The sequence below is a fragment of the Netta rufina genome (genome assembly GCF_964035555.1).
Source record: "Netta rufina genome assembly, chromosome: 5".
Taxonomy (NCBI): Eukaryota; Metazoa; Chordata; class Aves; order Anseriformes; family Anatidae; genus Netta; species Netta rufina.
In genome coordinates, this window is record NC_140128.1 from 3490584 (window position 1) to 3561841 (window position 71258).

A 71258-nucleotide genomic window follows, 5' to 3' on the forward strand; every position below is an offset into this window, starting at 1 on the left:
TAACGGGGTTTGTTGTGTTACACAGTTGAAGGCATTTTTATCCTTACACGTGTACATACAATTTATAGTGCACTAATGAAACACAAGTTTATGTTCCCAAACACATTTATGCTTGCAAATGAGTGTAACTCAGTACATTTGTTGCCAGGCAGGCTTGGCAGTGTTTTTTTGGTGGGGGAGAAGAGGAGGTCTTTGTGTTGGCTCCCCCAGCCTCCCCTGCTTGGCTTTTAGCGGTGTGGACAAGGTGTGTGCCAAGGCCAGCAGGTAGTGTTGCCAGCCGAGCAAGTTTTCTCATGGCTGTCCTGACATGGGGGAATGCGATGATGGGGAACTGGGCAGGGGATGGCTCCCATGAGGTGACTCGCACCATTTTCTGCCCTGATATCTACCAAAAATTGTCTGTTTCACCTCAAGGAGAACCGGTCTGAACAAAAGTATAACTAAAGGCAACATGGGGGGGCCTAAATAAAACCTAATAGATGAGCTGAGCTAATATTAGTTTCCTGATATATAAAGCCAAATGGATTAATGGATCAGCTCATGCATTGCCTAAGGAAACAAAAAGAAAATCTTCAATACTTCTGTGCACATTGAGGACATGAACAATACAGGTCTTTAGAAAGTAAAAACCTAATTTGGGGGAATCAATTACAACTCCATTTTCTTTCCTTTTTTTAATATATTTTTTTTCTTATTTAAAGGAGGTTCACGCAGAGGTAAAATTTGGGTAACAGGCAAGCCAGAAGTCGTGCATCTCAGATGCTACAATGATGGTCGATCTCAGTTTGCATCAGTCTTGCCTGGGCTCTTTTTAGCGTTGCAGCTTCAGCTAATGGAAATCAAGCCCATTATGGTAAATGTAGGAAGCAAGTACATTAATAGTGGGCACTGACATTAATTCAAATGGTAAACAATTCAGAACTGTTCCCAGTACATACTAGATTATGTATCATCTTACCGGCTGCTTCAGAGGGCTATTTCTTTCACGGGTTTTTAAAGTACAGAAGATTGTCTGCCACACAGTTTTCTGCTTTGATAAACAAAACTATTTGCAAATCCTGCTTTGCTCCCTATCGGTCCTGTATACTTTTTGCTTTTCGTGTTTGATTGCAAGCACTTTCATTCCACAACCGCCACCATTGCAATGCAGATCTGTTCCTTGCTTAAAAAAAAAAAAAAAAAAAAAAAAGAAAGGGGGAAGAAGGCTGGGGGGAGCTCAGCGAAGGGGAGTTGTGGGGAATAACCTAATGCAAAAGGTAGGCAGAAAATTGAGCTTAGTTATACAGTAACACGTGTGTTAGAGTAATGCCTCCCTTCCTCGGCTGTGCGCTCCCCCATTTTCTCTCTCTCACACGTATATACACACACACTTTAACTGTGCTTTTGTGTTTTGTCAGAATTAATGAGAAAAGTTCCCTTGCCCTAGGGGTAATTAGTGTCCTTGGAGTTAAATAAGCTAATACTTAGACACCTCTGGCACAGGCAATTATGTTTGTGTATTGAATAATTGATTCAAAGAGGGGGGGAAGGGGCTGCTAATCAGATCTGAGCATAATGAATTGATTTAATTAACAGGGGAATCTGAGGGTCCCTGGGAAATGTGTGCATTTATTCAGCAGCAGGAGAGAGTGCAAAGCACATAAATTGAGAGAGAGAGAGCGAGCGAGCGAGAGAGGCAGGCGGCAAGTGCCTTTGCTTTCGGTGATAGGTTCGCGGCTTTCCTCCCTCCCGCCCCCCTTCCTTTGAATATAATTTTAGATTTAGAGCGAAATCAAGAGAAAAGCACTTTAGACGCCGGGAAAGCTCTCGCAGGAGCGCCAGCGAGGTTGAGGCGGGGGGGGGAAGGTCGCGATCCGCCGCACGCCACCGCGCCGGGACCGTCCCTGCCCCAGCGGGTGGCAGAGACCGGGGCCGGCGGCACCCCCGGCACCCACCCCCGCGCCGCTCCCGCACCTGGGCTGGCGCCCGGGGCTGGGGTCGGGGCCGGGGCCGAGGCGGCCGCAGCAGCAGCCCGGCGCTCCGCCGGCCCTAAGGCTCCCGGCAGCCTTCCCGGAGCCGCCCCGCAGCGAGCCCGAGCGGCGGCGGCCGCCCCCGGCGCCCGGGACGATGGTGCTGGACAAGGAGGACGGTAGGTGGCTGGTGGCAGGCGGGGGGAGCCCCGCGGCCCCCCGTGTGGTGTGTGGCCGCCCGCTAACTTCGGGGGGTCCGGCTCGGGACTTGGGGGGCGGGAGGCGCTCCCTGCGCTGCTTGCCCCGCTCCCGGTCCCGGTCCCGGTCCCCATCCTCATCCTCCCCTCCGAACCGGCGCGATGCGGGCTTGGCTGGGCTGTTGGACGGGCTCTCGGCGTCTCCGCGAATGCCTTTGAGCAGCATGAACCCGGGGGTGCCCCAGTCCCGGCCGCTTGCCGGCAGAGCCCGCTCGCCAGCCTGCACCTGCCCCGATCCGGCGGGCGGGGGGCTGCGCGGTCCCGGGGGGGCTGAGGGAGCCGTGGGCCACGGAGCGGCCTCTTAGCAGGGGCCGGGGCTCCGCTGAGCACCACAGGCGTGCTCATCACACACGAGGGGCTCGGGGCTGGTGGCATTGGCGACCGAGAGCGGAGCCGCTGGTTGTCCAAGCAGTGCTCGGCGGCCCCTTCCAGGAGCCCCAGGAGCGGCTGTGTACGAGGGGACGGTGGGGCGGTGGTAGGGCTAAAGGGGGAGGCGGTGCGGGGTGCGCTCGGAAAAGGAGCGAAGCAGGGAGCAAACCCCTGGGGAGAGAGGGGAGGGGAGCTGGGGGTGACACACCGCGGGACTGCCTGGGAACCTGTGCTGGGGGGAGCAGTTACGCTCGAGGGGAAGTCATGCTCCCTTCTAAAAGTGCGCTGGAGAAATTGGGGACAGGAGGTGAGATTGCGAGAAGAAACTCTTTTTATGAAGAGCTTACTTTACCTTTATACATTTCTAGCTGCCTGATTCAAAGGGGCTCCGCTTGCCCGCTCATCTGTGAATGTTAAAAGGGGATGCTGGACCTGCGTAGGTTGCAAATGGACTGAAATGGAAGCTTTTGCTAACTAAACCCAATTCCTTTTAAAATCAAGGTTGAATGAGCTTGTTAATACAAGTGGGTCTGTTTTCCTCCTATAACTGGCTCTATTTTTTTTTTGTCAGAGACCAGCCTGCTCTCCACCATCTAAAAATCATGACGTTGTGGCGAGTATCCGATTCTCCCCTTGATTTTAAGAGAGTTTGCTGTGTTTTTTTTTTTTGTTGTTGTTGTTGGGGTTTCTTTTGAGGTCTCCTCCAGCACTGAGGGTGTTCATAGCTGTTACACCATGGAGAAGGCAGAATATCAGAGACACTTTCTACCCCCAGCCATCCTGGCGCATCGCAAGGAGGACGCTCACTGCCTTGCAGGTAGAGGTTGCAACGTGCTCCTTGGGCTGCTTGGCAAGCCATGCCATGGCCTCGAAGGCAGCTGCCCGCTTGGCCAGCCTCTGGGGCTGGGTTGTAGCAGTGCTTCTGGGGCCGTGCTGGCCCTAGTGCAACACCCATGTCACCCATGGGCCCTAGTAACCGCTGTACGGCTTCGTGAGTGGAAACCTTCCTTGGCAAACGCGCACCTCGGTGCCAAGAGAAGTAATAGAGATGCTGTAACACTTTGCTGTGGCCTTTACAGATATCATTGACGATGAAGGGGGCAGACTGAAAAAATAACAGCAATAATAATGTTTTTGACTTGATGTGTTATGGCATCATGTCAAGTTATGTCAGGAGGTAACATCTTTTCGTGTGTTCGAAGTGACATAATGTAACTTGACGGATGCGGCGTGGCTTGGTATTAGAAAATACAGCTTTACAGTGGAAGTTTGGCAAATACCGTCCCAAAATGAACATTACAGGCTGTGAGGAGAGAGGTGGAGGAAAAAAGAGGAAAGTAGAGGGGGAAAAACTTCCCAAAGGCTTGCATTTTAGTCGGCTCTCCTGTGTAAATCACTGCCGGCTTTGCTGTGGGCAAGCCAACCTACGCACTGCGCAGCGCATTTATGAATTTCAGGATAATGAGTTAAGATATTTCTCAAATACATAAATGTTTTGATTGCAAAGCCCAGATTTCTGCTTAAAAAAGTAAACTGACATGAGGTGTCGTGATTAATTCTGACAGATTGTGTTAATTGTAGTTGACTTTAATTGCTGTACAAATGTGTTGGGGGTTAGAAAACTTTTTTTATTGTTGGTATGTGAAATGAGTAAGCAGATAAAGCGCTTAAAAATACCCATTTGTAGAGGGGGTGATCCAGCTTCTGTGGCATTATGAAGCAGCGAAGAAATAACATGTATAGTGGTTCTTATAAGTGCGTTAAGCCTGCAGTAGGCGGTGGCTAACTTTATCAAAAATCTGCCTTTCTTGCAGTTACCAGATAGTTTAAATGTACCATATATTTGGGGGTAAGTTTGCCCGTTTTGAAGGCGATGGGATTGAAAAGTATGCAAACAGAATGACGAAACACTTCTGAAGTCATCGTTTTCTAAGGGAGGCCAGTAGTATATTAGAGGTATTAAAATGCTTCACGTGGACAAGAGCCTGCGTTCTCCTTAGTTTTTGCACTGATGCTTTTAACTCTTAGACTTTAACCTTTGGGTGAGGTCCTTCTCCTTTTCGGGTGGTGATACTACTTGAAGTGATTACTTGGGCTGGCTGCGCTCACGCTAAAATACTTATTGAACACTTGCAAACTAGCATCAGCGGGGAGCAGGAGTTGTTCCGAGCGCTGGCTGAGAGCAGTTCCGCGTAACACGACAGGTTTAACATCAGGTACGTTTCGAGGACTGCTGGGATTAAGCCTCCTGAATGAAGGGGGAAGGAAAAGCCACTTCAGCTGGGGAGAAGGAATCTAATTAAAACCCGGCATTAGGGATATACAGCCGGAGCCCGCTATCAGGCTTTGTATCGGCTGCGACGGGGAGGCAGGAAAGGAGCAGGAAAGGAGCGTTTCCTCGGGTGAGGGGGCAGAGGGAGCGGCCGCACGGTCCCAGCTCGGGGCTGCGCCGCTTGGGGCGCACGGCGCGGCCCCCACGGCGCGTCCCGGGGTGGGCGCTCCGCTGGGAAGCGGGGCCGAGCCGAGCCGGGCTGTCGGCACCGCCGCGTGTCGCGACAGGGGTCGTAGCCCCGGGGCCGTGGCGGTGGCTGCGGGTGGCCCCCCGCGCCCCGAAGTTTGCCGGCGGCCCCCCGCTGGGGCTGGCCGGGGCCGGGCGGGCGGCAGGTGGTGCTGCCGAGCCGAGCCGTGCCGAGCCGAGCCGGGCGAGCTGCGGCGGGGCTCGGGGGCCGGGAGGCGGAGGCAGCGGCCGGCGGGTGCGGGTTCGCCTTGCTGCGCCCCCCCGGAGCCTCCTTCCCCGCGTGGGGTCCGAGAGAAGCTGGGGGGAAAAGCTCGGGCAGGCTGGAGGCTGGGGAGCCGCGCCAGCCGGGGCTGCGAGCTATCAAAGGCAATTAACGTGGAAATAGATTATGCTGCGTAAATTGAGCCGTTTAGACGGCGAGAGGCGAGGAGACGGCTCCGATCCCCCCCCCTCTTCCTAAATTGCAGTTTTAGTTCCTCGCGATTCTGCGGCACAAAAGCGGTCTCACCTACTTTTGTACCTGCAAAGTGCTTTATTTCTGAGTGTAATTCTAACTGAGTGCAATCTAGGTTAAAAGCTGGACAACTGGGTAATTAGAGCTCACTTGCTGCTAAAGGACGATCAGCTGTACCGTAGCTCATTTGTGTTCCCAGAGACTTGTTCTCTCCTCCCCTGAGCGGAGGCTGCCGGAGAAGAAGCATCTGTCCCCGGACCCTTCCTGGCTGCCGAGATGATGGTGCTGGACAAGGAGGACGGTAGGTGGGCTGAGATTGTGCAAGCCTGTGCTTGGTGGCTTCTGTGTGCTGCGAATGGGTAAATAAATAGTTCGGAAACAGATGCGCGCTGTGCGTGTCGGAGTGCTCTGCGTTCAGCTCTGATATTTTCCCTTGTGTTGAGAAAAGCATGCTTGCTCTTAATTTATTTTTTTTTAATCTCTTCTCTGGCATGATCGAACCAGTCCAGAAGGCTTTACCCCAGGCTCTGTTTGCTGAAGGAGAGAGCGAAACCAGCTTGATTTTGGTTTCTTATATCTGTTTATATTTTTCGTTCTACAACTTACTCTCATATACCCATTTTAGCCCATTTATTTTAACAGCTTTTATTGTAAATCTAATTTTGAGATGCTTCCTTCCCATTGCATGTCATTTGGGTCTCTTTAATGCACGCCTTTAATATCTATTTCTCGCAGCTTTCCTTCGTAGCCATAAACATAATGACAATAAGCTAATAAGCTGCTCTGGCAAAAAGAGTGCTAGCTTATTCTGAGTGTACTCCCTTCTCTCAATGGCAGAAGTGGAGGTTCACCTGGGAGGTAATTTAATGAGTGAAGCTGAAATAGAACTTATTTTAGGACTTCCCACGTAGTTATTTTTTAAAGTCAACTAGTCCTTGTTGAGGATGACTAAGGGTAAAGAAACTGGTGTAAAGAACGGTAGATGGTGTTAGCGATGAGTTAGAGCAACCTGGTGCTGTCTTGTGCATGTTGCCTACCAGGGCGTGCAACCGAACCATTAGGTCACGAGTAGTTTCTAGGATGGATGCGGTAAGTCTAATCACAACTTCTTAATGAGGTCTTTCATGAGGGCTGCTTTGTGGCTCAGGACTCCCCTCATAGCTTGTACCCTGAGAGAAAAGATTAAAATAGGGGCAGAGTGGAAATCTTCTGCACTCGTCCAGATGGACTTCAGTCAATGGCACTGCCTCTTACCAAAGACCTCCACCTTGGTGCCGTGTGTAGTGAAAGAGAGAGCTACATCTGAGCGCCTAGCGCACACTTGTAGCTACTACCTCATTGCTTCATTTCACCTTTATAGGTGGCTGAAGTGCTGTGTAAGAGGTGTGTCGCTGGATTCTATGATCTTATTTTTATTATTTTTTTTTAAGTTATTAACAGTTGCTATTGGAAGTATAAGAAATTACTGAATACTTCCAAGGCTGCAGATAGAAACAACTATTCACAGGGATCCAATGTGCTTGGACAAAATGGAAATGGACCATTTTGCCAGTAGGATTGATTCTACTTGAATATGTACATTACTTGTAATTCAAAGTCACTTGCTTTTCTGTGTGCTAATTGGGCATTATGAACGGTACTGAAAGCTGCCCTATGTTAATAAGTTGCAGCAAAATGATTTTTGTTCCCCAGCCTGTAACTGTCTTCTGGTATTTTAAAACCAAAGTAAAGCTGTACTGGGGGATAATCAGAAAAGAAGGCTTGACTATTGGAAATAGCAGATATACGCTTACTTTTAACCAGAGGGTCTTGTACTGAAGTTCCTCTCCTCTCTTCCTTCTTTGCCTCCCACCAAAATCGGGGGGATTGCTATATTATGCTTTGCATCTAGTGTTTTGAGGTCTTTTATCTCATGACACCTTTGTTTTCTAAAATAATCTAGTGTACTAATGTGAAAAGAATTTGGGTCTAGTTTCTGGGATGGAACATGAGTTTTTGTTTCATTCTGGTGTGAAGTGTTTGGGACAATGAAAAAATGTGAATGGACTTTTCACAGAGATGTTGCACCTTTAAAATCTGATCCCAAGGAGAAATGCATCATTGTTGGGATGCTCTCTTATACAGATTCCAGTCAAATTTTGACTAAGTGTAGAGCAATGTGAAGTCACAGCACCCCTGCGTAAGTTTTCCTGCACTTCTGCATTGGTTCCGCGCTAATGAAGTTGGCATCCTAAATCTGTGAGGTAATCTTCAGGTCGAAAAAATAGAACAAATTCCCCATCTCGATTTCTGTTGAGATCCCTTAAGTTTCTTTGTTAATAGAGTAGAACCCATTTTTAAAAAAAAAAAAAAAAAAAAAAAAGATGTGAAGCATCTGTTACACATCTTCTAGTTCAGCTTTGCAGTTGACTGGACTGTGGATAAAAGACACGCTAAGTGGTTGAGTATTGCTTATGCTGGGAAAACAAATGAAGCTAACAGGGTTTCAAAGGCTTTGAAGCAGTGTTGCTCTCAGAGGTGTTCAGTTGTTTTCTTTGGCAATATAAGTTGAAGCAAGCTAGTTTACTTTATTAGAGGCATAAGGCTACTCTTGTAACCTTCCTCTGACTAAGATGAATTTGGCTGGCTGACCTTATTTCTTACTGGACCACACGTGTTGTGCTGGGCTTTGTTTTTTTTTTTTTCCGTCCCTTTCAGGACTCATGTCTTCTAAAGAACAGCAGCATTTTAAATATTTTGTTAAATCTTCCTTTTCAATTTGTGTTTCCCTATAGAATTATGTTCTGCTATGATGGAGCAATGCAAATCAAGTAGAATAGCCCAAATTAATTCTTCACATTGGCGGCAGTGTGATTGCCTGCATGGAATCAATAATGCATCATGGAGGGATCAAATTTTTGAGTATAATGTGTGAATAATGCTTGACACAAAACAAAAATTCAGTCATCATAATAGCAATTAGGAAAAAGCTGCAGCTTATCCCAGCTGTAATCTCTGCTAACAATGAAGCACAGCCTAGTAATCAGCATGTATGGTATGAAACGCACTAATAGAAATCACGGTTCTTTGTTGTGTGTGGGGAGGGCGAAAGTTTCCTTTTAGCTAACTTGTACTGTGTTAACTAGACATCATATCCTCGAACCAAATTATTGAGTGTATGTGCACTTGTAAAAGCCCTGATCAGCTGCATATTTGTCCCAGTGTTTGCACAGGCAGCAGCACCCCAAATCATGGATCCTTTGTGTTTTAAAGCAGAACTCTGATTAAATAGATCGCAAGAGTAGGCCAAGTAAATAACATGGGAGGACTGTGTTAAAAGTGTGCCGGTACACAAGCCTTATTTCAATTTAAAAATAAAGTAAAAAAGATAAAGAAGTTATGGATTTTTTTTTAATTATTTTTTAAAATGAAATGAAGAATATAGACACCCAGTAGTTGTGTGTGTTGGGGTTGGAGAATGGGCCTTAGGTTGATGGGAGGTATTTAGGGCAATGAATATTAGGTAATTTGAAACTGGATTAGTGGCAGCAGTTGGGTTCCCTGTTGTGTAAGAGCCCATCTCACCCTGCACAGGAGGAAAGAAAAGCAGCATTTGGAATTAGAAAAGCAGTGAAATTGATTGTATAATGGCAGGCCACAAGTGCGGTTAAAAGAACGGTGCCACAGCGCCCTAGCCAGGGCAGCAGAGCTGCGGGTGGATTTCATGGATGAGTGTCTGCTGCCAGCTTGGGGGTACCTACACCTGGTAGGTGGATCTGGAGAGTTACATACCTCCAGCAAGATAAGTCTTGACAATCTGCTTCTGTTGATAAAAATCATTATATACACAAAAATAAAGCATGTATAGGTTGCCCACGAGCCTAATGAAATATAGTATCATGTAGGAAGAAGCGTTCTTCTCCATGATGCTGGTACCTCTGAGTTTTCTTTTTTAAGGTACCTTTCTCCAATGAACCTACTGAAGAATTGTGTAAAGAAAGAGGAGAGGAAATGGCAGGGTGGCTTTTTTCCACTCACATGGAAATCCACTACATGGATTTTTTTTTTTATATTGTCTAATACTCCTGAAACTGCCTCTTTCTTTTCCTTGTTTTTTCTTTTCTGTCATGTTCCCATCTACCTACCATCTTCTCCTTGGTCCAGCATTACCTAGCTTCCCATTTAAAAAAAGAAACACTTAACATCTTCCCAAATATCATCTTATTCAAAGAATGTTTGATAAATGTCATCAAAGACCCTGTGTTTCCCTATTTAGCTGGGTTACCTGTTGGTTTGTTGAGGGTTTGATCTTGACACACCATGGTCTTGGTGTAATTTCACAGGGCTCGGTCTGTCCTTAGTTTGTGATGTTGTTTTGTGATTCAGATGTACCACAGTGGATTAATATGTTTACCAAGAGGCAAGAGAAGGTTGTAGAAGCAGGAATCCGAATAAGACCAGAGCACACTTGGCAGAGGAATAAACCATGTGAGACTCAGTTGCCAGAAAGGACCAAAAAAAAAAATAATTTGGAATGTTTCTCCAAAGCTGACAAGTACAGAGCTGGAGTTAGTCAAGGTAGGTTTCCCTCAGGTGTCCCATGCACATGGAAATGGCAAATACCAAGGCATGAGACAACTGTGAGATAGTAAAGTAATTGCTTAAACCTTTTCAAGAAATGAAAAGTACTGTAGTTGGAGCACTGAAAACCTAGATCTCTATTTAATGAAAACTAGTTACTCTTTCTGTGAGAAGAAGATGGGTGAAAGGAGCTAGCATTCCTAACGTGAGCAAACTGCATTGTGTAGGTATATTCCTGACAGGCAATCAAATATTTTTAGTATTTTCTCAGATGAGATAGCTGAAATATCTGGGTAGGCATCTTTATAGGGTGTCATCATTCTTCATTCCCAGATGCCAGTGAGATGTGCTAATCATCTGGTTGGCATAACAAGTGTTAAAACAGCATATGAATGTTTTTCAGCCTGGATAATATGGCAAAAGAAGAAACTGGTTCTTGGAAATTAGTAGCATTATAATTTTGGTTTAATATAGTAGAAAGGATGCTTGATACCCTGGCAGCAGAACATAATTTGTCGTCTTTGGAGTTAGTGTTAAATTTTATTATCTTTAATAGATACAACGTGAACATGTCAGCCTGTTTGTCATAGCCATTCTGAAAATACTCTCTTATGGTAGAATCTTCGGAAAAATTCCTTTTAAGAGCAGTGCATTATTAATAAAGTAATCCATTAGGTCTGGTGATGAAGGGTCACAGCAGAGTCTGAAATACGTTTCTTAAATGGTTAAGAAATTTATCATGGTTGGAGGATTAATTGATTTCATTTGGAGGCGTTCTTAAGGTTTTCAGGCTTTGTGTTTGGAGCTAGAATAAAACTATCTGTAAATGTGCTTGCTGCTCAAAGTTTTGCTTCGCTGTCATTAGCATGAACTATTATGTCCCTGCTAAAGGCAAACTGTTCTTCTAGCATTATGACCAACTGCATCTGCGAGGAGTCTTACTTCAGTAAGGAATATGAAAGTTTATGGCAAATAAGGTATTTTACTTGAAATCAATTCAAAATCAGAATAATGGCATCAAGCATTAAGCACTGCGGTGTAAGAATAAAAAAGGCACTGCAGATGCTGCTAAATGCTGAACTATAAAACTCTAATGGGTCTATATCTTTTTAGAATTGGACAGAACTGTCATCATTTAGAATACATAGACATTGTTTTAAACTGTATAGAAATCACTGCCCCCAACTTCAATAATGTGCGTAACTGTTGCCAGGGAATGATTTATTCAGTGAATGTAGAGCCTATTCACTGAAGACTTGGGGGTGGAGGGAGGGGCGACGTAAAATGAAAGTTGTTCCCTACTAGATTAACATAATTAAACCTATAGATGGTCTGAGAACAATTTGCAGCAGCTACTGTTTTTTAATTCTCAGTGTGTAAGTGTGTGTGCGTGTGTTTTCTCTGTTCTCCAACAGGATGACTCCCGAGTCTAAGTTTTTCAAGAGCGATGTTGGGTGCTATCTGTGCAAACAGATGCTCAGCTCTCCTTTCCGGTGAATGTTCTTGCAAGCTAGTTTCTTCATACATCGCACATCAAAGCAGATAATGGAGGCTGTTGTCCAAATGTGGAGGGTTTTTAAATTTCATTGAACGTTTCTGAGTTCTTTTCTCCAGCGTTCAGAGTTCCTTGCATGCTAATCAAACTCTGAAAGGGTGACTTGGGCAGTGAAAGTAATATTTGCCTTCTTTTTAAACTATTGATTTTGACAGTTCTGGCTTTTCTTAAAGAAAAAGTGGTTGATTGTTGCATATTCATGATTGAACTGCTGAGAACTTGGACCAGAATTAAACAATTAACCCTCTCGCCAATGTAAACATCCATTTGAGTGGAAGCCAGGGATGTTCCTACTCGGTTTATTATGGATCTGAGATATAGAAATGTATTCCGGAGGACTGTGTTTCTAATAAATAAGAAGGCATAATGAGAATGTAACTGGGAAGGAAGACAAAAGCAGCCATGCTTTAAATTGTTAATGATGGTGCCAGTGGCTGCAGCTTTACCACAGCTGTTTAAATTGATCAGCTAGTGAAAATGTTTTGTTTTGGCATTTTCCCTGCATGTGCAACTCTTTCGAAGGGAGTTCTGGAAGCTTTTCAAAGGAGAATCATGATCTTTTTCAAAACAGACGTAGAACAGCAGAGTTCCCAGTACTTTGGAATCCAATATTAAAGGATGCAATTCCGTTTCTCTTTTGTAAAGTTCTTGGCTGATGTGCCATTGCTTCCCCTAAATTTTCTTTACCTCTTTTTTTTTTTCCTCTGACTCTAAAAATAATGCAAATTGCTCACTACTCGAAAGAGAGGAGACAGCAGCAGCTCACTTCCCAAGTGTCCCTTTTCTCCTCATCTCCTCTCTTTTCCTGGCGCTGCTGGGCTCGCTCAGAAGAGCAGAAAGGTGCTATGTCAATTTGCTATGCATCTTTTGGTTAAGCAACCAGTGTGAAATTGTTCTGCAAAATGTACTTCTGCAGAGGACACTTGCTGCTAATTTGTTTCCTGGTTGGCTCTACCTTGCAGCTGATGTGGGTTAACCGATATCCCTGTAATGCTTGTGTCGTTTCCTGCTGTTCCAGAGAGATGGGTATACTTCTCTAAAGGATATGATCCCTTCAAGTAAAGTAGCAGAGGAAGGTGTTACTTTCTGTATAAGGACAAGTGACACAGTAGAGATCCGTGGGTGGAGGACTTGCTGGAATTGGTGAGCCTTGGTGTGTTTTGCAGAGTAGCTCCTGCCTTGGGTTCCCACCTGAAGGAGCTCGTGAGCAGAGGATGTTGTGTGAAGCCACCTCCTGGCACTCTCGATGGCAGGCGACTTGTGGATAGGCTCTGCCTTGGGTAATGTTGAGCAACTTGGTTTCTGCCTAATGTACTTGTAGTGGGGGTGGGTATTGAACATTATTCAGAATCCATTATATATTTATCTTTATACTCCTTTGTGGAAAATGATTTCTGTAAGTACCCTGTTATGGTTATGAAAGCCTGAACCAAGCATCAGTCTCAAACCCTTTGACCTGTCTGCACAGAATGGAGATCTGTTTTGAAAAGGACTCCTTTATATCTGTTTTTACTCCATGCCCTTCCATTCATTTGCCTATACAAAGCAATAAAGGGTAAAACTAAAGTAACATAAATTGGTCTGTCTTCCTGAATCCATGTCTCGCTAATGTACCCAGATTAACTCAACTGTAAATTGTCTCCTTTGGATGTCGTGTCTTGCTAAAAGTTTCCTATATGATTCATGATTTGGATTGCTTTTAACAGCTATTGGCTAAGCAATATGGTAAATGTACAAGGTGATGCAATTGGCATTAGTGAGAGGATGCACAGGAGCATGTAATGCAGTCAATACTACATTAACTACTGATGCCCAATTACAGAAACTGGAAGAGTGGCTTTTAGGAGCATTAGGACTTGCAGAAGAGCTGAGATCACCTGCCGCTCCTTGCCTAAAAGCTTCACCCTTTATGCGCTGGGATCAAAGCAAACATTTAGTTGCTATTTTGTCATGTATAACAACGAAGGTATTTCTCCCCCCCTCCCCTTTTTTTTTTTTTCCAAAAAGTGTCACACTGATGCTTTTAGCACATGTAAAATCCTATCTCCATATTTCAAGATTCTCCTTCCCTCTCCTGGGGCAAGACTTTATTTGAATAAAAACTCTTTAACCACCCCTGTATTTACTGCTTCTCTGAAGCTTACTACTTTAGCCATTTTTCTTTTAAAGAAATACTAAGTGCAATTTAGAGTGTCCTATTTCAGTGTCAGACAAGGCTCCCCCAAGCTCCTTCCCTTTTCTAATCTGTATATGATTGTTTGTGACCTCAGCTGGCTTGAAGTCTCTAGAAAGAGTGTTTTAAAACACAACCAGATACCACATAAAACAGGATATTTGAGTGTGTGACCTCTCTGCAGTCCACGTTCAGATTAAGCACACATTGTTTCCACCGTTGCTTTTAAAGCCCATTTGCAGTAGACAGCAAAGGACCACATTACACTAACAGACAGCACATACTTTTAGTTTGAGCTGAATGTGATCACAGCTTCTAAATCTATTTTAAAAATAATGAGCTATGTCACTGCTGCATGGCAAAGCTAGCAACCCACAAAGTTCCTCTGGACTTTGAGCAAAATGGGAAATTAAGCAGCTCGAAGAACACTGAAATATTTTAATATGAAAGACAGCTGGCAGGTGGCTTATTGCTCTTGTTGCAGCATTTGTCTTTACTTCCAGCTATGCTATTTGGCATATCACTGCCGCTTTTAATCCTCAGAGCGTTCTGCCAGCACTAAGCATTTTGTGCACCCCACGTTGGCATCCCCTGCTACTAGAGCCTGGGTATCAGCAGGATGTGCCCAGCGAGCACCTGGGTTTCTGTGCAGGTTGTCCCAGGTTTGTTCTGCATGGCCCTCGCTGCCCTGCCCAGCACAGGAGGAGGGGGGTATCTAAAACTCCTTCTCCTGTGGTGTCCAGCTCTGGACCTGGACAGGAAAACAAGGTAAGAGCGGGCTGTAAGGTGTCCTGACAGTCTGCAGGCACTTCTTGAGGTAGTGCTCCAAGGCGGCATGCAGCTCTGCCCCGTGTTTAAAAGGTGGCACCAGCAGTGGATGCATGGGGGAACTTGACCAAGCCCTGCTGTTAGCAGCTTCAGCACAAAGTATCCTGTGCACCCTGTGCTTCCCAAGCTGTACAAACAACAATTTGAATGCCTAAAGTACCCAGCAGGGCAAGTCCAAACGTCCTTGAGTAACTTTGTATTTAGACAGTGTTTTCTCTCTTGCTTTGATCAGGAGAGAGCAGATGTGTCTCTTCTGGTGCATGTGTTTGTCCGCACCCCCCGATGCACATGCACTCCCTGTCCTTGTGCAGGGGCTGGAGGTTTTAGGGTAGGCTGTTGTTCCTCTTTGTTCTTTCTTATTATTGTTTTTTTGCAGGGAACCGAAGTTGGAATGTAGAGAGGTCAGACTAAACAAGGCTTTAACTTTCTCTCGTTCCCTTATCTCTCTTTAATTTGGATAAAATAAATTAAACACACTACACATATAATAAGGCTCCCTTAAAAACCACATGTATGTATAATCAATTCATTGACTAGTCTTTTTGGGGGTTTTTAAGCATTCAGTCTAAGTGGGCTGCTTGGTGAAATTTGTACATTCATAAAATAGCTGATTGAAAAGCAATATTTCAGATAAATACAAGCCAGCGATCTATCAGCAGTTGTAATAAAAGCTGGGCTTCAGGCTGTGATTTTATTTTGAAATAATAAGAATTGCTTTATTCTTTTTACTTGAGTTACCATGGTAATTCTGTCGTGTAGCAGTGTTATATTGATTTAGAAAGTGGACAGTAATATTTCTTTTGTGTTATTCTGTTTCTAGGGGTTGATTTCTAATTTCCACTTGGAGATTACTTTTATAAATTTCTTAAGTCCTTCCACTTTTTTCTCTAGCAGTGTAATTTTCCTCTCACACATTGCTATTTTCTGAGCTTATTGGTTTGCTCTTATTTTAAATTAAACTTGCTGGTTTCAAATATTGAAATGACATCTTTGTCTGTGTCTGTACTTTGGTTTAGCAAAATATTACAGTCTGCTGTTTTATGCTTAATAATTTAAGGGAAGCTTTATGTCTGCCATCAGTGGTTGTTGGTAACTTATGACTACACCAACACAGAGCTTAAACCTCTGACATTTTAATATTGTGTAATGGTGCTTCCACCCTGCACATCACGTCTTTTTTTTTAATCTGCCCCTTGCGTGCGTACGCTAAAGAGAATGACAATTAAATTGTGAAGAGATCAAGTGGAGTTTGTGGTGGAGCTGGCCCTTGGCCACCCGAGGGCTACAAAGCACTCAAGGGAACCACTGTTCTCCTCCAGCATGCGGGTACCATTCCTGGTTGCCTGTCTTCCTCATGCAGTTACAAAGCATCAAGTTTTGTGCAAGAAAAACTTTGATTCACAGATGTGTACGTACATATGCAATGATGGACAAAAAATAGTAAACCACTTTAGCTCTGTACAGGACTGTTATACCTTAGCTGTGGAGAGCTGCTCTTGAATTGCAGCTGCTTTAAGGAACAACAGCCTGAACATGATGCAACTTGGTGTCATCAGGTTCTTTTTTTGTTTTTATATTTCTCATTCACAAAAAAAAAAAAAAAAACGCTTCTCTTCTGAACCTGGGAGACAAGGAGAAATGAGCCTCAAGTATCGCTGTTTTAACAAGTGGTAGCATAGATCCAAAGCCATGCGTTCTGCTTTCAAACAGTTGTTCAGCGTGCCTTTTAGTCCAGAGGGTGGGCAAGCTGCTTTGTGAGCACTAAGTACAAATTTCCTGTTCTTATGAAAATGTCACCAAAGGGTAACTGATGAGAGTGGGGCTGAAGTCGTCTCTTGTTGCCCTTTGGTTTCATTCCTATGAGAAGCTCACAAGAGTAAGAAAAGGACTCCAGAAGCCCCAGCTGATCTCTGCTGGGATCATTGGACCAGCTACAAGCAGGAATTACCATCAGTTGGAAATGGCAGAGGAAGAGGGGAAGAAGGGTGGTGTGAATGTGTGGTCGTGGTTGACCTTAAAAGAACTGATGTATGGGACAGCTGTGGAAAAAAGGAGACACAATCCCAGCATGAATTGAGCTATAAATTGCTGATAGCTACGTGTATGTCTGCTAATGCTGGAGGGAGGCACCTTGTCTGTGGTGGGTGTGCCACAGATCACTTGAGGACAGTAAGTCCAAGTGGAAATTCAGGGGATGCTCCTGAAGAGAGAGGTCTCTGTGCTTGACCTTGTGTGCCCTGTATGAGGACACTGGGAGAGGAAACATCAAAGAGGAAAGGAAAAGAGCTTTTCCGCCCACCAAAAATTGTCATTACAGTAAGTGGTTGTATAAGTATATGACCAGGAATATAACCAGGCCAGAAGTGTGAAAGCATCTGGGCTTCCGAAGAGTATGGTCTTTAGATCAGCCTTCCCCAGAGAACAGTGGAGGCACGAAGCTGAATTGTTTGGGTTAGAGAATGAGATGGTATGATAGCCTCTGGCTGCAGAAGGTGGGACTCGCTACTCCTTGGTTGTCAGTCCTTGCAGAGACATTTATGTCACAGCATATGAAGCTCTGTCAGTGTTTCCATATAAAACCCGTATTTTCATGAACATTCATTTATGGTGAAAGTCTGCACGTAAGATCCTGCCTGAGGATACCTTTTTCTTTCCTATTAAAATTTTATAAACCCGTCACTTGGCTGGGCTGGGGTCTCCATGGAAGTGAAATAAAAGGGGGGCCCCACTGGGGGAGCAGGGAGAGTGGAGTGACGTTCTCTTCCTCCATGCTCCTTTCACCAATTAAAGAAAAAGCATATGCTGCTGGATGAACTCCTAGACATGAATGGCAAAAGCTGTGTCTGCAGGTCCTGAGTTTCCTGACAATGATCTGATTTGGTTTGATCCAAGTGTCAAAATCCGTAAGCAGCCACTGTCCCAGAAGTCTCCCTTGGCTTTTCTGCATGCAGGTGTGTGTGCAGGTGTTGCCCGTGCTGCTCGGTTTGAGAGCAGTGATCCACAAACTTTAAAACCTTCAAACAGGTCTTGACCTGTGAGGCTGTAATTGCCCTTGGAGCCTTTAAAGCCCATGGGGTGATGTCTGTTACGTGTTAGCCTGTAATATCCAGAATAAATAACTTGATTTTTTTTTAAATCGGTAATTATACCTCACTGCAATGGAGTGCGATGGCTCCAAATGCTAAAATGCAGTTTTAACGCAATGCAACGAGACCGTTTAATGTCTCTGACAGTCTCAGGGCACGACACAAGCCTCTCTGCTTTCTTTCTCCAATGTTTCTCGCTGCAGACTCAGATTACAGTACACTTGTCCTCTCGGGAGCTGACATCTCTCCCCTAATTCTCTGTGATGTCGCAAAACAGCATCTGATACTATGGGTCTCCTCCAAACAGTGCTTTGGTCTTTTCCCATCACACCTGCTTTTCAGGAAGAACTTCGGCTGATAATTTGTGCTCATCTTAGTAGGGCTCTGTGCTCCAGAAAGCAATCTTGCCCTGGTAGGAGAAAGGACTGGATGATTTAATAGAGGATTTTATAAACATTTCTCCGTCTACCTGATCTTTCCACAGGATACAGTGCTGTCTGCATCCTAAGTTGGGATTTGGGTTTACTACCCCCTACCTAAAATATATTTTCTTTCCCTATGGTTCATTCAATTATAACTGTAGGATATATCTTCTGGGACTGAGTAATTGGCTAGGTCAGAAGTAATCTTTATTTTCACTAGAGAGATGTTTACAAACTGATGCTGTAGTATCTCTTTAAAACCCACTGAGAATCTGATTAAAGGCCTGAGGATCTTCTGCAAAGATTGCCTGCTCCCAGTTGACTTGAAAGGGTCAGCATGCTGTCACAGTTTCGACTCCGAAGAATTAAGTTAAGGCTGATTCAAATGCCTCTCTCTATGTATAGCATTGATTGGACTGCTTTCAAATGGCAAGAGGTAACTTTATACTGTAGCATGTGTGAACTCCGTTTAGTTAAAGAGGAGAGCTGAATGAATATGGTTGCTTGTGACATGGGAGCTCAAAGGTGAGCGTATTCTACACCTTCTGCCCTGAATTAAATACTTAGGGGAGGGTGGGAAGGAAACATAATTCTCATGGTAACTTACTCAGGATACCGGCTGGTGCAGCTGTTCTTCGCCAAGTGCAGCTCCCAGGTTTTGTATAATCGTTTCTTCTTCTCTTCCCCCATGCACGCTCCACCCTGTAGGCTTGACCTTAATGAGGTGGAATTGCTCATAGTGGAAACAGCAGCAGAGTGCTCTTTTGAATGGGGGAAAAAACTCAGACCCAGTGAAATGAGTTCGGTGCTGCATTATCACTGCCCCCCTTTCTGGAATTGGTAGTTGTGCTAAGATTTTTAACCTGGTTTCATGTGAGCATCAGTGCTCAGAGGCATTGTGCATTAATGTGGGAAACAGACTGCTGACTTGCACAAGACAGCGGGGTTTGCAGTGCCACATTTCCAGTTGTTAGCCTTAGAGTAGCTTTTAAAAGGGCCCTGCTGAATGCAACCACCTGCAATAAAGATGTGCCAGGCTGAAAACTGGTGTCCTTGTGCTGTCAATGCGTGCACCAAAGCTGGCAGTGCTGCTTCTGGTGAGCACCTCCTGGGAAGAAAATGAGCTGAACTAAGATGAGGTGTGCTCCTGAGGACCTGCTTCTGCCTGCCAGCCTCTCCACCAAGCCAGCAGCTGCCTCTGGCTGATGGAGCAACTAGGAAAGAGGCCCCACTGGCATTAAACCTTTGGCCAGGAGGTAGGGGCCAGCTGGTGCAAGTCAGTGAGCATCTTGTAGCTTCAAAGCAAGCATGGGGATTCCTGATTTTTTTGCTTCCTGTGATGTCTGGAAAGCTAACACCATTTTTGGTGATAGTCACAGCACCTACACCCTTGCTGGGGTTTCATAAACGCACCAGTGTTTCCCAAAAGCGAACAGTCTCAAGGGTTTGGTGTATCTATGTTAAAGAGCTCAGATTTCTGAGGGCAATTTCTTGGGGATTCTTCTGAGTGTTGTCTTGGGGTGGGGGTGACATACCTGTAGATTAAGGTCTTAGGCTTACATAAAACCTTGCTGTGTGTTTTGTTTTGTTTTGTTTTTTGTTCTTTCTTTTTTTCTTTTTTTTTTTTTTCTTTGTCTTACAACTGTTGTAGTAAGTCCTAGAGGAAGAGCTGCTGGAAATGCTGACAGGCTCAGAGCAAGCAGAGGGGCCACGCTGTAGTAATGTACTGCTCAGCTTCAATTGTGCCCAGCACAATTTCTGTGTTCCCTGCGGGCAGTTACTGTGCAGAGCTCTGGTGTGGTGGCTGCGCTGATGTCCAGAGTTGCAATTTGCCAGTGGTCACTCTCAGAAGAAAAATGTGCCCCGGCAGGATCCTGAGCAGGCTGAAGGCAATAACTACTGTGCACCAGCCAAGGTGCAGGAAAAGAGAACAATTTTGATGTCTCCTGTAGGTGACCAACCATGAAGTTAGACAGTTTTCTGTCTGCAAGACTTGAAAAATGATACCAGAGACTGATGGTCTCGTCCCTCCTTCCCTGCCTTCTCTCTCAGGCTGGAGGAACTGCTGCCCCGTGGTCTCTGCAGTTTAGCTGTGGCATGTTCCACTCTACACAAATGAGTCCATTTTCTGTATGGTAAACAAAGCTCTGATTGCCTCTTATGCCCCGCACTTTGACTTCTTTGTCATTATAACCGTTTTATCAAATGAAACAGTGCACTGAACTGAGAAGCTGTGGACATGTTGCAGTAGCCCTCCTGCTACTTGATGGATACACAGCTTTTGCTTCTTCCCTTTCTGTCATCTTCCTGCTTGCGATGGTTGGCTCCTTCCTGATCACTGAGCAAGGTCTCTATGTTTAAGTCGCAAATGATGACTTGTTCTGCCCCCACCAAGGACCTAGATAAAATTGAGCTCAACAAAACCACTGCCAAATCCTGACCTTCACTCAGCTTTTCTTAGTGTATGTTGTTCTCGTTTAACTCATAAACTTATAGCACTGACTCTCTGAAGAGGACTCGTTGCTGATTCTTAATCAAAGAAAACAAATATCTCTTGTTCTTGGCTTAAGTTTCCATTAGGTCTAAAGAGCAAGCTAGTTGTGAACATTATTATGATGCTTCCTGCTACAACACAGTCATGTGAGTTGTTCTGCACTACCAGCTGTGAACAGTGTGACAAGTCTCATTTTGTTTCAATTAAATTAATACTCTTAAAATGGTATTAATCCAGTTAAAATTTTGCTTATCAAAGCAAGATCTATAAAACAAGCCAGTTAAGTGCACATTACTGTTTGAAGTTGTACGAGAATCCATGAGGAGTTGTTGATTTTGAACTTGCGCTGCATATCATGATCAAGCGCTTGAGGCAACTTGAGCATCCGAGTGAGTTCGTCATTAAAGGAGCAGCATTGATAGCAGGGCTGTGTTTACTCAGCATTTCCCTGTAAGCTCTCTGAGAGCTCCTTCCACTTAGGTGTTTACCCTTGAGTTAAGCTGGGATGCCTGCCTAGTGAAGGAGAGGTCTTGCACATCCTCGGGATGCTGATTGACAGAATTCCTGTGAAATGAATATTGGAGATGTTTTCTATGTCCTGGAAGAAATTACTAAGATATCATATAGGGGAAACTTAAAAACAAACAAACAAACAAAAAGTCTTGATGCTGTTTGTGTTTATATATTTATTTGGTGCTGTGCTATGTAAGGCAGTGTATGCACACAGAATAGCAAGAAATAATCACCAAGTTAAATTTTTGAATTAAGCATCTGAGGGGAAAAAAAAAAGAAGGTTGAGAAGGGCAATGAAAACTAAGCAAACTCCTCAAAATAGCACCTTTTTGGTACTCTGGAGTGGGGTGAAATCAAGCCTGAACACACGAAAATGCCAAATTGTAAATAATGTGTAAGTTGTGTGATTCTTGTTTCAGTACCATACCCAAGGGCAGATCAGCATGGGTGCTGGCTGCCAGTCTGTCTCTGGTTTATTTTGAGAGTAAGATTTTGTGTTACACTGTGTCAAATGCTAATCTGGCTAAGGCTTTCTGTATCACATATGCAATTTAATATATGTCATCTTCACCTTCCTCACTGATGGATTTATATTTTACTGGGTAGTATGCATTACAACAAAGTGTTTTTCCTCTAAAACTGAGATAAACAACTTGGGAACAAAGTGTGAACAAAGACTGGCTGACAGCAATGTTTTAAATATATTAGCAAGGAGATGAAATAAAACACAAGTATCTTTAGAAATGCTTAAATAAACTAGGTCTTGTGTGTGTATGGGAGGAGATAATGTGAAGTTGCCTTACAGGGGAAGAGGAGAAGGGCTGGAAGCAGGGGGATGTACCATTTACTTTTCTGAGTTTCAGGTCTTACTGTCTGTAAGCCAGAAGAACTAACCAGAGGTACACAGAAATTGTGTGGGACCTGCCACTTAAAAATGTGCTTAGAAAAATAACCCAAACTACTCAAGGATTTGTCAAAAATGTCGTCTTTATTTTACGCAATGACTGATCAGCTAGTATTTAGTCTCCTCCTGGGTCCTGAGTGCTTTTGGTTGGTTTTGCAGAAGGTATCCCATAGGAACAGGATTTGAAGAGAGGAATGTGAGGTGCTGAGCATAGCGTTGCTCCTCCGTGTGCCACAGCCGTGCACAGGAAGGGCTCAAAAGGGCTGCTTCTGGCTGGCAGCGGGGTGCTTGCAGGCACCTGCCACCTTCCACCCCGGTGTCCCTCCTGTGGGAGGTGGGTGGCATGGAGGTTGTGGCCTGAAGGCATGGGTTGTTGTACAAGGATGAAGGGGAAGCAGAGCTGGTGCTGGCTGTGGTGGCAGCCCCATCATGGACCATGCTTCACCTGCAGCTGCAGCCATTTGCCTCCTGCCCCTGAGGAGCACGTCCCGCTTTACGCCTCCATCTTCCCCGCTTCTCACAGGCATCTGTGTGGCTCTGCATTCATCCTGCCTGTTCAAAAGATAGAAATCTCCATTTCTCCCTCCATTTTTGAAGAACTGAGATTCTTGAGTCCTTGAATCATTTGGCTTGCCCTCAGCTATGCTGCCTTTGCAGCATCCCTTTTATATAATTGCTGCTGCTCGCAGTATTCTGTAACACAGCCCCACTCCTCTCTCTAATAGACCGCTATGATGTCCATGACTTACATCCCTGAATTTTCATTACTGCTACAAAGACTTTTATGCACTTTAAAAGGGAACAGATGGATTCTTCCCTATTTTGGAAGTGATCATTCGTGCCTGTCCACCTTCTCAAGTTCACCTATTTTCATTACTTTAACTTGAAATGATTTGTGGAGTCTTCTGAGCTCTCAAAATTAAACTGGAGCCTGAATAAGATTTGAACCTAGATTTTCCTCATCTAACCTAAAGTAGATGATAGCTTCAAGGGAGGACCTAGAGAATAGTTCATTTTGGTTATAGTTCAAAACAGTAGTCAGTCTGTTCTTTCCCACTGTGCTCTTTCAATGTTTCTCCAAGGACGCTCACAAAGAGCCATTTGGAGATTGAAGTGGGAACAAAGTGTTAATTGTTAAATTATCTTTTGGCCCCTAAAAACCTAAGGAAAATCATCTGAAGGATGTTAGTTGCATACAGAGTATTCCTGTCTCCTTCCAGTGTTAAGTACTCTGTTTTAGAAACCCTTTATGCTCTGTCCTTGGCAGTTCTCAATAGGCTTTTGCACTCAAACAATATGGACCCTAGCAGGTGGCATTTTTGGCAAATGACCTCTTCTCAATACCAGGATGCTCAGAAGTTGGCCTTTCCCATCTTTTTCAGAACTATTAAAATAGGAGGTGAAGGGCAAATGTACTACTAATAGCATGAAGATGCACTCAGATCTTAGACGGGAAGAAAATCAAAATATCAGTTTCCAAAGAACTCGGTGACCAGCGAAGAGCGTGCTTCAATAGCTGCACGTAGTCACTAGCCGTGCTTCTCTCTGGAAACAAATGATGCAAACTTACAAGAGCGGGTCTTCTGCTGTGGCAGAGGTTAATTATACGAGTGGGTCTGCAACTTGCAGGCTTTTTCTTCTGTGCTTCGCTCCCATTTGCCTTTCTGACGTGAACTGCAGTAATATGCACAATTTATGTGTCTCTGTCTGATTTTGGTTAATTGTAGTAGTAATTACTAATTTCCAACCCTTGACCCACTTTTTTAATCGCATTTTTTAAATGATCTTTTTGTGCCATTTTAAAATTTGGTGTTTGGTTTTTAATTTAGATAAATTATGCTAAAGTGTTCTTGAGAGAGCTGCACACTAAGGTCAAAAGCTTCATCTGCGCAGTGCCCATTTTCTTTAACCTATTTTAATAATTGTGGCTGCTTTCTTTAATGGCTAGCTTTTGTCTGAACTACGCAAAATCTGCCTGGTTTAAACCAAGCTGCTGAGGCAGCATGGAAACGAAGTGCTGTGGACTGGTGCTGAGGCTTTAGGGTCATCTTCGAGGTCGGGGAGGATCTGGGGCCAGGTTTGTTTCCTGCCCAGCAGCTCTGCACCACGCCTCATCCCAGAGCTCACACACCCAGTGCCTGTGCAAGAGGCCACGAGGCTTTGGTGTTCAGCAGCCACCCCGGGCTGTATCTTCAGCATCCCATCAGTTAGCTGCACTCACACCTCGCTGACCTCCTTTGAAAGCCTTCCCCCCAGCTTCTTTCCTGGAAGTAATAGGCAAATGCCTGTTACTGCTGGTGGCCAGGCTCCTCGTTATGCTGATTGCCCCACAGGAACACGGGGGGCTGTGCGAGGGCATTTTAGGCTGCCTGGTGATATCAGCATTGCGAGCACCTTCCTGCCTCATGGACTGCTGTGTGTGCTGACGTGGGGAGGTGTCGAGGGGAGGTGGCACCCCGTCCCGCACCAGTTCGATCAGTTCGATGGCCAAATGCCACCACAAATGGCAGAGGTTTCTCCTCAGCTCTTCTCGTGGAAGAGCTCACAGTGCTTTTTTTAAAAGGGAACTCTTTTTTTTTTTTTTCCTTTTCTCCTCTGCTGTCCCTGACCATACAAAAGGTTATATGTGCTTACAAGTAGAAAAGTGGTTTGCTTTGGCTGTTTGCAGTAACCTGTGCTAGATGTTAGCCAGGCTGTTCTTTTTTTCCTACCTTTCTCTCTTCTCTGTTCTTCTCCTTTTGCTTTCAACTGGGGAAGTTTAGCAGGGTGTGACATTTCTGAACTTGGAAATTGGTGTTAAACGCAGTTAGGTGACCAGCCTCTCTGGATAAAACAGAAGTTTGCCAAAGATCTTTGTGTCTTTAAACATTTGTACAAATTTCTTGTCAAACACAGAAATGATTGCCTTTTTTCCCCTTTCTTTCTCCTCTCTCCTCAACCACTTTGAGTCCTGCATCTGGTTTAATATAATGGGTGTTTGCATGAATGGCTTAGTTAGCCAGGGTGGTAATAAAACACTTTAAATTTATTGTGACATTTGGATTTAATTAAAAAGTACACACTTAGAAAAGTAAAACATAATGTGTAGAGGGAGTCAGGAAGGTTTTTCTCCTTTTCCTCCAAAAAGCTAATTAGAGTTGTATTTTAAATTGTTTATGTGCTGCTAATCATTGTAATAAATCATTTATACTGAGAAAGACACACTCTAATGTGCTTGTGTAACTGTTTATGCTCTCAAGTTTCTATCATGAACAAATTGATCTGGAAGTGGATTTATTAACCACTAGGGAAGAAATCATTAGTGCTTTCTCTAAATATTCCCCAGGTACACTTTTATTATAGTACTTTACTGTTTTAACTAAAACGTAACGTTATAGAGCCTTGGTTGTAATTATGATGCAAATTGACTTTCCATCACTAAAAGGAGGGAAAACTGCCTTTTCGCTGGTAATATATATCTCTATTGTGTATGCCAGAGAAGCTTGCAGCTTCCAAAGTTTCTCTGAAAAGAAAGTGTAAACTCTTGTTTTTAGAGCAACACACCATGGAGACTTTATGGAAGTCTTAAAATAGCCTAGTTTCATCTCTGAAATCTACGTGGCCTTTGCTAAATGATTTTAGCACAACATAAGCCTAGCTGGTCACATTAATCCTTTTGTATCTGGCAGCACACTTAGACTTAGAAAGCAGATGGGTGCTTTTGGAGTGCTGGAGACCACTCCAAATCTGTCAGAGATAACTGGTATTGCAGCTCCCTTGGGACTGGCGAAGACTACAGAGATTTTCATCCAGAAAATCAGCACCTGAAGTGAAATTTATAACCTGAGATCTTCTGGTTTGTGGTGCTGTTCTTAATCCCAGGCAAGAAGCTGTGGACATCCCAGCTCTTGCCAAGGGTTTTTAAGGTGGGCTTGTCCTGGGAGCCTGGAGGTGGGTGCTGAGGTGACTGTGAGGGCATCGAGGAGCTGCAGTCAGTGGGGATTTGCAGCCCCCTTGCTGGGCCTGAGACCAAGCAACAGCTTTCATGTTTGGAGGTGTTGCTGAATTAGTTTTCAGCACACATACTTTCCTATGATAGTAAATTGCTTTTCCACCATCCCCGAGAAGCCAAATCCAACCATCAAAAGCTCCAGTTAACACTGGTAGGTTTTGTGGGTGCCTTTTAAATTTAGCTGCTATTATTTGAGCACTGAATTATTTATTTACAGGCCTAATGTAAGGCAACCAGGCGAGAATACCTGTAACATGTTGATTTATATAGTTGAAGATATGGTTAGGCGTTTTTATTTGAAGTCCTTGATAGAATGAACTACAGTGCAACTTGATGGGGAGGTTTCATTTTCTGTGGGATATTCTTAACGTAAAAAACAGCAGCCACCCCACAAAACTAACCAGCGTCCAGATTTCTGGAAAAGCAGTCTGCAGCTCTTTCCAGCAGAGAAAGAAGACTCAGTATGAAAAAAAAATTGTTCTTTTTAATACATACATCATTTGGAGGAGCTGACTGAAGAAGGAAAGCTGAGAGAGGAATGCATGTGAAGCCCACGAGAGGCAGCTGCAAGAGTGCAGTATCTCTGGGAGAGGAGCGGAGATGGGGTAAGTCGGGACCAGAAGCAAGCATTGTATGAGCCTTCGTGCAGAAACTTTCCAAAATCACCTCCTGTGGAAAGTGCAAACCATAATGCTGCAGTCTCTGGGATTTCAGCTTGTGTCTTCTGCAAAGCCTTACTCACACTGCATGCATGCTTCCACCTGTCCCATACAAGTATGCAGAGTCAGTCCTGGTGTGAACAGTCTCTGGAGCTCAGTGAAGGTGTATTGACAGCTTAATGATTCTCTTCAGCATGTCCAAGGCTGAGAGCATCTGAAGGATTTGATGGCTGGCATGTATGCGTGTACATGAGAGAGACCTCTTGGCTCAGGCACTGGATGTCTTTAGGCCTTAAGTATCTGCACTTTTATTTTTTAAAATATGCCTTTTTTAGCTGCTCATGCTTGAGTTAACGTTCTTTATTTTTCCTTAGCCTTAGGGGACTTCAAAAGCCACTCCTGTGTGTCAGCCCTAGCCATACTCACGCCATGTCACCAGCAACCTGTGGACATGTGCATGTGTGAAGAATTTATTGATGCTTTAATTACATCACTGTCACTGAAAGGGGCTTTCTGTATCTAGCTAATCTTCCCCCAAACAAATAATTTTCTCTCACAAGAACAAGAATTTCTCTGTCTTCTTTTGGACAATATTTCTGACATACTGGTTTAAAATCCAGCAATGCTGTACACATTTTGCTTGCAAAGTCTAAATTTTTTTGAGACTTGCAGCTATTCATTTTTCCAGAAGCCTACTATACAGTGTTCTGCCACATTAGGTTTCCCTAATAATCCATGGGAGGATGTGATCAAGATCTATTACAGCCCCTCGATGTAGTAGGCTGTGGACATCACTGAATTCTGTGAAGGAGCTGTAGAGGCAATTCACTTTGCTGTTTGCAGATGGTTAAATCGGTATTTGGAATGCCGTGCTGTACTAACCAGCGCTCAGAACCGTAAGGAATCAAAAGATGCCTCGTGTCTTCAAGAAAATGTGTTGTTTTTTTTTTTTTTTTTTTTTTTTTGGTGTTCTTTAGATCCTTTTATGGCCATTTTCAGAGTGAAATAAGAGGCCTTTAGTCACTTCATATTCTGCTGAATCTGACACTTAGAAATGTAAACGTGTCTATCAGTATGCCATTAATTGAGAATAATAAACGTCCCTTTATATGCAAAGTCTTTATATAGAGGTGACTCCTGCTGCGATTCCTGAAGGCATTTTCCTTCAAAGCGCAAAAATATCAGCACTTAAAGCAGCATTTGATATCCTCTTGCTGTTCCTGCGGCCTGGGCTCTGCATTGCCATGGCTTATTTTTCTTCCCTTGGCACTTTCTGTGGAGTGCTGTATCCAAATGTGGACGTGCTCTGCAGAAGTGTCCATGAATGAATGGGACCAAAAAAAATAGCCAGTGGCACTTTTACAGAAAGTACCAGAATTCAGAACTGGCTTGTCGTTTGATGGAGAGCACAAGAAAGGAAGGGACCAACACAGACATGTAAATGTAGTAAGTGGAAACAAAGCTGATGAGATGAGCTGTTCTTAGCCACCAGTTCTTGTGTAAGAACAACTTTTGTGTGCAGAAAGCCTGCTGATACAGTTTTGGGCTAGCACAGAAGGGTTAAAACATCTCCACTGTTGCAAGCTATTTAAATACGTAGCCTTGGAATACCAGGTCTGTAGGTTTTCAAGAAGAGCTCTGTTGTAATTTTAGACCCTTTTCATTGACCTGGGCACGTAATGGCCTGGTAAGATTTAATGCATCCTGTTTAAGCTTCATTTTGTCTCCTTTCTTGTTAAAAATTCCTTGCAGCTTGGTGAAAAACTACCCATCTTGGCCCACCTGCTCGTAAGGCTTTTAAAATGTTGGCACCCTGAAACGGGGGGAAAATGGCTTTTGTGTGTTGTGGCAGGAGCTTCTCCTGGGTGTATGGGAGCAGTTCTGGCCTGTGGAAGAGCGAGGAGAAATTGCCACACTTTTAGGGTGAAACTGAGGTAAGTAAGGCCTGTTAATGATGAAAAATGAGTAATAATTTCAGCGTATTAAGGCTGGGTGAGACGTGCAGGATTGCTTTGCTTTGAAGCTGGGTGGTGATGGTGTGGAACGGGCAGAAATGGTCCCTTGGTTTAACTCCGAACTGTTCTCTGGGGAGGGTGATGTGCAGGTACCTGTACTGATTTGGACCTCAGCAGTGTGGTATATAGTGTTGCAGTTTAGTGGTAAAGCCACTAAATGGAGCCGTGATGAAGCTGTCCATGAATTACGTATCAAAGACTGATCACTCTCTGGTGTTTATAATGCAGAGCATCTGTCTTAAATGCTAACTTCCAAAATATTTCTGTAAGCTGATAATGTGACACTAACTGTGGGATGTAGGTTTATCATTTTCTGTGCTCTGTAACAAAAATAGGAGCTTGGGGTGTGCTGGTATGATGATGCATTAGCATAAAGTACACCTTTCTCCTGTAAAAATAGGCATTCCTCCCACCACAGCTGAAGAGCAGAGAGGACATTGCCTGCGGAGGTTTGCATATTGTACTGCAAGTGTATTTTGACACTAGAAACTGAAGAAACGGGAAACTAGATATGTCTGGGGAGTAACTACTGATCTAAGTGTCAGGTTTGATACTGGCAGACTCTCTGGAACCAGTAGCTCAAATCTCAGGAGGGCTGGCGGAGCCCTTGACCTTTGTAGTAGGAGATGAACTGCTGTTACTGCTGAGGGCTGTTTTCAAGGAGAGGGATGGGCATGGAAGTGGTGCCAATTCTGCATAGACACAGGACGGCCCAGAGTACTAATACAGAGGAAGTATTCCCCCTGATTTTCTTGGCCATTTAAACAATGCTGTCTGTGTGATGTCTGTTGGCTTCCCTTCTCTCTGGAGGTGGCTGTGTTTCAGCCCTCCAGTTGTATGTGGTTGCAACGTGAAGGTTCTAGGCAGAAGAAGTGTGGTGTCAGCATTGGAAGCATATTTAAACTAATCAAAGTTTCAGATTGCCCCGGCTGTAGGAATGGTTTATGTTGGAGCTCATAAAAGAATGCAAGTATTTTTGAGGTATCCACTTCGTGCCACTGGTGCTATCATATAAAAGTGACGAGTTTTTGCTTCCCCAAGGTCAGTGTGTCAATTCTGAAATCAGCTGTAGGCCTTTGAGCACAGGATAAGTGGCTGTCATGCGAAGTTGGCTACTTGTCCAATTGACAGACTAGAGCAAGCCTAGGAAGTCCCATGCCAACCCAGCACCATCTCAGTTGCTGTATGTACAGGGAGAGGCTGAGGGAGTTGGGTTTGCCCAGCCCAGAGAAGAAAAGGCAACGGGGAGAAGTCACCTGCGGGGGCTCAGAGTCCCTGTTTGGGACTGGGGCTAAATTTCAGCTGTGCTGGATTTGGGACTAATGTGAAAATGAGGCTGAACCTGCATAAAAAGTGTGAAGTCTCTGGGAAGTCTTCCTGCTGTTTAATTCTCCAAAAAGAGGGTGGCAACTGCACACTTGGCAGCTGCTGTAAAATTGCTGCTACAGATAACCAAAATGGTATAGATGTACTTGACTTTGGTTGAAATGCAGATATTTATTCTTTTTCACACAGTTCTTGTTTATAAGCACATAAGGACTCGGGATGGGTCCTGGGACTTGCAAATACACGTTCACATGTTTCCAGGAGGAAACACTGGATCAAGAGCATATGTTGGTTTTCTTATCAGAGTTTTGGTTCTCTGTGAGTTGGAATAAGTACAATAGCAGTATATAAAGATGAAGACAAATAAATTAAGATTTCTATATTTATGTTACCACTTCAAATACTGTTGGTATGCAAAAGGAGGAAAAAAAAAGACCATATAACACTTGAAACAACAAATTACTCATCTTAAGCTTTGCTGTGGCAATCATGGCTTGCTTTAAAGTAACATTTCTTTCCCTGCGCTTAGATAATTTAAACACTCCTCTGAAAAGAGGTACCACATGGAGTGCGGTAGAGTTGAAGTAAATTTCAGAAAAGGATTACGTTTTGCATGTGGAAACAATGACTGTAGGCTGTAGATAAACAACATGGGTTTGGAGTGATCATTGTTGCTACAGCGTGATTATTTTTTCTCAGGGACAGGCGCTAGCTTCTTCCTTTGAAGAACTGCTGCACTCATGTCTGTGTTGTGCTGTTTGTGCTGACTATTGGTCCGTTTGCTGATTACTTCCCTTTCTCACCCAAAAGTAGGATGCTGCAATCACATAACTTCTGAGTCTTCAGCAGCAGCAATGGGCTGCGACAAGAGGTTTTGGCAAGAGCCCCCTGTGGCCTATGAAAACACCCTTATCGTGTACGCCATGGATATATAAGCATCTGTTCCAGAGCTTTGGAAGTCAGAGTTGCTGAGGGGATGGCGTGGTCTTGGGGGCAATCAGGCCTAGGAATAATGCAGGGCTGTTCAGAAGCTCTCTAGGTTAATAAGCAAATGTTTGTATCGCAGGTCTGCAGGTGTGTTCTGGGAAGCCAAAGCTTTCTTTTTTTGGCCCACCTAGATGTCCAACAGGAACGTATTTCTTGAGTACTGTGTTTGCTTTATGAATGAGAAACAGGGGAAAGAAAGAATCTGATATGATTTGGAACTAATAAGGTGGACTTTGCAGCAGCCCTGCCCTTAATGACTTTTATTCTCACAAACCTGGTTTCCACATATTTATAGTCTTTTTCTTGAAATATCAAAATATTTGTAGCTTTTTCTTTTTTTTCTCCTTTTGAACGGGAATAAATTATGTGGTTTCATTTGACACTGGTGGACATGTTTCTTTGTTCGATAAAGAGCAAATTTTCTTTAGATTTAGTTCCTTGGACTCATAGGAAAATTGTATAGCATTGAAATGCCAGGAATTAATCTGAATAGCTAGTGTGAGGTGGAAATGCTCCCTCTGCTTTAATTGGCATGGACCGGTGAAAGGCAGCTCTGTAGCTGCCTCCCTCGCTAACTGCCCAGTCTTGTGGCAGATTGACATAATTCCCCGGTCTCTGGGGAACCGTAATAGAGTGCTCCCTGAAGTGCTCAAAATCCTGAAGGGAAATTAGAATCTTTTTTTTTTTTTTTTTTCCTTTTATAGGGTTTTCTGGAGTACTTATGTTCATCCAAAGGACCGTGGACTATTAAATGGAGGGGTTTTTTTTAAAGGTTTTTCTAATTGCCACACTTCCTCCCTCTTCCCCTCTTTAAGTGGCTTTGGACAGTTGCAGAACTTTGATTTTAAATTTGTCTAATCTCTCGAGATATCTAGGTAGGGAAAACTATTGTAACTGAAAATGGTTCTTTTTTTTTTTTTCTTCTTCCATTTTAATAGATATGTTTAGTCTACTTTAAAAGCTTTCTGGAGAATCTTTTATATATGGCTAATTTAAGCTTGTCAAGTTTTAATTATAATCTCTCTATACACAAGTTAAGATGCTTAATGCTAGTGAAAAGTTCTGAATACAAAGCAAACCTGTGTCAAGCTGCAGAGCACTCTTACCCATCTTAATTGCTTTTGGTCTGAACTTTAACCTCAACTCTCCCATCTGTCTTACAAATTCCCTTCTCTCATCACAACAACTTTCTTTCTGCAGAGTGCTGAGGATCTGTCTTAATTCTGCAGGATTTCTGGCATGGCAAAATCCTGTGCTATCAGTGCACGGACGCTCAGCTTGCTCCTTTTTCCCCTGCAGCACAGAGTGCTTTCCTCATGCACAGCCTGGCTGCCCAGGACAGCCCACAGCATGCCCTCGCCCCTGGCAGGACAGCACTGCTGGTGGAAGATTGGGTACCTCAGCTACTTCTGGTTTCAGATAAAAATCTGTACCCTAGAGCATCTGTAGTTGTTTCTGTCTGCAGTTTTATGGATGTTTTCTGAGGCAGTTCATTCCTTCCTAGGACTGCTGTCTCCCTCATTTCCAAGCTCTGACCAAGCTTTTGCAGCAAGGGCTACTTGTGTCTTTTCCTTAGATAACAATGAGTTTCATTCAAGCTTAGAGAATTAGCCTTGAAAATACTTACTCTGTGCAGATTCCTTCTGGAGAGTGCATTTAAAAGTTTGAATCCAAAATTGATTTGGAAGTACTCTAATCTAAAATAACCCTGATGCTAGCATTGTTGTCTGCAGCTCCTGCTAGCCCCCGGTGTTCCGGTACAGCGCGTTGGCACACAGTTCCCTGATGCTGTGAAATTCAGACTCATCTGTGGATACGGACTTCTCTAAAAAGGACTGCGAGGCACTTAAGACTCCTTATTTCATTAGTTCAGTGAAAGAGTTCATTTCAGCAGTCAGGGATTATGATGAGGTGGAGGAAAACCAAGCAAATCGAGCAGTAGAGAGTCCCGTCAAAGCAGAGTGGAAGAAAGGCTGCTCAGTAGGATTTTTTTTTGGCCTGTTGGTGCAGCATTTTAGAGCTGAAGGTTAGTGGTTTAGGATTTCTTTTTGGTCTGAGGTTTGAGGCAGATCACAAGGAGATGCATAGTTGGTCCAGACTTCAAGAGGTACATTTCAGGAAGCTTTTAGTTCTGCACACTGGGCCAGGTCATATGATTTTTTTCATTGTTTTTAACCAAGTGTAACCATCAGCATCCTCATGTATGTTGGTGAGAATTAAATGGAGCATAAATAACTGAATTGAAGAGCAGACTTCCACTTTAAGAGAATCGGTTGCTGCACAAAGCAGTGGTAATGATCCAGAGGAGCAGGACACGTCAAGGAAAAGAGTAAAGTGTGAGCACCATCCAAAGTGCAGGCAGCAGGTCATAAATTCTTGTAGTGGTGGTGGTCTGAAATTCAAGGAATAGGATTAGAAAGCTACTGTAGGTTAATGAAAACGACTCCCTTAGGATCAGCTTGAATTCAACTCAGTGGTCAGCCATAAGAGGAGGAATGTCTTATGCAATTCCAACTTCTCATCCATATTCTGAATACTGAGATGCAAGGCTCCTGAATGCTTAATAGAGTAGAATATGCTCTGTTACGCTATATTTCATATGGCTTCTAAGATGCTTTAGTGCAAACTAAATGTCATGCTAACTTGCCCCAAACCCTCAGTGCTCACTTTACTCTGGAATATATGGTGAATTGCAACAGTGTTTTCAAAGCCTTCCTGGGGCATTTCACCAAAAAAAAAAAAAAAAAAAAAAAAAAAAGGAAAAAATGTGGATTTTTTCCTTTCCCTGTGAATGAATGGGGAAATGGCCAAGAGCGGGACTTTGTCTTAATTGTAGTGGTGAAATGGGGTAGCATAAAATCTGTCTGTGGAAGCAAATTGTGGCTTAAGCTAGACCTTAGTAAACAGAAGAACAGAAGCAGTGTCAGTATTTAGCTTCTTTTTTCTGTCTTCTCTGTCTTCATGGCATTAGGAAAAAGTGAATTTAGCTGCTATTATTTGCAGGATAGAGCAAGTTCTTTCTGACAAACTTTACCCTGCCCTTATTCTCTTTTGAGTTAGTATTTCAAGACTAGAAGGGTGCGGGGCGCTCTGGGTGTGAAGGATCATTCCAATTTGGTGGGGGACCATACTTTGTGTAAACATCTGTGTTAAATGGCATTCAAGGTGAGAACATCCAGAGTCTTCCTGTTGCCTGAGCATCTGCTTTAAGGGAGTTGTGGGCTTTTTTCTGGTCTTCCTCAGATAGGAGTTGCAGCTGAACAAAATGCAGTCTTTTCTTCTCTTTAGGGTCTGGTATTAGAGTTTTCAAGGTATTTTTAGACCCCTGAAGTTTGGCTCCACATTGCTGTGTTGACTGCAGGTGTAATCCAGATACAGTGCAGTTGTGTAGATCAGGACCATTTTTGGCATCCCTTCTGGCCTTGTCAATGTATAGCTGGAGTTTACCAAAGCAACCCTGCAAATTCCATGCTGTTATTTTAACATAACATCTTTTCTACATTGCCAGCATTTCAGGAGGTAGTATAGTGTCATTCAGAATTCCAGTGTTTGCAGAAGGTTATAATATCATTAATATCCAAGATAATACAAATTCTGTTTCCTAAATCATTAACCATGTACTGGTTGTGCGTGGTGACCACCGGTGCAAAGCAGTGATGGCGAGTGCCCAGCCTTCCCTCACCCAGAGCCTGGTCCCTCTCTTACACGACAGGAAAAACATACTGCTTTGCAATACTGGGGGGAGGAAGGATGTTCTCTTAACCTTGGTTTTTCTCCACTACTTTCATGAGACAAAATTCCAGGCTGCTTCATTTTTTAAGTCAGCAAACTGATTATATGTTGTAAAAGATCAGTGTTTTCATGGGTGAGTAGTAATTACTGAGTAATGGCTTAAAACATTTCCTGAAGGAACATAAAGCTGTTTTTAAAAGTCAAGAGTACATTAAAAGGATTACCATGTAGATTTGATTTTTAGATAACACTAAAATGGATCCCAAATGGACTTATGAAAAGGGATGCTATCTCTTTAATGGAAAGTGCATGGTCTGACAGCTCAGCATGCAAATGGTCCTGCAAAGGACTGTGTGTTGTGTTTTTTCCTTTCAACAAGAAGAGAAGGAAATAGCTTTCCTTCCTGCCCTGCTCCTTTCAACTTTTAATAGCAGACGGGTTGGTCTGCTGTCGCTAGGAAAGGGAGAAGAGGCTGGGTTTTTGGGATAACTGCATCTTTCTGATTCATTAGGGAGGTGTATTTCATGACTTCTAGAAGGTCAGCAGCAATTGTCTCCCTTACAAGGATTGCATTAAGTAGAGGGACTCTCTCTGTGTTCTTTATAGGTGAATCTTTACTTGTCTGCTGAAAATGAAGAAAATATGCAAATGAATATTTAGTGCCTCTATATTTATAGAGGTAAAAGTGCAGCTGCACTAATCTTGTGCAGGGCATATAAGCATCAATGTTTGGCTTTGCAGTAAGTTTGGAGGGGGAGGCTGATCCTTTCGTACTAGAATAACTTGCAATCACTATAGCATTGGCTATTTCAGAGTTGCCAGCACAACTTTCTGGTGCTTGATGGTGTAAAATATGCTTTTGGCCTGAGTAGGGTTTCTTCTAGAAACATTTAAGAGTATATTCATATTTCATTAAACACAGAGCAGCAGGATTCCAATTCTTTTGTGGTATTGCACAAGTTATTATAGGCTCCAAAAGTCTTGAGAAATTTCTCTAAGCCTGTGAAAGCTTTAGATTGGGTAGTCATCATTGCCTGCATTAAGGGCTGTGACAGATTGCTTCATCAGTGTACACAGAGCAGAACATCAAATGGCCATTTGGCAGTGGGCACTGAAATTCTATTAAGGTTGCCGAAAGCTTAGGTTGACATTGTATGTGTCTGCAAAGAGGCAGAAGAAAAGAGATGATGATGATCGTGCAGTGATATAGCTCTATTCTCCTTAAAATATTCACAGACATAGTGTACCAAATCTGTCAGAGTGATGTTAATGTTTCGCTGCTAAACCTGAGCTCTGCTACATCACACATCTTTGCATATCTATTGAAACCTCAGTAGCAATATGTTAAACAATGCATTTTACCCAGAAGGTCAGGATTGTGGAGTATTACATGTGTGCAAGGAAATAATTGAGTTGAGTTTTTTACTTCTCAGACACTCTTTGCGATTTTAATTTGATATAAGGTTTTTCTCTTTGGTTTTATGTCCCTTTTGGAAAAGGACACGGAAGGGGACATACAACTCTATCTAAGTGAGCTGAAAAGAGCATGAGTTTTTTATCTTTGCGATCATTTGACTTGGAAACTCTTCTATTGGTTTTCTTTGACACCCAAATCTCTTGACGAGAAAACTTGGGATCTTAGTATATTTTCAGCAGTCACCTGCAAACCAGTGGAGTAGTGAGGGACATGGGAAGAATTCCAGGCTGATCATCCCAAATAACCATGTTCTCTCATCTGTGATGTTACCATTCTGCTGGAAAGGTGGTTTGAGGGTATTGTCTCCATTGCCAGAGTGTTTTCTACTACAGAAACTGAATGAGGGAACTAGTCACCTAAAATCAGGAACTTTGCTAGGTTGCAGGATGCTGAATTGTGATAAACCAAGAAAGTTTGATCCAAATGTTCTCAGATTAGGTTGAAGGTACAAGAAATCAGCGTGTTTTCTTTTTATTTATTTATTTATTTATTACTGTTCCCAGGGCTTCAAATAGAAAAAATGGATTTTACTGAAACATTGCATGTGCTAAGAATAAGCTTTGGGCATGTGCCAATTATGAAAAATTAAAGTTCAAACAAGCATATTTTATGAGCACAGGGAAAATGTTGCTTATGAAAATGATTTATGGAAACTGTTTTGCAGCAGCAATTATTATGGTTTGTATTCAGTCCTGCTGCCATGTGTTCCTTTATAGCAACAGGTCATCCTCTGGTAAGACCAGCTATGCAGCACAGTCTTAAACCATGTACTGGAAATCTCAAAACACTGGAGGAAAATGAAAATTAGATTCTACCTCTAAACCTTTTGCCCTGAATCAAGACCTACCTCAGTACCAATTCAAATGATGAGAATGGTTGTTTTGGGTATCACTGTCTATATGAGCAAATGGTTTGAAAGTAAGGTCTCTCTGCATGTGAGATTGGAGGTGGGGTAAGCCATTCGTGAAACCTTGGATCACTTTTAGGCAGCTGAAACTGCTATGCGAAGCTAGACCCTACAGTACATTTCACTAAAGCTTATTCTAAACTGAAGGGCCAAAAAATTGCTATGTTACTGGAAGGAGGTCTATAGCATGGTTAAAACAGAAGTACTGATAAAAATGTTGTTTCTCCTATTAAGCACCCACTCCAACTACTTTTTTGCCATGCTTGGGGAATTCATTCAGTAATGATACAGAAGAAAGAATACCACAAATGAATTGCTAAAGCCACTGTAAAAAATACCCTACTATATATTGCAGCCTGAAACTGGAAATGAAAAAAGATTGTGGTTATTCATTGAATAATTTTGATGAATGGTCTAAGGCTTGTTCGTAAGCATTTAGTTGCAAGTACTTGGTGTTCCGAAAGTAATGTTTTAATTGGCTATACAGATGACAAGATGACTTTCACGGTTCTGGCCATAGTTCTTCAAATGAAATGCTTGGTGAAGATGCCCAAGATGATGTACTCTCAGTTCAGTGGAAGCGCATGGTTTACCTTGTTTCACAGAGTGTAACATTCATAGAAGGTGAGTAACACAATACTGGGAACACCAAGTGAGCTTCTTTTTAAGGGAATGAAAATTCACTGCATCTTTTTGGCAGTGACTGTCTACATTTACTTAAATGGGTGATGCAGGGCTCTAATGCTTTTAAATGATATAAGATCCTCTGATAAAAGACACAAGAGTGCAGCTTATTTATTGTGATGAGACAGGAGTTAATAAGATTACTTCTACTCTTCAGTTACTTTTTCATCTTTTGCAGCCAAATGCTGTTGTTTTTTTTTTTTTTGTTAGCAGGCAAAAGGAGGACAGGTCATTTAAAGAGTGTTATGCTAGAAATAAACAATTGTCCCTCAAGTGGAACTCTGAAACCTAGGCTTGATTGCTCAGCTGCTGAAACTCCGGTCTTTAAACCAGGATTGCTTTTAGCACTGGAATGCAGCATCCCTATAATAATCGCTTTCGTAAATTTCAATAAAACTTTAAATAAATAATAATAAAACGTAAGCCTGTAATTATAGTGTTCTTTGGCAGAGGGGTTGTTCAGAAATGTGGTAAGTGTGTCTGAAAGGCACTGCTTGTGCAGGAAGTTGTGGTGGAGAGCACAAACATAACTCCAGCACCGTGTTGTGCAAGGTGCTATATGGATGTGTAAGAAGCCCTGTTCTCGAGTGGTTGTCAAAAACTTTTCTGGGAGTGGATATTTTTATTTTTTCTTAGTTACCTGCTTTGTTTTTGAGCAAGCTTTTATGGTAGAAGTTGCTAATATGAGGAAAACTTTAAAGAATAAATAAATAAAAAAAAAAACAAACTTGCAGAGGGAAAGAGTTAAAGCCATCTGCCTGAAAGCATTGTGTAAAACATACACACAATGTTGGGGAAATAAGCCAATTATGTGTGCTTCACAGGAGGTGGGGGACTGACCTTTGTGTATAATTAGTTCTTTTATTTAAAGCAAAGATTTTGAATAGAATAACTAATTAGCTGTCATAAATGGCAAATTGAAGATTTTGGCCCGATTCCTTGGGGAACGTGGGAGGACGTCCCTCCTCCCAGCCCGTACTGTACGCTCGCTCTCCTCATTAGGGCTGTTTTGAGTTTCCTGCAGCAGTAATGAGGAGTGCAGCGGCGGCACTTCCCCCGGAGCCCCCCGACAAGGCGCTCAGTGCAGCACAGGAGGAGTGGAGCCGCCTTCAGCCCCTGGGCTTGTGTGGGTGTCGTGAGGGCTCGCGTGGCGGAGGGGCTGCGGGGAGCTGCAGGGGGGCTGCGACGTCCTGGTGGTATCACCTGTGCTGCATGCGCTGGACTTCGTTGCAGAAAATCCAGGAGAGCTGCAAAGCCTTGAGGCATATATCATTAGCCAGCAGTCCCACATTACTCTTTCAGACCAATTAACCTTTAGAGCTGCATTAAAGAAATTAGGTGGTGAACTTCCATGCTTTCAGAAGGGACCAGTAGCTCTCTTGCAGACCAGAGCGCTGTGGAGACGTATGCCATAGGACCATTGCAGATAACTGTTATTTAAAAGGTCTACCATCTATAAAAAGTTTCGGGGCTGTCTTAAAAACGAGGCTTTATGAGCAGTGCCCTTAGAGGAACTGCAGCTGATTGCCACGTTGAATAGAAATATCAATGAAATGGGCTAGAAAAATTTAGAGGTCTACTTAGTGGACACTTGTGTTACAAAGCCAGCGGAATAATTTTACAGAAGGACCCCGACTGAGAAGATACGGGCTGATTAAAGGTGGTTTGCCCGGCTGTGAATAGAGGTAAAGTTTAGATTACTCACTACAATAACAGCCTCTTTAGACACAGCCATAAATTTCAGTATGTCCAGAGGTGGTGTCTATAATTTTTTAATGTGCATTGGAGCTCCGAGCACTCAGAACAGGTTTTGTTTTGTATTTACCAGCAGCAAGTCTATTAAGTTGTAAAGGGCAAAGAAGGGAGTGTAGGTAGCCAAAAATAGAAAGGCTTCATCTGCCACTGCTAAGAAAAGATAGCAATGGATGGCTAGCAACAGGAGAGGGGAGGGAAGTGGATGGTACTTTCAGGATTTCGTGGTCAATCTGCGTTCCCTTTGTGATCATGTATTTAAACAGGTGAGTGGCCAGCTGTTAATTTGCCTCGCTCTGCACTGCCACTTTTTGTTGCCTTGTCCTCGCTCATAGGGTACACGTGGAAGTTGTCTACGGTGACCCCTTTCCTTCTTGACACACAGACACCATGCCCCTGATCAAAACGAATGAGGCATCTTGGTATTTTTTGCTAAATGTTGGGGGGAAAAATCTACATGGGGAAATGAGGCGGCATTGCAGTTTTGCAGCGGGGAAATTTCCAAAAAGGAAGAGCAGCTCTGCAGGCAGCTTCTGCCTGCAAGGCCTGGCTTGTTTGGGGATTGCTGGAAGGGAGGCAGGAGGAGGAAACTGGGGCTTGGTGCTGGCTGCATCCTCTCTGTGCAAGCCTCCGACTGCGAAAGGGGTTAAGCTTTTGAGATGCTGCTCTCTTGTTGCTTGCAAATGACATGGCAAGCCTGCGAGGAACCTGTGCTGATCAAGTTTGGCAGTTTTTGAAATTTTGTTTCACGCCTTGCCTGCTGTGTCAACTCACCAGCTAATTGCAGCTGCAACTTTCTGTAGCGGTGTGTGCGCTCCGTGCAGACCGGCTGGCTGGATGTCGGAGGGAAGCCTCACAGACCAAAATGTAATTTCAAAACACTGAACCTGACCAGCAGAGGCTGACCTTGCTCGTTATTATCTGAGTGGGAATAGCAGCTTTGAACATCATATGATCTCTGAAATGGTACCTTTTTTCATTAGAAAGCCCCCTGCTGAACACTGACCAAATACATAGCTTTTTTCCTTGCTTAAGGTACTGTTTAAAAATATATATATCTGTTCCTTTGCTAGTTATTAGAAGAAAATCAAAGTGTTACATTCCCCTTATTCGCAAAAGCCTCTCCTAAGACAATGGTGTGCTTGCAATGGCAGGGAACTGAGGCGGCAGCGGGGAGGGAGGGCAGCCAGGGCCGCTGAGGGAAGAACCGCCGCCACGCAGCCAGCCCGCGGCTGTGCGGTGCTGCTGTCTCCAGGCCTGCTTACCACTTGGGAAACCTGCTGTGATGAGCAAACCACAGTCTTGTAATGGTCCGGACAGGGTTTCAGCCCCACACAGCTGCCCTGGTCTCAAGAGACCCCTCGGTCCGGGTGAAGGCAGCTGGAAATCCAGGGGTACGGCACGCGGGTTCTGAGGGGCCTAGGAGGTGCTGTCAGGCTGAAGACGTGTTCTGAGTTGCACCGATGGTCTCAGACCCCATCTAAGCAGCACTTCTCATGCGAGGGGATCTGAGGGTTATCCAGAAGCTGCATTTTGAAACCTGCAGCATCTCCAGATGCAGGAACCACCAATTACCGAAACGAAGCCTGCAAGCAGAATGGCATGAAGACACCACTTCTAACAAGCCCTCTGCTGCGTGTGAGGGTATGCAGCTCATATTCAGAGAGCCAGCTTTTGGGGGTGTAATGACTCACTGGTGTCCAGGGCTCCTATCTAAAAACACAGTTCTTATCTCTAGGTCTTAGTTTTCGTAAGTGCTAACTATTTTCATTCATCACTGGTGCTAACCTTACACAGCTCTCAAATGCAAATTTGTGTTTGTGCCGTTCCGCATCTCAGAATAAGGCAGTCTTTTCTCATGATGTGCTGCGTATTGCATTTCTCAGACTTCCCCATCTTTCCCTCTGTCCCAAAAGTGTATTTCTCCGTGGCTGTATGTGTGGAATTTCTCATGGGACCTCTGGCAGAACGAGCGTGAGTGGCCATTCTGGGCTGCATGTGTGGTAGTCAAAAACAGGCTTAAGTTTTCACGTAATTCTTTTGATGCCAGTGGCAAATATGCAATAAAAGTTTGCGAGTATTGACTTTGCCAGTGTCGCAGAGCGTGCTGCAGCAAAGCAGGAGGGCTCTTTAAGTCTTAAGAGTTTTTGAATGTTACTTGACCTGTCTCCGTGCTGCTGAGACCACTTTGATAGTAGATGGATCAATACCTCGCTGTTTGTGTAGAGGTGTCTTAAGTGCTATTGTCATCTGCTTGCAGCTCTGACAAAGCAATTATTGCTGTATGAGTGGTAGGTTTTACATGTGCTGAGCATTAGCCACCACTGGGTCACCCTGGTTTCTAAGGCAAGCAGCAGATGTCACTTACTGCAGTGGCACTGACTTGTTCCACTCAGGGTAAGGGGCTGTTCGTAATTCCATTATAAAGCTGCTACTTTCTGGGACATCCAACTTGCTACAGAAATGGTGGCTTAACTTCGGGTAAGGGTATACAACCAGTGACCCCTGCTGCTCTAGACAGGGCCCTTCTCCGGCTCGGGAACTTGAGTATCCTGTCACCACCTCTCGCCTTGCTCGTGCTTGCTTTGCAGCCCCAGCAGGGATTTCTGGAGGGCAGAAGAGGCCTGGCTTCTCACTGCCTGCTCCAGGGGTACAAGAGGAGGTGGGAGGCACTGCCTTGATGCTCTCAAAGCAGGGTGGCTTCACGGCTGGCCGGGAGCCTCTGGTTGGGGTATTCTCAGCAGTCCAGCAGGCTTTTGAGTAGCGTTGATTTTAGAGCAGCCCAGGGATGGCTCTAGCCTTCAGTGGGGCCTCTGTGGCCAGTGGGGTTTACAAAGGAGGGAAACCAGCAGTATACCACATCTTGTACATCCACACACACACGCCCCCCAGCTTGATCTGGACAAGCTGTTGGGCTGGGGTGCACGCACTGGCGTCCCTTCTGATCTTTGTAATTGCCTGTGGCCGGTAATTAACAGCGCAAGGGTACTACTAATGAGGGGGAAAAAATGTTGAAATGGCTGCCAGTTTATTCTGCTGCAGAAATGTTAATTAAAAAAAGTCTGGTGCTTTTGTGTCAGTCCTACCCTTAGGAAAGAAGTGTGTTCCTGCAAGTTCCTGCCTACCCCGCAACAGCAAACGAAGCCTACGTTTACCTTCCTTTGGCCTTCGGCTTCCTGCAATGGGAGATCCTTGTAACGAAGGCCACAGCCATGTTTGCTCACAGATGTGTTTGCTCCAGCTCACGGTGCTGCCCCGAATGCAGGCAGCCTCTTTGAGCTGTTTGGGTATTGTCTAACGTGCCTGCTGTGTTGGTGTTGCAGGTGTGCCGATGTTATCCGTGCAACCCAAAGGGAAGCAGAAGGGCTGTGCTGGCTGCAACAGGAAGATCAAGGACCGGTACCTGCTGAAGGCCCTGGATAAGTATTGGCATGAAGACTGTCTGAAGTGTGCCTGCTGCGACTGTCGTCTTGGAGAGGTTGGATCAACTCTTTACACAAAAGCAAATCTCATTCTTTGCCGCAGAGATTACCTGAGGTAAATAGAGGAATGTACCGGGGGCTCTTCCCAAAGCCTCTCGGTTTGCTGCTAGCTGTTTGTCTTTCTAGCCCCCTACTGTGAAAATGTGTACTTGTGCATGGTCAGCCCTGCCCCGAAGAGGCTGGAGTTCCTTCCCTGTCTGAGCGTGGCTTTTGGTTTGCACTCAACATACCTAGTATAGTCAGTGAGGTGTCATCCTATCTTTAGGTCAAGATAGAAGGAGGATGGCGTGGCTTAACTCTGTTATTCTGAACCAACAAACAGCAAAAAGGGCTTGCTGAGAAAATTAAGGCCATTAATTCTTCTTGCATATCTATGATGTTATTTGTGCTCCTTTACGACTGACATTCTATGAATCTTTGATCTGACCAGACCTTTAGCTTTTTCTTTTCTCTTTCAGTGCTGACTTTTACACAGACTTTTAGTGCTTATATTCAGCAAGGTTCCTCCCATGGGGCTCTTGTCTCTTTGCTAAGTAAACAGAGCAAAACACTCCAAAATTACAGATCAACTTCAAAAAATTTTTTGTTCATGAGGTAGTCTGCAGAGACCAATGCTAACTCTGAGTTACAGCTACCCTGACAGTCTGCGTCTGCAATACATAACAACACATGGGATTTTTTGCCTAGTGTGTATAGGGTTTTTGCACAAAATACTTTAGATAAGCACAAATGAATTTTAGTAAGGCAGCGGCCCTAATGCAACCATTCTTATGAGGGTCACACTGCAAAACACTCCAAGTTTTATTTTATTTTTCCTTTAGAAGGACGTACTTGATATCCAGCTAGTGCTTGTTTTCTTTTTTTTTCCTAAAGCACTGACAGTATTTCTTGTGCAACCTCAACCAGCAAACACACCTGAAGCAAAACAAAACCCACCACACTGGTTTCAGAAAGGGAGGCTGATCTTGTGGTGTGCAGGTGGTGGCTAGGTTGGTCCCAATGATCAGATACTTCATGTATTTCAGTGTAAAACATATTCCTGAAAATCTTTAGAAAAGTTTTCTGAGCAAACTTAAACAGGGAAGTTTCTCTTTCTAAAACAAGATGGAGCCAAATAGAAGAAATAAGTCTAATAGCTGCTATATGAGAGCTGCCACCTTGCCTTTCAGCAAGGCAGTATACAAAAACATCCTGTCCACACAAGGATTTTTGCGCACTGTTGAAATGTGTTAACTGCTAATCACAGGAACCCCCAAAGTCTTTCAGAAGAGCTGCTTCTAGAAATAATCTTTCTTCCAGAAAGTACAGGCTGCATTAGCTTCTGGAATGTTTCTTTATGTGTGATGGTCTTAAAACACATACCTTGTTTGCACCCAGCTTGCCAAACAATCTAGGTCTCTCCATCAGCCACCCTCCTCTTTTTTATCATTTATAATTTCTCTAGACTTCGTCATATGTGCACTTGATTACTTAATTTTAAAACAAAACAACAATTTTATTCTGACCTGAAAGACAGATACTCAGTGTTCTTCCTTGCGCTGCAGAACCCTACTAGAAATTCATCAGCTGGGTGGTGATTCCCATTCACATTTGCTTTTTGAGACCTACAAGCTACCCATCCATTTAATGAACACTGTATTGATTTATATTTGGTTTAGTTTCATAACAAAAATAACATGCAGCATCAAATCAGACATGTTAGACTACCAAAGGAGAGCAATATTGATGATGTTAAACTTGGAAGAACTTTTTATCACTGCAGTTGTGGAACATCTCTTTCTTTCTGTGGTTTATCACAAGAATACTGCTTTGAGGTAGAAAAGCTTAATCTGGGATCTTCTCATTGGGCCGTAGATGACAAAACTTTGGGGGGCACATGACAAGTCTGTGCTTAGAGGTAGGAAAGAAGCCAGGAGTTGCAGACTCCAAGAAGCAGCCCACATCCCAGCTTTGAGAAGAGAGGGCAATTCGTGATGTGAAATATGGAAGGCAACAGTTGAGGATAGTGTTCTACCATGGCCATGCAGCTTCTGTCACAGCAGCAGTGGGTCTTCGAAGCAAACTTGTCCTGGACCTGAAAGGGGTTTTGTAGGCTCCTCTGCCTTTATTTGTTGGGTTAGAATAATCCCTGACCAGCCAAGGGGGGGAGTCTGTTACTATCTGCATAGAATGGTTAAATTGTGAAGAGCAAAACTGAGCTAGACGTTCTCTGTGCTAAGGAAACGTTAGGTATTATGAGTAATATAGTCTCTTAGAGCACCTTTGACCAATAGAAATATTTTACTTCTGTTGCTGTTGGGAGGTGCTCTGTAATTGTCATAACCCAGGAAATTTGACCTGGAGCTGGGTAGGAAGGAATAGTGTAAGTTCTGTAACGCAGCTGTTAACTGGCATTCAGCTGTTCAGCCAGCTTCACAGCTGTGATGTTTTGTGTTCCTGCTAATTAAATTCAGGTTGATACTCACTTTGGGGGTTTCTGCTGCACTCCTGGGTTCCGTCCTCCTGCTGATAAGGCACCCTCTCAGGGTCCTAGAATAGCAATAAGGAGCAATGCCATACAGCCCTCTGTTTTATGGAAGCATAAAGGATTTTTTTTATTATTATTTTTTTTACTTTAAAACATCTCCTGTTGCCTTCTATGCATAGAATTTCTTTCTCTCCCAATTTTAACTATTAGTTCTATTAATAGAAGGAACTGAAGTTGCTGCCACCATCCTCTGTTCTGTCAGTTCACTCCTGGTAATTTGAATTGTTCTTCTTGTAGAATTACCCATTTCCATCATATTTAATTCCTTCCCTTTAATATAGTTTTAGAGTCTCTATCCACAGCTTTTTTACCTTGCTAAAAAAGTCATGATATTTATTCTACTCGCCAAATTTTAGCAGCATTCATTGCTAAAAATAAGGTTTTGTATCTCACACTGTACTCACATCAAGAAGTGAGTGCTGTGCTTGGAGGACAGTCAAGGAATTGTTGACCACTTCTTCTGTATGCCTCGAATGAGGCCAGTGTCAAATATCGTGCTGATGTTCAGTAGGTCAACCATCACTCGAGAAGCTAAAATTAAAAGCTAGGTTGATTTTGAGGCCATAATTGCAAATACCTGCGTCTTTCATATCAGAAGTCCAACGTCTGATCAAGGCGTTGGGGAACATGTGCTTTGCGACGTGCTTTCCCCTGCCCTGCTCGGGGTCTCCTCTACAGCCACCACCAGGGTTGGGGTCAGATGTCGGGGCTTCTGTCACCAGCACGGGGCATGGTGCTGTGATGGGAGCAGCTGGTTCCTGCCCTCCGTGTCGCAGCCAGCTGTGGTGGTGGTGGTGGTGCCGCCTCGGGCTGGCCGCCGTGCGCAGTCGTCCTCAGCGGGCAAATCTTTGAAAATCTTTCAAATGTATTTCAGGAGCTGCTAGCAGACCACAGCCCGATCATTTGTTTCGAAAGATAAACTGTCGTCATTGCTTGTGAAGGAACATTTGTTAACCTTCACATTTCATAAAACGCTTTCTTGCTCATTTTTTAATCATGAAAGATGAAATTGGATCTCGAGTTGTTATCCTTGCGGTATCACCTCAGTCTCCAGCTGTGTCAAGATGTATCTTTCGATACATTTCATCTGAGCAAATAGATTTACCATTTGTTTCATAATCACAGTTCCAGCATTTCTACCTCTAATTATTTTTGATAAGCAAATGCTGTTGGAGAGGCTGCTTAAGGGACGGAGCAGCTTAGCGTGCAGCTCAGGAGGCTCCTCGCAGCCCCTGTGCAGCAGAGTCACGTTCGTCTTCCCGCGCGTAATTAAACATTCACCCAGCTCCAGGTCACGGGCACGGCTTGGGTGTCACACCGGGATTTCCCAGGAGGATCTGACAACGTAAGTTTTGCTGTGATGTGTTGATGAAGAATGTAATTTTTCCTTTTTACTCGGTGTGGTGCCCTCGCATGAGGAAAGGAGGGTCAGGATCGCTTTGACAGGGGCACAGCAGTTGCTGCGGCGTGTTTGCTGTGCTGGTGTTGGGAAAGTTTTCCATTGCTTAAATTGATTAGGGCTTTAATTAGACTCTAAAGAAAGTGCAAAATCTGCATTAAAAAATGATGGTGAATTGGTAAGAGAGAGGATTTTCTGGGAAGTCCTGATGTTGTCCTCAGTGGATTTTGTAGAAATTCTTTTCTCCAGCTGCCCACGGGTTTTTGATCAGCGTTGGAAACTCAGCATGGCTCGATGCTGCAACCCGAGCGTGGTGGCAGTGCCTGGGGCAGGCAGAGCAGCCCTGGGCACCCCAACAGCCCCTGGCACTGGCACACTGCGGTGCTGTTTGCATCCTGGGGGCTTTAACTCCACCTTTACTGCACGCCACCACGGGCATCTCTGAGGCCAGAAGAGCCCCCTGTCCAGTGCTGGGGTTTCCAGTTGTTGGATACTGGGTTTTGTTCTGTTTAAATGTCCCTAGCAGGTTCATTTTGTTAGTGAATCACTCTGGCAGCCCTCTAGAGGTTCTGCTCTGTGTCTGATACTGTCCTGTCTCCTGCAGAGGTGCAGGGCGTAATTTTGTTGTGGATTATGAAAAGCCATTTTACACAAACTGCTGCATCTGCAACCCCTTGAGGCAGGGAGGAAGGTATTTCAGGTTTTTTTTTCCCCCAAAGGGGCACGGTGTGCATGTGTGCACTGCCTGCTTTTTCACGGGACACGTTCAGTGTGGGAGGGGAGGCAGAAATGCAGTGTGCCTGAACAAATGGTGTCTGCTCAGAGCCTGCAAGTGCTGCTAAATCAAAGTGCTGTTCTTGCATCGCAACAGGGAGCGTCTTGCATGCTACATAGGATACCCTCACTTCTACGCTTGGTATCTGTACAGATTAAGGAGGATTAATTAGGCTCAAAATGCAGTGTGTCTTGGCATTGGCAGCATTGCTGTGCTTTGTGATGTTAAAACACAGATTTTTTTTTCTTCATACTATCTGGTCCAGGAGTTCCTCACAGCCTGTGCTTTTCAGGATAAACAAGCAACGTATGTTTTGTTCTCTTGCTTTTTATTTTCTTTTTCTTTTTCTTTTTCTTTTTTTTTCCCTGCACAACCTCCCAGTGAGGCGGAAGGCTTACGTGGAGTATTTTTCCCGGCTGTGAAATGCTGCCGTGCCTCTTGTGCTTTCAAACTTGCAGCTTTCTGACTGCTGTTCTTAAACTCTCCTAAGAGGAGGTGCTCAACAAGTGCTCAGCAGTTGCAGAGGCAGCCAAGATGGGTTGTAAGGCCAGTGGCATCAGTTACACTACAGGAAGGCTGGGACAGGAGAGGAAGACCAGGACTTCTACCTGTGATAAGAGCCCCAGGCCCACTGTAAATATCTCTAGAAAATATGGAGGAAGAGACAAAAGGAGTAAAAATAAGTGAACATTCGTACAAGTTCTTCAACTGAAAACACATGCCCTTGAGCAACCTTGAAGTTTATGCCCAGTGATCTCAGAGCTAGTGTGGTCACCCAGCCAGGGGCCCTTGTTTTAAGTCCTCTCGTTGCGCCGTCTGGGAGTGACAAACCCTTGGGCATGCAAGATGGAAATTCCTTTGGACTGAACTTGAAGGCATCATGAGAGGACAGCCTGACCAGCTTCATCAGTATCAAAATGCATTTCCTTTCCTGCAGCTGATGTGACCTCCCACTGCAGCCCTCCTGGAGAGGAGGGTGCACCAGCTACGATGTATTTACCCTGCTGAAATGCCGCTCGTGAAGGCTTTCTCTGAATATTACACGAATGCTGATTACAGGGAAGTTGGGAACCTCAGGTCTGAAGTCGCTTTTAAGCTTCCCCTTTTCATCTTTTCAAGTGATGTTCAGGCTTCCCTGCAATTATTGGCACCTTCAGTACTCTGCTCAAACCAGATGTGTAGCTCAGTATATTTATAACATGCTCAGACAGGAAAAATTCTGATTGAAAGCTGGTACAAGCTATCCTCACTGTAAGGCGAGTTGGTTTGTTTCAAGTAGTACAGGGGGAAATCCTTTCTTTCCGTAGCAATGAGTTCCAGGTAGGTGAAGCGAGCCTGGTTCTAAGCGGTCCTGATGAATCTAGGAAATAAACAGGGAATAAACAGGGCAGGAAGGGAAAGGGGTATGGGAAAACCTGCTTTACCTACGAGCTGGAGAAAGGGTATGAGCATGGGGTCCGTACCTCTTCAAAAACCTATCTATCCAGATAATTGGGTATATAAATATGGAGAGAAATATAGTTGTGCAGGTAACTACTTGCATGTAAAAAATGTAGGTACTTATTTGTAGATAAGTGTTTATTCCTTTTCCAACTCATAATTCTCAGCTTTCACTGTTGACAAAGCCTATTGTTTTGGGGAATTATCAGTCTCAACTCAGCAGTTTAATTTTGAACTTGTCTTGTTCTCGTATTGTTTCAAAAACAACACAAAAAAACCCTCACAACCCATCCATTCTGTACCATTCATTATTTACAAGTGCTTATCCCGGTCCCTCTTTTTTTGCTTCCTTTAGTGAAGTCAGCGGCTCCAAAATTTCCACTCTATGCAGAGGGAAGATTCTTCTTCCTTGCTTGCGAGCTACAAGCTAGCCAGACACCAGGCCAGAGAGGAGGAGGAGTGAGGATTCCCTCCTTGCAGCCAGTGACTAACACAGCTCGTTGTTTGTAGTGATGACAGAAATAGGTAATTGGTTTCTCAGTTCAGCCAACTTGCACATTCTGGTCTGAGAAGGAAAAAAAAAAAAAAAAAAAAAAAAAAAAGGTGCTAAATTTAATGTCATTTTATAAGAAGTTTCTACCCATTTTCCTACACTACGCACCCTTTGCCATTCTCTTCTCCCCCCAGACCTGCAGGGTGCTGATGGCTTTAGGTATACCTTGAATTAATACCTTGAACTAACTTGAGGCGTATTCACAGAGCTCATGAGGTCTGGATCATTGTGCAGAAGACTATACTTCAGTCCAAACAAGACTTTCTGTAAAAAAACATCCTTCAACAGTTGCATACCGCTTCCAAGAGCTCTCCCCTCTTTTCCCATTAATTCATTTGCATTCGCTGCTGCTGCTGTATGCCAATTAGCTTTAATTTTTACTATACACACTGACATCAATGGCCAATGAGAACAGCGCGTAGCAGGGTTTTTAGTGTGCCTATAAACTACAGAAAATTGTCCTTGGACAAACTCCTGCTTTTAGACTGGCTGACAACAATAGACATGGTTAAGTTCAGGCTAAGAGCCATTAAACATAATTACTACCACAGGGTAAAAGTTTAATTGTGTTAAATTTTAAATCTGCATAGTCTGTGCTTATTTACAAGCTGGCTAGGTTGCCTTGTTACATAAGGGGGAATAAATCTGTACTTAAAAATTGTTGCCTTTTATCTTCAAAAGCAAGATTGAAAAAAATGGTATTTTTAGAAGCAGCAAAACAACTCCAGACCGAACCCTTTCTGTATTTCCAGCTTCTTTTATGCCAATGGCACCAAGCTGGTAAGTAGATGCTGAGCATCTTCTGATAGATTTTTCTAATGCGCTTAAACTTTGTGTGCGTGAGTGTGTGAGAGTATCGCATCTGTTACGAAGGTGTCTGGGGGACAGAATGCAGATCAGTGTGCTCGTGTGGGGTTATTTTAAATTTAACCACAGATGGGGCTGGTGGTGGAGGATTTTCTTCCCTTCCCTCCTCCAGCAATGTTAAGCTCCCCACCTCAGAAAGTTTCAGCTCAAGTAGCTGCTGGGTAAGTAGGTATCAGAGGTGGCAATTTTTATTTTTATTTTTATTTTTTTTTTTACAGGCGAGGAAAAAAGGCAAAAGTCCGTGTTCATTTTGTTCGAGCAGATTAAAAAAATGTTTGTTTCATGTTCACTGAGCTACAAGTTGCAGCATATTTTTAGAAGCATGCTGAATATACAGGGCTCTAAGTCACTCCCTGAAAAGCAGATTAAAATTAGGAAGTGCTAGGATAAGTGTGAAATGTTCATCGGCTGGGAAAGGCAGGGAATGGAGGGCTGTGAAACTTGATGGAAGAGAAAAAGATTAGCGTACGGACTAGCTGGGAGCTACATTTATGTAGACATTAGAAGGCAACACGATTTCAGCTGGACAGAACATAAGCTTCAGATCTTATGCAAACAGTCAAAGCTGTTTAACAATTGGTTTACCCCCAGCCCCCTGAAAGGAGACAGGTGAATACGATGCCAAATACATTTTTCATGTTTCTTAAGCTAACTGTTTAAATAGTTAAGTGAACATCTGTCCAAATTTCCCCATCATTTCCATTTAGAAAAGTCTCCTATTTGAAGGCTGAAGAAAAGCGCCTGCTTAACAATGCAAATGGTGCTGTCTGGGGCCCCTTTATTTTGTTTAATCTAGATTGAGCTCCACACAACTGTGATGCTAATGAATAATGGATATTTTATACTTGTGCGCGTAGCAGTGCTGGGCACAGAGCAAATCTAGGATTAACCTCCCAGTTTCCCTGCCTAATGTATTGGGCTCTTTTTTTTTTTTTTTTTTCTTTTTTTTTTTTCTGAGTTTGCTGTGACTTGGGCGCTCTAAAAACGTACACCAGGTTTTGTGGAAAACGGCAAAACCACAGCAAAGCTGTCAGGTGTTGCTCTGCTGAAGGGAGGCACTCGTGCAAGGGCGCAGCTACGCTGGGGGAGGGAGGGAACGCGGATGGCTGCATCAGGGCTTGATTTGCGAGCGGGTGCTGAGTGCCGGGGCTTTCCTCTGCCTTTCAGCCCTCCTGTGATGGAGTCTTGGGGGAGGATTTTGGAGCGCTCCCTTTGCAGTTTTTCCTCTCCTGCCCCATTGTAGCACAAGTGCTTCTGTTTGGTTCCTGTTGTTTCAGGGAAAACATGCTGCTGCTGCTTCAGAGGAAGTCTCGGGCTTTTCCCAGCAGGTGGGGTGAAAGGCTGCTGGTACCACCTCCCATGAAATATAAGGGGAGCCTTTTTCTCCAGCTCAGGAGCAAGCTAACTTTGGTGGCACAGCACAGCGAGGGCGGGAGAGTTATGCGGAGGTTTCTATAACATCGCTGAGTGGTTTAGTTCACAATTACTGGCCAGTAATAATTAGTATTGATTAGCTTGGCAAATTGCAGGTTTAGAAATTGGTTATGGATTTTCCTGATGCTCCTCGTCTGTGTGTTGTGGAATCAGCCAGAACCAGTGGCTTGAAACGAGCCCCGAGCCCAGACCTGTCTGTGGGCAGCGACGCGTTGCACAGCCGTGCAGCAGGAGACACCTCCTTGCACGAGCACAGCTCGTGTCATCTCCAAAGCCAAGTAACTGGCCATGTGTGTATTGACCGCAGATGCAGGTGGAACGTGGTTTTGTTGGCCTGTTGATTCACACCCCGGCTGGTTTGCCTGGCTTTCGCGTAGTGGTGGCCTACATGGGCCTGCAGGAGCTCCTCGGAGATCGGGGCCGTGGGAAGGATGCTGCCATCGTGGTTGAGTCCCCCGGCAGGAGCTGTAACAGCAGCAGACATCTGGGGAGACAGATAGTGAAAGGCAAGATGAAAGTAGCAAAGCCTCCAGTGCTGTAGGGCTGTCCTCGAGCACCAGGGAGCTGAAGTGGAACGGCTGAGCACGCCGGCTGGGCCTCGGCGGAAGGGCTTAGCTGGCTCCCGGGAGGGACACAGAGGAGGGGACACAGCCAGGGAGGAGGGCTTGCCCTCCTTGAGATGCTTTGCCAAACGCTCTGGTGCTCGTTGCTAGAGAAATTGTGTTTTTGCCTCTTAAACAGCAGGTGAGCGAGGCTCTTGGCAAGCCCCCCGGCAGCGCTGCTGGCCAGGGGTGCCACAGCTCGCCAGCCCGTGGCCACAGCAAGGAGGAAGGGCAGCTCCGGGCACCTTCCCCCAGCCCTGGGGGCAAAGAGAGCTTTTGACTGAAATTTTGTGAGCCCCGAAATAGCACACCGAGTGTTTAATGCTGTTCTCCATTAGACAGCAAATTAGCCCTGGGCTTGCAAAGCAAATGAAGTTTTCATCTTGACAATCAGAGCCTGCTCACCAGGCAGTTTTAGCCCAAGTTCCCGCACACTGGCTGGTCAGCGAAATGGAGACTGCAACTTCTATTTATTGGTGCAATACAGTATTTGATACTGCTAATTACACTTAATTAGTCCTTCCACCATTTAATTAAAATGGCTTCTAATGATTGTGCTTCTTTGGCAGGCTCTTTGGTACCACCGGGAATTGCGCTGCCTGCAGTAAACTGATCCCTGCCTTTGAGATGGTGATGAGGGCCAGAGATAATGTTTACCATTTGGACTGCTTTGCCTGTCAGCTCTGCAACCAGCGGTAAGGACACAGTTATTATACACACAAACACGAGCTAATTTATACCTTTGCCTGCAAAACAGGGAAATGTACGACCCACACTACCTTTCGGGGGCTCGCAGCCCGCTGGCACGGCTCGGGTTGGCACAATAGGCTGCCTGTGTGAGTACCTGTGGCCTTTCCTGCAAATCCCCCCGGAGCTGGTGGGAGCTGGGGGGGCGAGAGGGGCATAAAGACTGCAGATCTGGATGCTGTTGTACGCAGCACAGCTGCTGCTGAATGAAACAAACTGCCTCAGCGTCCTTTCAGCAGCTACCCTCTTCGCAGAACACAGATGATGGAGAATGGATGTCCTCTGGCAAACGGATTAATTTTATTTTGCTTAAATAAGGTTTCTGGCACCCTCAAAACTGGGGAGGGCTGAGAAGAAGGAGAAAGAGGGAGAAGCAGGAGAACAATACTCTAGATAAGCCCTTTCCAGCACTAGGAACAAGTCCCCTAAGTTGCTGTGTAATTAACAGGGGATCTTGGTGCAACTTTAAATGGGATTTGGGTATTTCTGCTGGGTTTAACCCAGTGAAAAATGCATATCAAAGTGTATAACAATGGGCGTCATGCAAAATTTTCCCATGGACTTATCTGTAGCTAGCTGAATCTGGGAGGGCTGTGAAAAATCATCCCAGTGCCCTATTTGTTGGTGATTGTAGGCAGCATGGAAGCCCATGGAGTCAGATGTCATTCAGTATCCCTTTTTGATACAGCCAGCCAGCCTGGTCAAAGACAGAACCGAAAGCACTTGCTGTTCTTGCTGCTCATTTAGACAAGCCGTAGTGCCTGCCCAGGAGCCGAAGGCTGTGCTTAAGGCACACGATGCATCTTCTACACTGGTGGAAGATTAAACTACGTCAAACTAGAAGGCAATGATTTGGCCTGTGTGAAGGCGTGAGAGAGACAGCAAGGGGCAAAAGATGGCAAAACTCATGGGAGGATGGAGACTTTTATTCTGTGAAAGTCAAGATAAAGCCTGACTTAAAAACTTACCACTTGCTTGCCATCAAACAAAAGCCACAGTAGGACCTCCAATGACATGGCTCTACAGGATGCCATACCACACAAACCTCCTCCACCTTTCCCACTAACCCGATGGGACCATGCAAACTGGAGCCTGGTCCTTCTTCCCTGTCCATTGATGGGGATTTTGGTCGCTGGGATAAATGCAGCATGCCGCTTCGTGCCGGAGCAGGGACGAGGAGCATTAGAGGAGCGGTTTGCAGCTCTGGTGGTTGCACTCCATCACGTTATTGAGCACGGAGGCGGTGTTTGCTCGAGGTGGAAAACTCTCCTATTAATATTGGCGGCTTCCCTGCGCGGTGGCAGCGCCGAGGCGGCACTGACATCTAGTGGCTCCTGGCCCTGGGCCGCCGCTGCTCGCCAGCAGCATCGCTGAACCACTTGCCCGCTCTTCGTTTTGCTGCTCACAGCTACACTTCTGCAAGGGCTGTGGTCGCTGTTCAGCAGCATGTGGCTGCAGGCAGAGCTGGTCCGTTCCCTCCCCAGGATGCTGTTCCTTCACGCAGCTGAAATTGCTGCTTTGGGAGGTTTTTCTCCAGAACTGGGCACATTGCACGGTGCTGCTGAGCTCGGCCCTCAGGCTTCCTTCCCCAGTGCAGGAGAGGGCTGTTCCCAGGCTCCCCCCAACACTAGGAAGGGGGCATCTCATGCATCCCTCCTAGCAGAGGCAAGCAGCCCCTCTGGTCTGTGTGCACAGCAGTGCTGGGAGCCTGCAGGATGAGGATTTGTCACCACATCCCTGCTTTACACTACCTCCTGTCACATAAAGGCTTGGTACGGCCTAGTTTCCATTTCAGGATGGGAGCTGTTTTCTTTGAAATTTCATCTTTCTACAAAGGCTCGGAGGCAGCTCTCTGCCTTTTGAGGCTGCGTGCACTGTTACTGCCCTCGGAGCAAGGTGCTCTGCCCCTCGCATACCCCACGTACACTGCCACTGGTAGGGCCCAGGCAGTCCCACCTGGCTGACAGTCGCTCTTTGGTGCACGAGGGATTTGCCCGGTTTGGGGCAAGCTGAGCTTTTCTGGAAGACGTGCTGAGTAGACAGCATAGAGCTATGTGTAAGTTGTTATTTTTGGCTTAGATCTGAAAGCTACAAACACTTATGACTTATCCTCAAGAGATTTGGGCCCGAAAGGGCAGACTGAAAGTGTTCCTGTAACAGCAACACTGCACGCTGAAGCAGAATCGTGGGCTTAAGTAAACCTGAGTCAAAACTGCAAAGGTGGATGCCAAAGCTAGTTTGGAATCAGTAACCCTGCCTATTTCTCCAGCTATGCAAAGATTTGATTGTAAAGACTTCTCTCCTGTAGTCCTCTTCCAGCTTGCTTACCCTTCTTTATTAGCTAGGCTGTGTCTGTGTACAGAGTGTTAAATCCAGTGCAGCAAAGTCTCTAATATTTATACAGAGAATGCAGTGTTTTCATTAGCTTCAAGACTGGGTCTGCAGGTGCAAAGAGGCAAAGTCTCCTTTCCTGTGAATGAAGCCCTTCTCCCAAACTGTCAGGGGGTCTCTGGGTGCCCCTTGCTGTGTGTTTCAGTGCTCCCACACGTACGTACTCCAGCTCCCTAGTCCTCCAGCTTCTCTTGCTCCTTCAGACCCAAACCAGGGTTGACGTGAGGCAGCTGGTGATGATGCTGGGGACGAGCCATTTTTGTGTTTCTCTTCCTGGAGATTTACATTGTACTTAAGGTAACGACAAGCAGCGGAACACAAGCTGCTGTGTTGTTAATTAGAGTGAGTAAACTGCTGGTGGGGAATGTGGTTTTCTGGAGTGTGTGCACAATACAATTTTTAGCTTAAAAGTTGTTAATTTAAAGTGAGATTCATTTTGAGCTTTTTAATACAGATAAATAGATGAACTTCAGAACTACCAAAGCACACGCCACAGTGGGAAGAAGGTAGGTCTCCAGTGAAATCATATAAAGTGAGAACTGGTTCCCACTTCTCTTTGTACTGTCAGCAAATGAGTCATCTTATCTGCAGCTTGTCCTCATGTCAGAGATTTGAAGGAGCTCTAAAATGACCTCTCCTGCTCTTGTAGCACAGAACATGCACTTCTGTGGAGATGTGTTGCCCATAGGTAGCTGGGTTACAAATCTAGAAAGTGTTTTAGACAAGGAGCTGCCAATGTCCCTGCCAGAGCTCTGCCTAAGAGCAAGCAGGAGTTTGAGGTCCTCTAAATCTTCTGAGGCCAGGATAATCTCCCCCGATCTTCCTTCAGCACCCCCTAAACTCTTGGCCCTGCAGCGGGGTGTCCCTGTGGGATCAGCTGCCCTCCGGCATGAGGCTGTGGGTTACGGGATGCGGCGTTTGAGGTCGCACTGTGCTCTGTCTGGCCATCATCCTGTCAGCATGGTGGGCAAAAAACAGCCCCTGGATTGGGCTCGAAGGGCATCGTGTGTTATCTTAAGAAGAAAAGATTAGCTTCTAATTCCAGAGCAAGCAGACAGGGTGAAAAAGCTATGGGCTGTCAATTTATACCTCTCAGATACTATATGTGGAACTTTTCTGACCTTAATGGTCAAATAAAATTGTTAAATATCACAAGCCTCTCTGTCAACCTCAATACAAACAGAACAATTTACATGGTATATAGAGAGCAGTGCCCTTCGCTCAATGAAGATAAAGGTTAGGAGTCCAGCTATCAGGAAATTTCTATTTATTGTTCAGCACTGTACACAAGGGGGTGAGGAAGGACTTAATAGCCAGTCCTTGCCTGGAAATTAGTGTAAATACTGCCTCACCTGAGGGAGCTGTGAAAATATGGATACCAGCACAAGCTTCACATAGGCTCTGCGTAAGATATCACCTGCTTGATTTCCTAAAACCTCCCATCTGCAGGGATAGCCTTCTCAGCTGCTCCTGGCCTCCTCCCCCTGCCTTTGGCCCCAAACTGCCTCAGGTATCCTCTGCTCTAGCCCGTGGGTGCAGCAAAGGCAAGGTGCTACCTTTGCTATTATAATGGGGTGTCTTTTGCTGGACAAGTTAAACCTTTGTTTCTATTTCTTCTGTAATAAAATCACCTGGTTCAAAAAAAAAAAAAAAAAATCCTGTTTATACTGAGACAGGTTGACTCTTTTTGTGTTCCAGATTCTGTGTGGGAGACAAATTTTTCCTGAAGAACAACATGATCTTGTGTCAGATGGACTATGAGGAAGGGCAGCTGAACGGGAGCTTCGAGTCCCAGGTTCAATAACAAACCCTGCTTCGCTGGAGCACTGTGGATGGACGCTCGGCCGCACCAGCAGCGAGGCGTCTGTCAGCTTGCCTGCAATATTTTTTTAATTCTTGGTCCAGAGAGGACTATATACATTGTAGTACTTTTCCCCCCCAACACAAAGCAGTTACAATTTTAGATGTACAGTTGTGCCTGCTTAGCTGAGCACTGCATTGCCTGTATGTTTGTGAGTTTTTGGGGTCTGGGGGAGGGCTCTGTACAGTCTGTTTTCTGTATATAAACTGGAACATTTATTTTATGAAAAATGTAATGCAATTTTATTACTGGTGTGAATTAAAAACTATGAATGTTTGCTGGTCATCTTAGCTGTGGTTTGTTCATGCGGTGGGAACCTTTATTTCCCGTGCCTGGTGGTGAGCACACTTCTGCAAATACATAACACGTATCCCTGGGACTTGTGTGCGTAGCAGCAGAGGCAGGAGTTTGCACATCTGATCTGCGGGACGAGTCCCTGCTGCAAGGTTAAACCTTGCAGTGTGAGCCACACCAAGACTCCTCCAAAATGCTGCTGTGCTATATCACAGGAGGAAGGGAGCCCCGTGGGGGTGGTGGCGGTGGGGAGCAGTCAGTGCCACTTGTTGGAGCCCATGCAGACAACGACCAAATGCTGATTTAGGGCTGAGCCGCACGGAGCTGGGCAGGGCACCTCCAGTGGGAGGGCCCTCATGGGCCTGCTCTGGCCTCAGGCTCCCCCAGGCCTAGCCGTTCCCTAGGGATTGAGCAGAACAATGATTTCAAGGCTTGGACATGCAGTGAGGTTTTTCCTGTGGGGCAATGCTTGTCCAGGTCTGTCCAAGGGCTGATGTCCAGGCTGAACGCAGCCCGGCACGGCTGCGGCATCCCCTGCCCCGCAGCACTCCTCGCTTACTCCCTGCTGGAGGCTTTGACCTCAGGCAGAACAAAAGCGGGCGGCTTTGAAACATCTCCCGCAGAAAAGCTCTGACCTGTGTTCCTGCTGCGATGCTTTGTGCAGTGATTTTTAAGGTTATGCAGCTCGTGTGCAGGGCCCTGGGCTATACCAAACAAATTTCTTCATACGGCAAGTGTCACTTCAGTGCAGTGCACCAGGAGCTGTAAAAGGTGGCTGCAATCCCATCCACTTTGTTGTCTTGCTTTTTCTTTGTGTTTTCCTCCTTCCCTCAAATAGACACCAACAGAGCTGAGGGAGCCCTCCTCATGCAGAGGTTTCCACGGCTGGCCGTGCCGGGGCCGCAGCAGGAGCAGCAGCTGGGTGCCCAGGGCTCGAGCACCCTGCTGGGAGCAGCCTGCTGGTCCCTCGCCATCTGCACACCCTAATGCTGGCTAACAGCTCCTCAGCTGCCACATTTCCCTCACACAGCTGGAGGAGGCACAGCGACATTATCCCAAAGCCAGGCACCTGCTGGAGAAGGGGGTCACGTAAGCAGGAAATCCCAATTCTGAGCCACTGGATGAGTGCAAATGGTCCTGGTGTGTGTGAGCAGGGCCTTGGTACATCCACAAGTCCCCAGATGGACCTGGGCTGGCTGAGATGTCATCCAGCGACCCAAGGGGCTGTGATTCTGGCTGGCATCGACACAGCAAGCACATAAGCAAAGTGAAGGTATTTTCTTTGAGAGTTTTTCCTCCCTGGATTTTTTTCCCACTGAAATTTTTATTTCATTGACAGCATAGTAGCAAAGCTTTAAGATCAAAGTAAGGGGATCTACAGCTTGCTGGTCAAAACTGCTCCAGGCACAGGTTTCATGGTCATAATGTTAAGGATAACATGTTTTTTTTCCCTTTGCCATAAAGCAAAAACAGGAGCAGGGAGTGGAGCAGGCACCTTTCCCCAGCCCCTCCTAGACCCCAAGTTTTGGTTAAATCCTGGGTGGGTTCACACAAAATGCAAGGCAGAAATTGTGCAGCATCTGTGTCACCCTCTCCTGTGTCTGTGCCGCGGACACAGCCCACCTCTGGCAGTGTGTGCCCTTGGGAGTGTTGGAAGTACAAGTTCTTTAAAAATAAAAATCCTAGGAGGGTGATGCAATCGTGATTTTTTTTTTTTTTTTTTGTCTGAACACTGCAAATTTGCTTAATAGAAACAAGTGCTGGAGTGCAGACCTGCTGTTGAATAATCACTTCCACTCTAAAGAACAGAGCAGGAAAACCTTTTGATGGTGTTAGAGTCATCACTTGGCATAAATATTCATTCAAGGAATCAGAGCAGAGTAAATGGCATTTTAGACCCTAATCATTTAGTATTAGCAGATCGCCTTTTTACTGCTAAAGATAACCACTGCTTAATCAGTTTAGTGACCACTGGCATACACTGTGACATTAAAGCTTTTGCCTCGGTCCCCACATTGCAGCTGTGGGTGAGCCCTCTGCCCAAGCCTCCATCACTCCAAAGTCATCCCGGAGCGCACGCAGCTGGCTCTAACTTCTGTATTATCTGCCATTTGCCTCCTTATCTCAGATCAAAGAGGTATCTTATGTCCCTACTGCAAATGCTGGAATCTGGGATCTTTTTCTCTGTCTCTCTTTTTCAGTTAGGCCTAATGGCTGATCACAGCACAGTCTGATTTTAAGATTAAAACAAGCCAGTATTTAAAGGCAATCAAAAATCTCAACCCTCTTCTCTATTCATCTTTAATGCTGGTGTAATTGCTGTACTGATTCTGGCTCTTCCTCCAGTCTTAATTTTTTTTGTGCATGCATCTGTACTTCAGAGGGATGTCATACTTCCCTGAACAGCATTAGCGTTATTGAACGCTCGGCTATCAACAATTCAGCTCCCCCGATTTCACATCTTGCCAAACAAGTTAATCTAATATTAACAGCGCTTTGTTACCACGTTGTTAGCTTAATTTACCTCACAAGAAACACTGTATTTGCATTTCAGCCCTCTTTTACGGCCTTACCAGCTGTGTGTCCCAACGCCAAGCAGCGCTTGCTCATGCCACGCTCTGCATGGCTTTGCTGCAGGCTGAGGGGCACGGCCCTAATAGCCACGGAGACAGGCCTGTGCTGTATAACGGAGTGTTTCAAAAACCATATAGCAGGTCCTGGAAATGCAACAATCAGAGCAGCACAAACACAGTTGCTGCTCTTCCAGTAATGTAGCTGAGCCGTAGACAGCGGTTTTCCCCAGTGACCGACCCGTACAGTAAATGGCTTCAGTACGGAGAGCAGCAGACATAGGGCCGGCAGTGGGCCCCTCTGACACCAGCAGCTTCCCCGGCCCCTCTGCAGGCACAGGGATGGCAGCAGGGTGCTGCTGCTTGTCCCCATTCCATCTGCCTCCCGTTTTATCCCCCAGCCCTCCTGCTGTCCCCGGGGATCAGGGGGCCAAGCCCTCCATGTGGCTGCAGCCCCGTGTGGTGCCTGACAGGGGATCCTCCCCAGGGACCCCCAGCACCTGCTGCCCCTCGTGTCTGTGTGGTGTGGGGGGGACTGCTCAGGGCTGGTCTCTGAAGGTCTTGGCACCCCTGCAGGGACCGCAGGAGCTGGCGGTGATATTTCACGAAAACCTCGCTGTTTAAAGATGGCCTGGCTGGGCAGCTGCCTCGTGTCTGCCTTCAGCACAGAAGCAGGCAAAGTGCTTGGTCCCTTGGGGCCTGCCCAGGCTGTCTCTCCCTGCTTTTTCACCCCATAAAACATTTTTCTGTGTGCTTTCCATGAGTGTCTATCCCCAGCCTTCATCAGCAGTATAGTTATTAGGGTGTGAATGGGAAAAAGCTCAGAAATGGGTTTCCACCCTCCAAGGCCAGACCATGGGGCTGCCCCCACTGACAGATCTATGCCCTGGTGATGCTCAACGCTCAGGTCCTCCTGTGTTCCTGTCAGTGCCGAAATTTAACTGAAGGCAAAAGCCATGGTGGGATGCCTCTGCTTGTGCTGTGTTTTTGTCTGGAAAGAGCATGCCTTTGCCATAACTTTCTTCTTCTTACTCTTATTTCTTAATATTGTTTTGTCCTGTGGGGGGAAGGTCTCACAGGAGTGCAGACGGGCACACAAAGGGCCAGGACACAGCATCCTTCAAAGCAGGGTGCCCTGCCTGTGGGCCCTAGAGGAGGCTCTGGAGAACCCCAACCTTTTCCCAGAAGAAATGCCAAAATGCCTGCTGGGCTGCGGCGGCTCCAGCCGGCCCGCGGGCTGCTGCGTAACCTCACCCCACTGGGGAACAGCAGCTTCATAAATAATTCCTTGGTGTAATGGCTGTGTTGTAAAACATGAATATTTAGTGCGTGCGTAACACTTGTTTATTCATACTTAAATGTCAGCTGGTGAAAACATATTTAGAAGCCCTCGTTCCCTGCGACAAAGCAAGCTGCTGGAGGAGATGGGCTGCAGCGACAGCTCTGGGAAGGGGACCCGGTGCCGTGGAGGCTCCCACCCATCCACCCATGCTCACTGGTGCCAGTTGGCGTGGTGGGACCACGGCCATTGGACAGGGCCATGGCGATGCCAAGCATGGACAAGGGATCCCACACAGGCTCTGTCTCACCAGCACTTGGGAAGGGGGAAAAGTAAAATAAAAGGAGAGAGGGAATGAGAAATAAATTAGTGGTGAAGTAAAGCAATGCAAAGTTATGAAGGACAATCTTTTTTTTTTTTTTTTTTTTTTTTTTTCTGTCAGTACACACAAAGGGGGAAAAATTGGAAGCTTTTGAGGAAAAGAAATGCGTCTGAACTTCTGAGTAAATGAGAAAGTATTGAAAAGCCCTGTATTTCTGAGCTCCTCTGAGGTAACTTCTGTGCTCCGAGAGAATATTTCAGAAGACATTTTATTCTTTAGAAGATGCCAAAAATGCAAGACTTGGCACTTTAACAAAACAGAAAAAGGAAAACACATAATCTTCTTAACTAGTAAGTCTTTGAGCCCAGGATCACATTGTTGCCATATAATAAAAAGGAATGTTATGCAGTAATTTGGGCAGTTAAGGATTCTGTGCATACTCAAAATCATGACATTTCAAGGACAATAAAGTTGGCTGGCTCTTGGCCATTGGCCATACGAAGAGAAAACACAAAACTGGATTGTCAGCTGGTTATTCATACCGCATTACAAAACAAGCCTCCCAACAGGCAAACACTCTTTATTGCTTGTGTTTTTGCTCTAGAAATATATTTTTTAATTAAAAAAAAAAAAAGTTCTTACAGCATTCGTCTTACAAATGTTAACCCCTTAACAGACAATTCTGACATACTTTGCCGCTGGCTTCTTCACTTTATAAATGTTCAACAGACAATGAGAAAAAATCAGAAGGAAAAAAATTATTTCTCACACGGCACAAGCTGGCTGCTTCTTTTTGAGAAAGAAAAAAAAAAAAAAAAAAGAAGTCAAGGCATGCAAGGCAACTTTTACACAATTAACCTTGGGGGATGCTTTGCTTGTGGGGGTGTCTGAATTGAAATAGCATCTCAGGAGGGTGTTTCCCAGGATCATTGCTCCCCGCAGCCCCTCTGGGACCACCCCAGTTTTGCAGTGCCCCACACAGGGGACATGGGCTTGGTTTTGCCTTGCAGTGCACAGTTGAAGGGCAGAGATCAGGTATGGGAGTCACAGGGCATCTTCCCCACCTTACCAGTCCGTGCACTTCCCCCTCACCTCCCAAACATTTGACCATCTTTATCCAGTGTGATTTGCTCAACCTCTTCTCTGGTTTGTGTCCCTAACCCCCACTGGTCTCCCCTGTGGGTCTGCCTGTGCTTGGTCCCCATATTTACCCTGTCCCGACTGCCAGCTCTCCCAGGCAAAGCCTAATTAGCCCCTTCTGCGGGTAATTACACGTGCTGAGCTGCACGGCAGCCAGCGGGACGACCCTCGCTGCTATAAACTTGCTGGATATGAAGTGCTCGGATTTGCATGCGGAGGCTGTAATTTGTTGTGAATCACTTCGCCATGCTTTTGCCTGAGAGAAGCTGTTTAAAAATAAATTGTATTGTATTAGAGTAATGGAGGACAATAAATTTTGTTGGCCTTTTAGCTTAAAATTCATCACTGTTGGGACTTGGGGGGAGCTAGAGGACATCGAGCCCCTGGAAGCAAGTGGCCAGGAACGTAGCACTCACGGGGCAGCTCAAGCACCCAGCCCTTTCTAAGAATATAAAATAAACAAATCAGTTCACCAAATATCCCTTCCCCAAAACCTGCTCTAATTTGCTCTGTGCAAAGCGGTTACTGCTAGATCAAAAGCCTCTGAGCTATTGAAGCCTCTCAGCCTTGATGGTGTTTCTTGCTCCCTGCACTATGGCAGCAAGAGACCCTTTTTTGGCCGTAATTCCCCCAAGACTGGGACACAGTGGCTCTGCTCTGGTTTTGGCGAGCAGTGTGGGACAGAGGCCCCAGGATCAAGACCGAAGCAGGCTGTGAGTCACCTCTGCATGGCTTGCCATGTCCTGACAGTGCTCCTGGGCAGGTGCCACCTCGCAGCCCCCAACAGCATGTGTGTAGGGGTACGACGGGAAAGGTTTGAGGTCTGTAGGGCAGGATTGGGTACAAGCTTTGAGACAGCGCTTCTGATGGCAAGGCCCTGGAAAGGCAAAGCCCTTATTGCTGGCAGTGTGGTTGAGCTGCACTCCTGCCGGCCACCTTCCCCAAGCCCCAGAGCACTGCAATTAGAGGAAGATAAATGCTGTGGTTAGATAAGGGCCATAAGAAAGTTGCAAGTATAGCGATGGCTTGGTGTGAGCTGCTGCTGTCTCTCCTTGCACACTGCTCTGAGCACAGTCAGCAGGAGTTGACGCTGCCCATTGATGCAAACCCTGTCCCAAAACAGGGGCCAAACCTGGACAGGCACTTCTTCAGCAGGGAGCTTTGATGAGCGACATACACCTGCCGAGATGGCGATGTCCCCACCACAGCTGCAGGGCATTTGGGAGCAGGGGGGCTGTTCCCTCTGTCCTGCCCTGCAGCCACCCTCCCCATCACCTCGTTTCTCCCTCGGATTCTGCACAGCTTTCTTGCTGCTGCCATCCAGCTCCCATAAGCAGCGCCTCTGCACGTCTGCATCTAGACGCGTGTGTGCAGAGAAAGAAATACCTCGAGTTTTGTTCAGCACTGTGCAGTGGATAAATCTGTGCCCTTGGCAGCAGGGACAGACATAGGTATCGCTGCCATGCTAAATCACGCTGCTCAGCAGTTCCGCAGATTAACTTTTAGTCATCCCAGGTCTTTTGAAGGGCCCTGCTTTTCTTTACCTAATTAACTATACATGCTAATAAGAAATTTTCTTATAAAACCAAGAAATTTTCCTTCTGTGCCTCCAGTGACATAAATAGCCCTTTTCATGTACAGCTTCAGTGTCCTGGGACTGACTCATGGATATATATTGCTGCTTAGAAAGATTATAATTTACAGGTGATTGTTTGGAGGGCTTCAAATTACCACCACTCATATATATGGATATATAAATAAAAAATGAAGCTTCTCAGGAGATTCTGCATAAACAATTTTCTTGGGAAGAAAAAGGATTCTCAATAAAAAAAAAAAAAAAAAAAAAAAAAAAGCATTTCTTATATCTATGCCACTGCATAAAGTATGGGTAGATTATTTCAGTCCTTCATTTCTATTTCAGCATTTCTGGGCCATTTCCTCTAACATTTTATCTTTTTTCTTCCATCGTATAAATCCTCATGTATTCCACTCCCGGCGGAGGCGAGCAAGTTTGCAGTCTCCAGGCAGAGGGAGTCCTGGTGCCCGAGCTCTGCCTCGTGCAGCCGCTGTGTGAGTGCCAGAGAAATGGGAGCGGACAGGATCAGCGCCAGCGGCCTGGGTGAAATACCATTTGAGCTCCCGAGCCTCTCCCAGCCTGGGGACTGGACGCTCAACAGTCCTTGTTTCACTTTGGAAGATGGTTATATAAAGTTTTTGGCACCTTTTTAATCTACTGAAACCTTTTTATTTTTATTTTTTCATTGTCTACAAGTCCTGGCCCACTACAGGGACATGGCTTATCCACACCAAGACCATGGGCTGGAGCAGCGCGGTGTGTCCCCGGTGTTGTCTATGTCTCCATGGTGGTTTTTCCAGCCTCCAGCAACCTGTGCTTTGGCGACAGCTATGAAGGGCAGTCCCAGCATAGCCCTTGAGGGACCATTTCTGCCACAACTCTGTCCTACCACTTTTTTGAACTCCCATGAACTTTCAGGAATCTTCCATGCTTCTACAAGATTATTTTCAGTTATATATACTTCAATGCAATCTTAGAGTGCTTCACGTGACCTGAAAATTGATCATTTGGTGGTACTTAACACTCCTTCCTGCTCATCAGAAAACAGTATTTTTTCTAGTCCTTTTATTAAAGCTAGTGGTGAAGTCTGTCTTGAGCTACTAGCCTGCATTTTCAATATAATTAAGGGGTTTAAGAATCAGCATAACTTGTGTGGAGGAAAAGGGATATCTACATAAGAAGAACACGCTTTTAATTGAGATTAGTTGATGCATATTCCATTAACAAAATGCTGTCCGCTACCCACGTTCCCCTTGCAGCATCGCAGGATTTATGCAGAGCCTCTTGTGCTGCGAAGGGCAATTGCTGGGCTGCTGCTCGCCAGGTAGCAGCAGGAGAGCGGGATGAGCTGCTGTATATCACTGATCTCCTGCTCTCCAAATGATGATTCAGATCCACACAGAGATCTATAAAAGTCAATGGTTTATTACTGTCTTGTATTTCTGTATTAACCACCTCATTATCATCCCAAATGGAGTATAAATCCGACGGTATCCAGTTGTTCAAACCTGCGTGCTAGCGCTTAGCCCCCTTGCCGCGTAAATCTTCTGCTACGCAACGTCAGGGACCGTATGATTTCTGAGTTTGTGAGCGGGAGACATCTGCAAAGGACAAGTTGAACCCGAATGGTTTGTCATTGGGTTTGGGGGCTTTCCATGTGCATGGTGTGGGCTTGCTGGTTGGTTTTGTCATGAAGACAGCAGAGGGGACACATCAGCCGGGGTGCTGTCAGTACACTGTCATTGGCACAGTGGCAGCTTCCAAATGGTTGCAAACCCACAGAGCTGTGCTCAGTGGCCTCACAGCACTCTTCCTGCTCCAGGCACATGGTATCCTGCTGCTGTGATGAAGAAAGCCTAAATTAAATTGATAGGCAGGGCTAGGTTGTATTAGATAACATCACGAGCGATGGCAAACACCCATGGCTAAAACAGGGACCTCTGCAGGATGCACAGGGGCATTTGCTGCTTGGGGGGACCCTGAAGATGTGCAGTCAGGGCAGGCAACAATGAGATGGCCAAGCAGGGCACTGACTTGTTCACCATGATGTCCACATCCCTGAGTGTGCTCAGGTGACCAGGTACAAAATCGAGCCCTCCTGGGCAGCCAGCCTTGGGCTGGCCACCAGGTGACACGGTGTTCCCTGACTGTTTTAGGGTTAAGAAAGAAGGGTAAAAAAAGGATCAAAACCCTATTATGCATTGAAAAGAGCTTTTATGCCATGTCCATAGTTCACTGTTAGTCAGAGTCAAATTATTGCCAAAAGAGGCTTATGATCATCTGAGTTTTGCCACGTTCATGAGGTCTCATCCCTAGGCACACATGCCACTAGCAGGAGCTGGTTTCTCGAATTCCAGCCTAACAAACATGCTTTTAAGCAGTGTTACTCTTAACAATGAGTTACCATTTACCTAAATGAAGAAATTAAGTCAAAAAAAAAAAAAAAAAAAAAAAAAAAAGCAACCTTTTGACCAAGATATCCCAGACACAGAGGCTCTGCTGGCCTCAGTACGGTGACATAGATGAGCATCAGCCAGGGTGCTGGCCCCACAGATCATGTGTCTTGCATTTATGACTTAGCTACAGACTTTGTAAGGACAGTCCAGTTTAGACTATTATGAATTTGGGTGGCTCAGATGGAGTTAATGCAGACTGGCATCACTGTTTTGTATTTTGTTTGTGTCTGGGCTCAACAGCAATTCCCTGCATTTTACTAAACAAATTGTTTTTTTCTATCCTGTTTTCATTATGAAAGAATGAGCTCATTACTTAATGTCTCCAAAGTACTTCAACAGAGCCATCCTAACTCTGATGCAAATCTTAAAATTGCTTTTAAAAAATCCCCCTCTTCTCCGTGAAATGTGCAGCTTTTCCCTTTGCATTAGTGCTAACTGCTGAGAAACGTGTGTATGAGCAGAAGCCTGGTTGTTGTCCCTCTGCCCACCTGTCTGCCCAATGTCTGCACTACCACAGCGCTACGTGGAAGAAGTTCCTCCAGGGTTACGGGTGGAGAATAAAAGCTGAGAAGAGTGGGGAGATTTTTAGAGCAACATGGATGTTTGAATGTTAATGCCAATTTTTGAAAATAAGAGACTAAAATTGCTGGCATTAAAATTATAATAATCTATATGATTCTCTACATAAATATTGGGCCAAGCCATGTTGCTTTTGTCAAAAAGCTTGCCTTTTTTATTTGTCTAGTTCTAGCGGGAAGAGACCAAATGAATGCTGAGGAGAGCAAACTTGCAATATCAAGGCATGTAACACAACACTATTAATGATGGGGTATGCTTTGCCTTTGGGGGCATCTGAATTGATATAATGTCTGGGGAGCCAGCACATGGTGTAACCACATAACTTTAGCCTCCTGAAGCCAGTTCAGCATAGATAAAGGGATAATCTAAAGGGATCAATAAATGGATGTAATCAGAAATGAAGAAATTTTTTCACCATGTTCGCCGATCTTTTGGGCATATGTTTGCTGGAGGGTCCCTGCCAGCATACTCAGCTTTGGTATGGTCACTGAAGGCTCTTCTAGATGAAGACGGCTTACCCCAACTTTGAAGCTGTAGCAAATGAAAAGCACTTAACAAATGCTTCTGCAACAAGAAAACCTCTGTACTCCTCTCCTTGTCATTCATTTCCAAATTGATAAGTTAAATACTGTACTCCAGCATAAACATTTCTCAGGGACAAAGTATAAACATTTCTAGTGGAGTGCACTTAATACAATTTTGTTTGCCAAGTGGCGCTGTCTCCTCCCCAGCTATGACTATGAGAGGGCTTTATTTAAATGGAGATATAAATTAATTGCACTCAGCACAGCCTCTCATCCCAGCACTCTTCTGCATCCATACCATCGGACTACTGGAAGGAAAGGGCAGGTCAGAACTGCTGGAGCATTCTTGCTGAAATGCTGGCAGGACACCACCGCAGCCACTCCTCTGGCTGCTCAGTCCTGAATCTCTCTTAGATAAATATATATTTTTTTTACATCGGAAGAGATGTGACTGGATTTGCTTTAATTAGATGGATGCAGATGCAACCATATTAAGAGACCTTTATGTTTGTCTAGGCACTTTTCACAGCTTGACATTTGCAATTGTACAGGTGCCTGGTATCAGAAGTAGGTTTGAACTGATCTTTTCAGTATTGGGGTGCAACAGTGGGGGCAGTGGCATCTCCTACAAACACCCCTTGGGATACACTGAAGGCATCCCTGGCCACCAAACTGCCCTCCCACCCTTCTCCTGCAGGGATGCCTCTTACTACATGACCTTCTCCCTTTTTGTCATCTTGGAAAGATGTGAGCTGTTGCCAAGATGACTATTACTGCATGGGGTTTTGTAGGCTAACATATTTATTCTTTCAAATGTTTCTGAGACCTGACCATAGTATAGCTTCCTTATTCCCAAGGGAAGGGCTAACACAGTGTTTTGCCACTTGCCAATTTGTTGTGGAAGCTACGAAGTCTTGAAGAGCTGGATTAGATTAATATACATTGAATATTCTCATTCAAGAGAAGAAAGCCTAATTTTAGGCATTGATTGAAAGTCCATCTTCATAACAGCACAGCTAATTTCCTTTCAAAATTGGCAAAATTTGTGTTGACGTCTTAAACTGGTCCCAGCTACTAACAAGTCTCCTCATGTCTGTTCATCTCTGTGTCTTTTCTTTAGCTGAATTCCATAGTTTACGTGGAAATTGTGCAAGATCTGGTGAAACTTGGCTTACCCCAGGTTCATTTTCAGTTACATATTTTGCTTATCCCTGAAATATTTTGGAAGAAAATGAAGTGAAGTGACCTCCTTTCTGTGAATGGAAATCAATTCTGCCCGTTGACTAAAATTTATGTGTTTCCCAAAGAACTTTTTACTATCAAACCCTAAGTCAGGTGCAGCATGCCACAACAAAGCCTTTCTTCCTAGGCTGCTGCCAAAGGAAGGAGAGCAGTTCTGCAGTCATTGACGGTATTGGGGTGGGTTTTTTGTTTACTGTGAGATCCTGAAATTCCTACGTGGATGATGTTGATAAAAAGGCTTCCTCCACAGCACTTTGATCTGCTCATCATGACAGACACGGGGCGGGAGGCTGAGGGTGGCCTGGTGGGATGGGGACTAGGCCGAGCACTGGAGGCTGCGGCCATGCCCGGCCTACTCGCAGCCATGCCCGGCGCCAGCTTCACTCTTCCCTGCGAGGCAATGCAATTTGTCAGGTCTGCAGGAGCAAACTTCTCCTCATAAAACATGCAGTAGTGATTTAGTGGTGCGAGAGAAGAGAGATACAGCCAGGGTCTGGCTGCGCATCAGAAAATGGCAGCTACCTCGCGTCTGACTACTGTGTTCTTTCAGGTTTTTTTCTTTTTTGTTTCCTTCCTTTTTTTTTTTTTTTCTTAACCTTTAAGATTAAAAACCTGAAGAAGGCTCACAAAGTTTATGGCAGAGGTATACAAGAAGCAAATTAAAATTCCATAAATATATTTGCTGGCTAAAATTTATATATCCTGTATTCCTTGGGTATCTAATTAGAACCAGAAGAAAATAGCCCTGCAAAGGATACACATTTTGTTCAAATAATTTTAAAAAATTGAGCTAAATAATGGCCATTTTATACTGCACACAATATAATTGTTCTTCTTGTATTGGGGAGCAGTTATAAATTATCTAGTATCCCATTCAGTCCTGTTGCCATGCCGAGTACCAAACAATTGTGAATGTAGTTACTGGGCACGTAAATTCACGGCTTTCTGACAGCTATACCGTTATTGCTGCTCCTAACTAACCTTCTGCATAAAAAATGCAATCCCTAGGAAAGAACGAGCATTTATCCAAGTGCTGACATTGAAACATTCTGAATAACTCTTTGAATCATTTGTACTATTATGGGTAGAAAATGTAATTATTGTAATCAGCCTTGAGTCTGAGGCCACGTTGTTTCAAAAAAAAAAAAAAAAAAAAAAAAAGAGAGAGGGGGAAACCAGATCTGAACAACGAAAATGAACCTTGATAATGGAGCAGCCTTGAATTCCACTTCATTTATCACACTAATGGATGTCAAGATGACCTCAATCAAACATTTTGTTTTCCAGTTTTAAGCAATAGAAAATGCTTTTTTTTTTTTTTTTTTGGAAAAAAAAAAAAGTAAGTTATTTAAATTGTTCCTAGTAATTACATTAGAGTAGAAGGTCAAAGTCAATATGAAATAATATCCACCAACCTTTTGATGAGTCTAGTACAGGCTCTTTACTGACACAGTTCACATATCTCTATAATCCTAGTGCAAGCTTTATGCTTCTCCTTGCCTATTCCTTATATTTTTATATGTAAGTAGAAATCACATCTCTCAGTGATTTGCTTATTTTCGTTTGGAGCCCAAGTAATATTTCAT

General features: G+C 44.8%; 1 protein-coding gene across 2 annotated transcripts; it reads left to right on the forward strand.

Annotated features, from left to right (window-relative positions):
• The first annotated feature begins 1909 nt into the window (after positions 1–1909).
• Positions 1910–57826, forward strand: LMO1 (LIM domain only 1). 2 transcript variants are annotated; one of them, XM_084287651.1, is made up of 4 exons: positions 1910–2128; positions 42936–43149; positions 53261–53386; positions 57528–57826. In XM_084287651.1, the coding sequence occupies exons 1-4, from the start codon at positions 2107–2109 to the stop codon at positions 57631–57633; spliced, it is 468 nt and encodes a 155-aa protein (XP_084143777.1). In that variant the 5' UTR covers positions 1910–2106; the 3' UTR covers positions 57634–57826. The 2 variants fall into 2 exon arrangements, with proteins under 2 accessions (XP_084143777.1, XP_084143776.1); XM_084287650.1 differs by lacking the exon at positions 1910–2128 and adding an exon at positions 5461–5848.
• Positions 57827–71258: the final 13432 nt, after the last annotated feature.

Coding starts and splice junctions, on each gene's coding strand:
- LMO1 (XM_084287650.1), top strand. CDS start 5,824: ATGATGGTGCTGGACAAGGAGGACG. Junction 5,849..42,935: donor GGTGCTGGACAAGGAGGACG/GTAGGTGGGCTG, acceptor TTGGTGTTGCAG/GTGTGCCGATGTTATCCGTG. Junction 53,387..57,527: donor TGTCAGCTCTGCAACCAGCG/GTAAGGACACAG, acceptor TTTGTGTTCCAG/ATTCTGTGTGGGAGACAAAT.